The following is a 61,570-nucleotide window of genomic DNA, read 5'->3' as shown; positions in this document are numbered from 1 at the left end:
TTCTATCTTAACTACCCTGGCTCATCTGAATTACTGCAACTGGCTTTGTAATGGTTTCCCCACACACACTCTCACTCCCCTCCCATCCATTCTCCATCACTCCTCTACTTAAACTTCTCAATGGCTTCCCTTTATGCTTGGGTTCAAATTCAAAATCCGTAGCCTGGTCCAATAAATCTCTTCATGGGCCGCCCTCTGCAGTCCTGTCTCCCTGCACACTCACCACCAGCAATACTGGTTTTCTTCCAGTTCCTTGACGGCACGATACCCTTCCCTTCTCAAGCTAAAAGAAAAAAAAAATTATTTGTATTTTCTTCCCCTCCCAAAATGCCTCTTTGCCCACCCCCTACTCCCTTGCCTAGCAATCTCTTTCTCATCTTTCCAGTATCAGCTTAATGTCATTTCTTCAAAAGAATTGCCTTAATCTAAACTAGGTCCTCACCTAATAGCTTCCTGTTCCTTCCTTCCTTAATTTTTAACACGATTTATAATTTTATGCTTATTTGCTTAAAGCTCAACTCCCCAATAAACAATAAGTTCCATGAGAGTTGAGAAGGCATCTATTTTCTTCCCCTTGGTACGACCTGCCACTAACACAATGCCTGGCACATAATAGGTGTTCATTGGATCCAAAAAAAAAAAGTGTTGGGCACTAGGCTTAGAACCTGGGTGACAAAATAATCTGCACAGCAAACCCCTGTGATACAAGTTTACCTATATAACAAACCTGCACATGTATCCCTGAACCTAAAATAAACGTTTTAAAAAATAGGTACTCGTTAAATTTTTCTTGACTGAACAAATGAGTGAATGAATGAATGACACCTGATAGCAGAACTGTGGCCAAAATTTTATTTTGCTATTAATTCGAAATTCTGCAAAGAATTTGTAGGAAGACAAAGACATTAAAGACAGATTTTGCATTGTTTGGTTTTCATTTCTCTACCTGACCTTAAGATAATTATGTACTGAAAGGACCACCGCACTGAGATGCAAGGTGCGTTCTGGGCCTTGTCCATCCAGTTTCACACTGTGTATCCTTGAACTGTTCCTCTGTTTCCTTATCTTTAAAACAGGGAAAGGAAACCTCTCTCTTCCTAATTCCCAGCTTCATTGTAAGGTTCAAATGAGATCATATACAAGAAATCCCTTTGGAAGCTGTAAAGCAGCATATCAATGTAAGGCCATCATGTCTTTGTACTAATCACACTCTGTAACTTCACAAAAATAAATGCTGAAGCTGCTTGTTTGCAGAGGTTTAATCGTTTCCACCTGAGGACAGCAGGGACCCAGGCTGGAGAGGAGGTTCCGCCCCTGGGCGGTGAGATCCATATGTAGACGAGCCCTGCCCCCTGGTGGAAGGAGATGGGGTGAGTGTGGCTGGCAACGTGGGATGGCCGGGGTCCTAATGACAGATGCTGGCTGAAAAGGAGAATCCACTTATTTAAGCATATACTTTTTAAAGAAATAGTTTGTCATTTTTTCTTTTTGTTGTTTTCATTTGTTTTTAAATTAACAAATTAAAATTGTATATATTTATGTTGTACAACATGATGTTTTAAAATATGTGTACTTTTTAAAGAAAACAAAAAAACACAGCATGATGTTGTAAAATATGTATACATTTTTAAAGAAAAAAAAAACAGCTTTCTTTTGATGAAGAAAAGTTTTAAAAAAAGACAAAAAATGTGTACATTGTGGAATGGCTCAAAGTAATTAACACATGCATTACGCCATATCTGTATCATTTTTTGTGGTGAAAACACTTAAAATCTACTCTCTTAGCAATTTTCAAGTACGCAATGCATTGTTGTTTCTTTTCTTGTTGTAAAATGGCCTTTGGAAACATTTTATTTACTTATAAAGGATGCAGACACGTTTCACCAATGACTTGTCTAATTATTATTTGGAGTTTAGTGATAAATGAGAGATTTACAATTCTTTATATATTTTGATATTCTAATTCATTATATTTAAATCTCAACAATTCAGTTAGAATCATTTTACAACTCATGCATGTTAAGACTATAGATGGTGTGTACTAGAAAATTTCAGCTTATATATTTCCCTATATGTTACGTGCATTTTATTTAACTTTGTTATACTGTGAATATTGTGTACATACTGGACAAATGAGTCCTAATTTTGTAATATCTAGTCTCCAGATATTAAAGAGGTTGCCAATGTTTAAAAAATAGACTACAAATGGCAACATATAAAGTATTTGTATGAGCATGCATCATACAATAATTATTTATGTCTAAATATGTTCACGGTGCCAGAATACCAAGGTCAACTTGAACATACGCCAGGTTTTCACCTGGCCTATCCCTCACGACTCTGAGCAAATTGTTCAACATTTCTGGGTCTCAGTTGCCCTCAACTGCCAAATAAGGGGCTGAATTAGGTGATGTCTAAGGCTCTTTGCAACTCTAAAAATATCCTACAACTTTGTCCAGAAAATGCATCTTAGAGGCCACACGCGAGCCGCCCTCAGCACCAGCTAATTAGGCTCCAGACTGCTTAGGCCAAGGCACTTCCAGGAGACTACCACTGACTATTCTGGTGGCAAAACAATTTTATACTTGTCATCACTCCCTGAACCCAGTCAAATCCAACCAAGTGGACTCAAAACCAGTCACATCCAACCAAGTGCCTCCTGTCCCTTGTCCCTCCTTTTTCCTGCCCTGCCAACCCTCTACAGCCATGGCCTCAAGAGGAAGGAGGCCTCTCCTTGCACACATCTCCTTCTCTTCCAGCCTGATATCCCAGCCCTCCACATTCACACACCCAGTAAGGAACAACAACAACAGTAATAATAATGGCTGCCATTCATTGACAGTTTTCCATTTGCCAGGCACTGCACTAAGCATAATCTCATTTAGTTTTTCAACAGGTTTATGAGGTGGAAACTCTTTTTATCCATATTTTGACAATTACATGAACATTTTCTGCAGACCTCTCTGCAAAATAGTTCAATTGAAATGATTTTTTAATAGCATTAACCACTTTCTGGTGAATTGCCCTAACAACTTTTTCTATCAGAAACGTATCCTTCATCCTCCATCTGCATTCCCATCTCTCTCCCCTTCCTCTCATTTTCTCCCACGTCTTTTCCTCTCCATCCACCTTCTTCACCTCCATCTCCTCGTCTGCTCCCACTTCCACACACCTAACATAAGGACTTCAAGGCAGAGTCTGTGTTCTCTAGATTTCCAATGCCACATCTAGCTTTGTGCCACTTAATTCTTATGCTAAGACTCCTCTTTTGAGGCAAATGCAATTCAACGGCCCCTCACCACACACACTCCCCTCTGCCTCATTGTCCAGAAACCTTGACACTGGCTCACAGCCCACTTCCCTCTCATCTCCTGCCATCATGAGAAAGTTCATGCCTTTATAGATGGTCCATTTAACGTCATAGACAGATAGTTCCTGACCTCCTACTCTCTTGCCTTTCAGGTCCAATCCACTTCTGACTTCTTGTTCCAGTGACTGTTGGTCCAGTCCCATGACTACTCGCTGGACTTTGGTGACACCTGGAGTTGTGCTTACTTTAAAATTCTAAATTCAGGTTTCCACTATCCAACTTTAGCCTGTCATCCTTCACCTTTATCAATCTCCCCCTCACACTCTGCCTGCTCCATGACCTCATAAGGATGCCCAATGACTCACCCTCTGCCCTTTTCTTCAGTCCATCTGTCCCTCTGGTTTTGCTTTCTTCTTGCTATATGATCATAGAGTCAATCGCCTCAACCGTTTTCTCAAGAACAACAGAAACTTCTTTGCCACTGTTTCCTTCTTCTGGACCTGTCTTTAAATCCCAAAACCCACATCAGTCTGATCATCATCCTTTCTATTCCTGCACCAGGATTACTTCCAAACATGCAGTTGAACGTCATTACGAATGAGAGCTGGACCTCCAATTTTCTTTTACTCATTGCTAGTCAAGTATTTTTCCAGTTCAGTGTACATATTCTAAACAGTCATTCTTTCTATCAGCCACCTTCATCTGGAACATTCTAGCAACCCCTCAAATCCAGTTGGTCCAAACCTAAACTCAGTGTCTTCCTCCTCCTCTATTCCCCATCTCAGTGAATATTATGAATTCCCAGAATCTAAAATTAATTACCTAAGAGTTATCCCCAATTCTGCCTTATTCCCTACTCTCCAAAATCAATCATATTACCATATGCTCTCAAAGCCATCTTCTCTGCATCCCCACTGCCTTCATTCTTCTCACCTGGACCATTGTTCCAACCTTGCAATTGTCCACCTTGTTTCATTTCAACATGATCATGTTGCCCTCTGCTTTTTACTTAGGATTCATTACAAACTCTTTAGACCAGCACAGAAGACTAACCATGAGCCAGCCCCTGTCTGAACCTGGCAATAGATTTCTTAAAGATGGTAATCGTGCATTTTTCATTTCTGCATTTAGTTAACACTACGTCTTTCATTTTAGCACTTAGCATAGAGCACCAGACATCATAACCATGCTATTTTAAACAAAATAACAGGTCAATATTTGTGTCATTGTCCAAGATAATAAACAGATGTTACAATTATGGTAGGAACAGAGATGTTGCTAGTCTCTGTTTTCTAAATAACACATTTTTTCTGGTGGGATAAAATATTTGTTTCTGTAGTTAGCAGTCCTTTATACCCCTCAGTGGTAATTGAGACCCTACTGTACCTCACAGAACTCTATCATAATCTTACTTAACTTTATAAAAACTTTGATAATACCTGGCGCCAGATAATGATAGTACATGCCTAGGGTCTAGATGAAAGTAAAGGATTACTCACTCAAAATTAGAAGTTAAATTAATAAACTTAATATAGAACAAACCCTATTATATTTAAGATAACAAATAGCCCAAAGCAACACCTAGGGAAGTTAGACATTAATTATTTTAAAAATCACTCAATTATACATAATTTTATGCTAATCTAAGTATGCCATTTTTCTTTTGGCATATATAACTCAAATAGGAACGCCCCAATAATTGTATATAAAAGCCCAAAGAAATAATCAGTGCATGATATTTTGTTCTCCTGGGACATTACAGTTTCACACAGACAAGGTGAACATTTCTCAAAACACCATGTCTCTCCGATTTTCTAATGGATCCAGACATGTTTGCTTAAGGTCTGGAGCTGGATCTGTCAGACCACCCAATGGAGGTGCAGGCTTTGCGGGCAGCAGTGCATGTGGCAGCTCTGTTGCTGGAAGCGAATTTTCCTGTGCCTTGGGAGGGGGCTTGGGCAGCGTTCCTGGTGGGAGCCATGCTGGTGGTGCCCTTGGAAATGCTGCTTGTATTGGCTTTGCTGGAAGCGAAGGGGGACTCCTCTCTGGAAATGAGAAGGTGACCATGCAAAATCTTAATGACCGCTTGGCATCCTACCTGGATAACGTGCGAGCTCTGGAGGAGGCAAATGCTGAATTAGAGAGAAAAATCAAGGGTTGGTATGAAAAATACGGACCCGGATCTTGCCGTGGACTTGATCATGACTATAGCAGATATCACCTAACAATTGAGGATCTTAAGAATAAGGTGAGAAATCACAGATTTGGAACTATCCCAAGTATTTAAAACTAAGAAATATCTAGCAAAAGACATACAATAAGAAATGTTTTGTGACTGTTATCTGTAACTTGTATTTATTTATTTAAACAATTCTTCCTATTATTCAAAAATGGGCCCTTTGATTCATGAGTTTTAATGTAGTTAAAATGCTATTAGTTCCATTGTTTATGTTGAAGTACATTCATAGACATATGAATAAAAAAGTATTGTAGTTCTAAAGTTAGGCGAATACATGAGAATAAATAAAACCATGTCTTTAATTTTTAAAAGTTACATTTGAAACATTTTGATTATTACATAAGGAGGTAAGATTTTTATGCAAAACCTTGAGTACCTTTTTCATTTCCTGAAATAATGAATTACATAAAAGCATACTTACTTGTTGTGTTCTCTGTTTTGGTTTATTCTAGATTATCTCCTCCACTACCACTAATGCTAATGTCATTCTGCAGATTGATAATGCCAGACTGGCTGCTGACGATTTCAGGCTAAAGTAAGTGACAGAAAAAATCCTGCTCTAGAAAAAAGTTTCTATTTATTTAATTCGTTAAATAAAATTTCAATTTCATCCCAAGTAGAATGAACTATCAACTAAAAGATAAAAGGAAGCAAAGGATTTGTATTATAATGTTACAATCAACTTATACATAGTTATTATATTCCTGGGACAAAATATCAATATATTTCTCTGCCTGCCTAGAATACTGCCAAGCACAAAGTCGATGCTCAGTAAATCATTAGTCAACTAAGGAAAAACATTAACTAAAATAAAATTCCAAAACGGTGTATTTTTATTTAACTAGGTTATGCTATTGGAATTTGTGTGATGAAATAACAGCCAATTATCCAGTACAGAATTGGGTGGGGGTAATGGAGGAGGGCTTTCTTCATATATTTTTATACTACTTAGAGTCCTAATTCAATTTCTAATTTTCAGTTTAAAGCAATTGGGATTGAATATTTCTGTTTCTTGAGGTAGTCTTACTGGCACTGAAATTTACTTAAATGCCCCCCCAAGGTATGAAAATGAGCTCACCCTTCACCAAAACGTAGAGGCTGACATCAACGGATTACGGCGAGTCCTGGACGAGCTGACACTCTGCAGGACTGACCAGGAGCTGCAATATGAGTCTCTGAGTGAGGAGATGACATATCTCAAGAAGAACCATGAAGAGGTAGGAGAAGCTTTACCTGTAGTCCAATCACAATTCTGTACATTTTAAACTGGGCAGGGGTTGGGGGTTAAAAATCGCAATAGTAATTCAGGTTAATTGTTAACATTTGCCAATGGATATAGACAGATTAGTCTAATAATACTACCTACTACGAGGGAATGTTAAAAGGCTTCAGTGAGTTAATACATGTCACACGCTCAGAACAGTGCCTGGCATATAGTAATCACTCAGTAAATGACAGCGGTCATCCCTAGGACGAATGCCTATGAGGGCCAGGATTTCAGGATTTTTTCCACTGTTCTATTCCCATCAACCTGACATTTAGTCAGTAACCATATGTTGAGTAACTCTCTGGTCTTTAAATCCCTTTCTCATTTAAAAGAATAACTAACCTCTCTTGGGGTGCTATGACTGCTTTTGGTGATGGTGGTGATTTTAATTAACAGGTCCCTAATTTTTTTTGTTGTTTGTTTTCTTTTGTTTTGAGACAGAGTCCCACTCCGTCGCCAGGCTGGAGTGCAGTGGCGCAATCTCGGCTCACTGTAACCTCCACCTGCCAGGTTCAAGCAATTCTCCTGCCTCAACCTCTGGAGTAGCTGGGACTACAGGCGCACACCATCACGCCTGGCTAATTTTTGCATTTGTAGTAGAGAAGGGTTTTCACCATGTTAGCCAGGCTGGTCTGGAACTCTTGACTTCAAGTGATCTGCACGCCTCAGCCTCCCAAAGTGCTGGGATTACAGGAGTGGGCCACCGCGCCCAGCCAACAGGTCACTAATTAAATAGATGATTGGCATGAATATGGACCGAATATGTCAATTAAAAAATTGTGTGCCATAAATTATACACCTGACCACAAACTTTGAGACATAAAGTAACACGTTTGAAAACTTCTCAGACTGAGTGTGAACCTGCAATGCCCCTAAAACCACGCTCTTGCTTCCCTCCAGGAGATGAAGGCTTTGCAGTGCGCGGCTGGGGGCAACGTGAACGTGGAGATGAACGCGGCCCCCGGGGTAGACCTCACGGTTTTGTTGAACAACATGCGAGCGGAGTACGAAGCCCTTGCAGAGCAGAACCGCAAGGACGCGGAGGCCTGGTTCAATGAGAAGGTGAGGTGGGCCCCCTCCCCGTGCCCACACCTCCCGGGCGGGTGGGGACTCCGTGTGACCCTTTTGCCCGGCCCTGCAGAGCGCCTCGCTGCAGCAGCAGATCTCCCACGACGCAGGCGCAGCCACCTCCGCCCGGAGCCATCTCACCGAGTTGAGGCGCACCCTGCAGACCCTGGAGATCCAGCTGCAGTCCCTGATGGCCACGGTAGGTGACGGCAAAGTTCAGCCTGGATCCTGTGATTCTAGAAAGCCTCCGAGAAGCACCTCCCTCTGCCCTCCCCTCTTTTTTCTATTACACCTTTGCCTGCAAATACTTAGCAGAGAGTGGAGGAGAGCAGGAAAAACAGATCGGTAGACCCTCAAAATAGAGCTTTTTCTTCCTCCTTGACATCACTGGGGGTTTCCTTCCTGGCTGATGCTTAATGCTCATTTCATGAAAATAGACATTTCACATAGATCCTTTCTCAGGGTAATTCAGTTTAGGCCTGCAGAACAAACAGTAGCAGTATTGCTCCACCTGAAAATTAGCCACAGGTCTATGATCAGGGGCGTGGGGCTAGTGCCACACAGGGCGGGGAGCTAGTATCACACCAGCATCTCCTGATACTGATGAAACCATATTAGAAGCCACATGTGCTTTCGCCAGGCAGAGGAAGAGAGGGTACACACCTGAATGCCACATGGGCACTGTCAGGCTCTTCATTGCCACAGAGTCCAGGGTGGAGGTCAGATCCTGGAGGGCACACCTGGGAGCCAAGCCTTCAGCCATTTGGGCACATACCACCAGCTCCTGGCTTACTTCAAACATCAGCTTGGAGTCAAAATGGATTAAAGCCAGCCAGGATTAAAAATGGCTTCCCTTCTAGAGTGTGAGCTGGCAGTGCTCAAAAGGCTTGACTTTGAGAATTACGGCATGCACGTGGCCTAAGGACTCCCTTCGTCATAAGAGGTTTCGTGCCCCCTGAGGACACCAGGCTGTAACACAAAGAATAGAGCAGCTATTACCCAAGTGAGTGCAGTGAGCCAAGAAGGAAAAGATGACTCAAAACATTGGGAGACTCTTGATTTAGCTGCCCTCTAAAGGTGTGTGCTTTCTCCCTATGTCGGATTTAGATGGGAGACTTGTTTTTACACTGACTGGCCCCTAACTTAACCAGGATGGCCCTCTTCTCCTCTCCCTCATCACTGCTGCTAGCGGGTACCCTAGACCCCCCTGCCACTGTGGGCTCCTGGAGCCTTCGTTTCTTCTCCATTTCCCTTCTTCCCTGGACTAGATCCCCGAGGACTCTGTTCCTGGTGCAGGAGCTGTGTGAGTGAATCCTCCCTCTATTTCTGAGCTACATTGATGGAAATACATTTTCGAGTCCCCAGACCAGAATTGTGAGCATTTTCACATAAAAACAAGGATGTTATAAAGTAGTTAGAGTCTGTGCAGCCAGTGGTACTATAATTTGGGCGCATAGGATAATCCACACACAAAAAGCCCACTTAACACAGGACACAACTGAATTCTAGAATAATGGGAGCATGGTACCTAACTTACACCCCTGAGGCCCTGTTGTCTTATGATGAATTCTAAGCTCAATCTCCTACAGCTAGAACACGAGTCATTGGCAAGTTGAGAGTTGTCTAAATACATAAATGTTCACGTTTGCTTCCTGTGATGTACAAACTTTCAAGTTCATCCTGTTCTCCTCCCTCTTTGACAAGCCAGCCTTCACAGTGGAAGACTGTGAAGTAGAGATGCTGTCCCCTCTGACTTATGAGTGTATTAGCAATCATAAAAAGGAATACCCTAGGAGGACGCATTACCAGGGATATTAAAGTTTTGAGCTGCCGAGCACACACCTCACTGGCGTCTTGCTACCTGATGCCTCACTCTCCCCATTACCATCCTGATCTCCTTCCACTTAGGTGCTCCTGGAGAGCCCAGCACCCTCTATGTAACACACCTGTTTGCCTAAGTCAGTAGCTCTAAGTCAGTGTTAGGTTCTCAGCCCATTAGATCCAATGTCTGCCTGTGATGACAAATATTGTGTAATTCCCTCTTTGCAATGCTAGAATGAAGTCACTAGGTAATAGATTTAGAAATACACAAAATTATTTTTTAAAGTATAATACCACAAATGCAATAAAAAGGCAAGTATTTTAAGATAAAATGAATTTACTAGGTAAATACATGGGCCCGACTACTCTAGAAAATGTAATGAAAGAGGCAGAGCCTTGCATCTTCTCTTAATAAATCTTTCATTTTCAACCACGTAAGATCAGAAGTTCCTCCACACAAGAAAAGGGAAATGAAAGAGTGGAAGTTGGGGTGGACACTTGGATAATGACTAATATCAAGAGAAGTAATACTTGCCCAGACATATTTATCTATAATAAAGGAAAGAGGAAAATTACCTTTATTAAAGTAGGGAGCAGATGCCAAGACAAATTACAGACTGTAGAAGTAGCAAAGAGGAAGTATGATATTCGTAAGAGTAGTGTGGAAATAATGACCTGTATTGTGTTATGAGATATAGCTCTTGCCTTGAAATCTCACATCTGTTAAGGCACTCATTCAGTCTCAGGTACCTTAATAAAAGACCTTTGATAGAGGCCAGAAAGTCAAAGATGGATTAGGAAAAAAAAAAAAAAAGCAGTAGCACAAAAGGCTGTGGAACACTGGCAGGGTGGATCTGCGGGGACAGTAGCAGAGTAACACGGAAACAACAGGTAACTCAGAAATAAATATATAATTTCAAAATACAAGTGTTCCCATACCGAGTTTTTATTCTGCAATCCTTAAAAGGTGCTTTACTATATCAGTCGGTGTTAGTAGAAATATAACCTATATGTCACCTATGTCCAGTGGAACATCAAAAGTCTTGTGGGAAAAGGGCCATTTATCCCACATTGGGATCCCACGTGAATCATGCCTGGCCCTCACTTCATAAATGCCAGCCTCCTTTCTTTCCCATTTGATTGTGACATGCCTCGCAAATTTCCACAACTGCCTAGGAAGCAATCCTGCTGGTTTCTGAGAAACACTGTTCTACTGGTCCTCAGAGTGTTTTCATCCCTTGCCATGGCTTCTTTGATATCCTCAGAAACACTCCCTGGAGGGCTCCTTGACGGAGACCGAGAGCAACTACTGTGCGCAGCTGGCGCAGATCCAGGCTCAGATCGGGGCCCTGGAGGAGCAGCTGCACCAGGTCAGAACCGAGACCGAGGGCCAGAAGCTGGAGTATGAGCAGCTCCTCGATGTTAAGGTCCACTTGGAAAAAGAAATTGAGACCTACTGCCGCCTGATAGATGGAGACGGAAAGTAAGTCAAGTCATTTGAAAATCCAGTTTTTACTTCTTTTAAGCTACAAACATGGGCTGCCCATTAGCCTTCCATACTTCCAAGCCCTTTCTTTTTCATTCCCACTGCAGAAAAGCATGTCCATCTCTTGCTTTTTCCAAAGAGAGTCATCTCTTCCAAATCTTGTACATCACAGTGTTCTCCTCTGCCTTAGATGACTGGAACTGTTCCTGTAGCCATTTCCATCTGTTGTCCATGTTAATCACTGTGGGTTTCAAGATTCTCTCCACCTCTCACTAGCAGGCTTTATCCTTCTTTCAGTGCATACCTAATATCACTGCTGCCCTGAAATAAATGTACTCTGAACAAACCACCTGGATCCATATATATGTATGTATGTCCTTAAGTTTTAAATTTTTGGGTGTAAAAAAAAAATCAGATGGAAACAAGATTTATTTATACTCTCTCTTTAGATAACATTTAATTACTTTCAACTCCTACTCATAAAAATCTTAAGAGTTTCCTCTATGGAAAACTAAGACCTGTTTTTGGCATACAAATTTCACTTGAGTTCATTGAGCCAATGAATATTTCTTAACTGATAGTAAGCAGAAATATAAAAGAATAAATTATATTTCTTTTACAGTTCATGCTCCAAATCAAAGGGCTTTGGATCAGGAAGCTCTGGGAATTCATCTAAAGGTAATAAAATCTAGTTCTACTTTTTTTTTTTTTTTTTTTTGAGACAGAGTCTCGTTCTGTTGCCCAGGCTGGAGGGCAATGGTGCGAACTCAGCTCACTGCAACCTCCACCTCCTGGGTTCAAGCGATTCTCCTGCCTTAGCCTCCTGAGCAGCTGGGATTACAAGCACCCACCACCATGCCCGGCTAGTTTTTTACATTTTTAATAGAGACAGAGTTTCACCATGTTGGCCAGGCTGGTCTCAAACTCCTGACCTCAAGTGATCTGCCCACCTTGGCCTCCCAAAGTGCTAGGATTACAGGCATGAGCCTCCACACCAGCCCTCTAGTTCTATTTCTATCAGAGCAACACTTTTATGTTAATGGTAGTCACACACTACAACCGTAGTCAATATTTAAGTAACTTTAACTAAACTGTTCTGAATGGGAAGTATTAAGTGCCTAAAACTATCCCAAGCTATTATTATAAATATACACTTACTCCCTCAATCAAAAATATGCATAATATATTATATTGAACTAGCAGTGGAATTGTCACGTAATCTTTTTGGTTGAATATATGTATTCTTATGTTTTATTTCTAGATTTATCCAAAACCACACTGGTAAAGACAGTGGTTGAAGAGATAGATCAGCGTGGTAAAGTTCTTTCATCAAGGATTCACTCCATTGAAGAAAAGACATCTAAAATGACCAATGGCAAGACAGAACAAAGGGTTCCTTTCTAGCTGTCATTTTAGATAAAAGAATAATTTGGGAAAGGATCCTATACAATTGTGTTATTCTAAATATCAGAGAGAATATACACACTTTTTACTTTTAAAGATAAGTTACTTAGCAAAAATATCTGTTTTCTTAGTTTTACAGGATGTTGGGTGTTTGTTTCCAATAAATAAAAAAGTTGATGTGCATTCATTTCCATTCACTGATGACTAATAAATAATTATTTGTGATTTTTTTCTCTGTCTAATTCATAGAGAAACATTTGTGGAATATATTTTAATTGCCTTTCACTGTTGTTTTAAATAATAGTCAATACCGCCACATGGCATTTGAATATTAAACATTCACTAGGCATAATCTTTAAATCACACCATGTCTATGTGGGCAAATAATCAAAAAATTCAGAAATTCTCCTGTGACTGAAAAGTCTCACCACTAGATGACGCATTCCTGGTATTTTACCAAGAGCCTCTCTCAAACTCTTCTTTTCACAATACCCAGGATATCATTCCTCGTCTAAACAGGATAATCTCCAGAAAACTCCACAGCAATACGGCTTGTGTCAGTGACACTTTTCCTAGAACAGGGGTCAGAAGCTTTTTTTGTGAAGACTCAGATAGTAAATATTTTAGGCATGGCAGGCCATACAGTCTCTATTTCAACTACAAACCTCAGCCATAGACAATAAATGAATGAATGAACATGACTGTGTTCCAACAAAATTTAATTTATTAACGCTGAAATTTGAACTGTAAATATTTTTACCTGTCATGGAATATTATTCTTAACTTTTTTCAACCATTTAAAAATGTAAAACCATTCCTAGCTCACAGTCTGTACAAAAACACATAGCAGGCCAAATTTAACCCACCAACACCTGTTCTCAAACGTGAAGCCCCATGAGGCTGATGAACATCATGATTCTTGTGATTATGACTATTTATACCTTTCTGGATCAAAATGTATGGTAGGAATTCCCAACAAGTATTAAACTGCCTAAATGGAAAGCGGCTCCTTTATTTCTCTGGTATATGGCCTGATTCCAGTGAAAATCTCCAGCAAGAGAAGGAATTCTGTCTCATAACCCTCCAGTCACATGGGATTCAGAGAAGTGGTGAAAAATGAGATATTCACAAAATCTTCAGCCAAAAGCCATCAAATGAAGCAAATACTAGAAATTCACAGAGAAATAATTTCCAAATGTACAATGTTCAGGGCCAGCTACATAATTTTCAGGACCTAGTGCCAAAGGAAATTATGGGATTCCTTATTCAACAATCAGGCAAAATGTATCACCCAAAGGCACTAAAATATCAAGCTGTTTCCTTGCATCCACATTTATGTTTTCAACTTGTCCTGGATTTTGTTGTTTTGATTTGGGGTTTTCTGTTGTTGTTTTCTTTCCTCTCTTTTTTTTTTTTTTTTTTTGCTATTTAGTTTTCTTCTAAATAAAGTATATTAGTCCGTTCTCACACTGCTATAAAGAAACTACCTGAGACTGGGTAATTTATAAAGAAAAGAGGTTTAATTGACTCATAGTTCCATATGGCTGGGGAGGCCTCAGTAAACTTACAGTCATGGCAGAAGGTGAAGGGAAGCAAAGACCTTCTTCACATAGCGGCAGGAAACAGAGAGTGTATGAGGGCGCAAGAAAAACTACCATTTATAAAACCATCAGATGTCGTGAGAATTCACACTATCTCAGAGAACACCATGGGGAAACCACCCCCATAATCCAATCACTTTCCTCTCTTGACACGTGGGGATTACAATTCAAGGTGAGATTTGGGTGGGGGCACAGAGCCAAACCATATCATAAAGAAAAATTAAAATTTTAAGTTATTGGCATAAATGTTACCATTCGTTTTATATTGAAATCCAAGCATAAGAACATTTAACTTGTATACAGAATCCCCAAGGTCACACAATTCATAATTTGTAGCTCATACATGTATATGTATATTGTTCCTACCAAAACAGTGGAAACACTGCACAAAACAAACTCAAAGTGTTTTTATTTCACTTCTGTATATACCCACCTTCTACCAGCATTCTCTACCTTTGGTTTACCAATGAGTAAGAAGACTAAAAGGAAAAGGAACTACGGGTTGTTTGACCTTTCTATATCATCATTTTCCACTTAAGCAGTCGGCAACACAGGCAAGCAGGAAAGCAGCACAAAAAACTATATGATAGTCCAGGCGTGGTGGCTCACTCTTGTAATCCCTGGGAGTCCAAGGCGGGTGGATTACCTGAGGTCAGGAGTTCAGGACCAGCAAGGTCAACATGGAGAAACCCCATTTCTACTAAAAATACAAAAATTACCTGGGCTTGGTGGCACATGCCTGTAATCCCAGCTACTCAGGAGGCTGAGGCACGAGAATCACTTGAACCCAGGAGGTGGCAGCTGCAGTGAGCCAAGATGGCGCCACTGCACTTCAGACTGGATGACACAGCAAGATGCTGTTTCAAAAAAAAAAAGCACGTGATAGAGTTCCTTGGTCATTCACATTTTTTTAGAAGACCAGTGTCTTCTTTCTATACTCAGAGAGCAAGTTCTGGTTTGAATGGAAAGCCTGGTTTCTTGGGTTCGATAGAAATTGGGATTACTCAGTCATAGACACAATATACTTACCTTGTAGTTGCTTTGGGTTTTGTTAGACTCCTGCACATTGTGGATCCACCAGAATGTTGGGCACACGGGCATATGCCCCTGAGACAGTAAGGAGCACCTGCAGGCAAACATATTTGGTGTACTTCTCTGCTCACTTGTATGCCCCATAGTCCCATCAGAATTCACTAACAAGAGACAGGCTAAAAAGACAAAGTTCTGCTACCATCTTGAAACTAAGATTTTCAAGATGGTAATGGGAGAGCATTAATCCAAATGTGGGGCCTTTCTGAACATGAGACCTTGTGCAACTGCACAGGCTTTATGCCCATGACGCCAGATCTGCTTATCACGTATGCTCATGACACATTGATTTTTCTTTTTAACTGTCTTCATGGTGGCCTGCTTTCCAAGGCAAGGCCCATTACAGCACAGAAAGTGCACACTACACTTTGTGGTGAGGGGACTGTTGACTTGAAAAGATAACTATAAATTCACCGCTTCTTGTTGAAAAAAATAAACCAGAATTCCCTGTGCATCTATTCAGCAAAGGAATGGGAGTAAAATTAAATTCCGGATAAGCTTCCTTTAAGTTCTGTTGAGTCCACAGGATGGAAGGAAACATCCTGCCCTCAGTCTTTTGGGTCTTAAATCTGTCCTTCCTTCCTAGGCGTGTAAAAATTGACTATGGTCTTTGGTTCACTGTTTTCCTTTGCTGGGCAGAATTCTAGGGCTCCTGAGTTCTTTACGCATTCTGCTAATGGTTACCTGTTCTTCTCTAGTCCTTGAAGCTTCACCTTGCTTTTTGCTGAAGTGGGTTTCTACACTGAAAGTACTTCCCAAAAATCAGTCTCCATCTGAAGGAAAAGGAAAGCAACCACTGTGCTTGAGTGGTTGTTAAAGCAAAAACTACATGCTGCTATTCCTTCTTTTAACAAAAACCCAAGATTTATGGGAGCTTTTTGCAAGGGAAATAAATTGCCACTTGTTACTGGCTGTAGCAAATGTTTTGACATTTCTATTTTTCTTTTGATTTTTGTCATCATATAGGAATGTATAATTCATTGTCATATTTATAAAAATTTCCATCTTAGGTTCTGAGTTTTACAACTGCTGGGACCCACGTTTTCTTCTAGTACTTTTAAGGTGATCATATGGTTTCTGTCATAGGACACTTTTATCTGCTCCACATAATATTGAGTCATTCTCATTTCTGGTAAATAACTTCCTTGAGATATTTTACGCTATTTAATATATTATTGAATTATATTTGCTAATATTTTATTTAAGATTATTTCCAGACTATGTCTTTCTTCTGGGGACTGATTCCCCTAAATTTCTCATTTTCTGTGATTGTACCTTAATTAGTTTTTTTTCCTTTTATTTCTAATCATTTGCTAAGGTTTGTCACCTCATTTCTAAGTTTTTTTCTAATTCTGGTTTATGGGGATTTTTTTTCTTTTGTCATTTTTAGCGATTTTAAGTCACTTTGAAATGGTGGGTTGTATCTTACTCAGTTTTGTAGGCATTTCTTTCTGGTATGCTTTCATTTTCTATGGGGACACTATCAACTCCTCACCCTTATTATCTTGTATTCACATTTCTTGGGATTTTACTTCAATCCTTTTCTTTTGCTTGGTTTTATTGCCAATTCATGTTCCTTAACTTCTAGACTGAAGTATCATTCTAGGCTGGGCATGGTGGCTCACACCTGTAATCCCAACACTTTCAGAAGCCGAAGCAGGTGGATCATTTGAGGTCAAGAGTTGACCAGCCTGGCCAACATGGTGAAATCCCTCTCCACTAAAAATACAAAAATAGCCAGGCGTGGTGGTGCACACCTGTAATCCCAGTTACTCGGGAGACTGAGGCAGGAGAATCACTTGAAACTAGGAGGCGAGGTTGCAGTGAGCCAAGACTTTGCCACTGCATTCCAGCCTGGGCAATAGAGTGAGACTTCATCTCAAAAAATAATAATAATAATAAAGTATAATTCCAAATAGCTTTACTAACTTCACAGAGTTCCCTTTTCTCTTGCTTTTATCTAGGATTCAAAAATACATTGGATTGATTTCTGAAATTTCCTATCTTTTTTTCCCTCCCCCACTTGTATCTAGACCTTCTCTTTCCTTCCTGTCTATGACCCTCTCCTGAATAATTTTGATTCTTCCCCCAGCAGTTTCTCCTCGTCGTGGGTTGCTGTCCCAGGAGGGAACCATGGCTGGTCAGTTTTGAGAATTCACAGGATGTAGGCTGTTCCATTCCCTTCTGAATTCATGGAGGACCCCTAGTTTAGAGTTAAAGTTAGAACAATTTTCTAACTAGTTTAACCCTGTTTTCTCCGTATCTTTATCTCTCATGCCACTTTCTTACGCAATTAAAACTACCAAGCAATCATTTTCATCTATTCCCATGAAGACCTCACTTTCAGACTCTCCTGTCCTCCTACGCAATATGGGCTATCTGTTTTTTAAGCCTGCTACCCAGCTGTCATGTGGGAACACTCACTCAGTGCGCTCACATTGGAGCTCCATTTCCAGGAACCTAAGTTTTCCTTTTTCATGTTTTTCTCCCTCGCGGGTTCTCAACGAAATGTGCAAAGGAGATAACTTTTTTGAGACCTTTCACGTCTGAAAAGATTTTTATTCCACCCTCACTTGTGGTTGTGAAAGTAGAGAATTTTGCTTCTCTACATAAGTCACAATTAGAAAAAAAAAAACTTAGAAACGAGGTGACAAACCTTAGGAAAGGATTAGAAATAAAAGGTTGGATATCATTTTGGGTTCACTTTTTTTTTTTTTTTTTTTTTTCCGTTTAAGAGACAGAGTCTCGCTCTGTCAGCCAGGCTGGAGTACAGTGGTATGATCACAGCTCACTGCAACCTCCGCCTCCTGGGTTCAAGGATTCTCCTGCCTCAGCCTCCCAAATAACTGAGATTACGGGCATGCACCACCACACCCAGGTAATTTTTGTATTTTTAGTGGAGACGGGGTTTCACCATGTTGGCCAGGCTGGTTTTGAACTCCTGATCTCAAGTGATCCAGCCCCCTCGGCCTCCCAGAGTGCTGGGATTACAGGTGTGAGCTACTGCACCTGGGCTGGGTTCGTATTTTGAAAGCATTCTTCAATGGAACAATGGCTTTCCTAAAATTGAATATGTGTTGGCTTTGCTCCTGACATTTTAAGTGTTTGTTTTTCGCCCCTGCCCCCAGCCATGGTTCTCTGAAAGATCCTGTGGATGCGCCTCACTGTGGTTGTTTTTCATTTATCATTCATGTTTCTTGGTGGTCTCTTCGAATTTAGAAGCTCAGTTGTTTAGTTCTGAGTAGTATTTCAGAAAATATGATTATAAAATAATAAGTAGGTCTCTTTCCAGAAGACCTATTTGACGTTGTTCTTCTTTGACCAAGTCTCTTATTTTCTAATCTTTTCTTTCATCTGTGAACAAAAGTTCTCTGAGAAGAAAATTCAAGGACAGAGACTTCATTCCAGCAAACAGCTAGTAAGCTGGTGAGACACAGCCTTTGGTATAAAATGAAAGTGTGTTCCAGAGAACAAAGGGAGGGAATTTGTCTTTTAGAGAAAGTTCCCACCCAGGTTCCCACTTAGGTCTGCTTATGCAAAATGCAGGATTGAAATTTACTTAGTTCTGATTGGTCGATGTTTGCTTACTTAGCTCTTATTAGTCAGGGCATGCAGACTTCTGATTAATCCATGTAGGTTACAGTCTATTATTTGGTTCAGGTGGCATAAACAGGAGGTTGCTTGGTTTTAATTTGAATTTAGGCCCAGTTAGCTGCTCAGGACTCATCTTAAGAGACTGGCTCTTTACACCGGGCACGGTGGCTCACACCTGTAATCCCAGCACTTTGGGGGGCTGAGGTGGGCGGATCACTTGAGGTCAGGCGTTCAAGACCAGCCTGACCAACATGGTGAAACCCCATCTCTACTAAAAATACAAAAATTAGCCAGGCATGGTGGCACGTGCCTGTAATCCCAGCTACTTGGGAGGCTAAGGTAGGAGAATTGCTTGAACTCGGGAGGCAGAGTTTCCAGTGAGCTGAGATCGTACCACTGCACTCGAGCCTGGGTGACAGAGCAAGACTTAGTCTCAAAACAAAACAAAAAAAAGAGAAAGAGAGAGAGAGATTGGGTCTTTCAAGGCTCACATATTTATCTTTTTATCTTTTTGTTCTAATTTTGGGGAGTTTTTTAAAAATTTATTTTCCAATTCATCTATTGAAGTTTTATTTTGGGAGTTAGTTTTTAATTCTAAGAGGTCTTTTATGTGCTTCCTGTTCAATTATAATGATGTTCTATCCATGTTTGAAATATACAGTATTTTTGTTACTTCTGAAAGTAATAATTATAGGTAGTTTCTTTTTTAAAGTTTTCTTCAATGTTCTTCATTATCTCTGTTTCCCCTGAGTACTATTTTCTGTTTGTTTGAGTCTCTGTCTTTCTTGCTGAAGTGTTCTTTAACACATGGTGATATTTTAAAATATGTTCATTTTGAGTAAGACCTTAAACACTCGGAACTTTTGCGTGAAGTATCCTTCCAGAGTGGTTGTATGGTGAGCTCCCTTTTGGGGAGAACACTCAAACATTTCTATCTGGAGGTATTTTCTCTAAGATTCTTCAGCTTCCTCAGAGAGACCCAACAATTCTGGCTGGCTATATAATTTCAAGGCCCCGTGCAAAATGAAAATGTGAGGTCTCCTCTTGAAAAGTCAGGAAAAAAGTTCAGTTAGAAATATTAAAACAGGCCCAGCATGGTGACTCAAGCCTATAATCCCAACACTTTGGGAGACCAAGGTGGGTGTTCTGAGGTCAGGAGTTCGAGACCAGCCTGGCCAACATGACGAAAACCCATCTCTACTAAAAATACAAAAATTAGCCCACTCCAGCCTGGGTGACAGAGCGAGACTCCATCTCAAAAAAAAAAAAAAAAAGAAATACTAAAATATAAATCTTTTTCTTTTAAAAATGTCTTATTATTTATAACATGTAATGAGGTAATGAGGACACATTTATAACTGCATAAACTATAAACAGCAAAGAAATAATGTTTTGGTGTCCTAGTTTTATGTAAAACAATAAACCATAATACTTTATTAATGTATTAAATTAATTGACAAATCTTTCTGGCTTTTTTTCTGCAAGCTCATTTATTAAGTCATGAAAATTTAAATTTTTGCCAACTTGATTTTCAATCTAGGTAATTGAAAGTGATGTCAATCATTCTTGGCAAATGCAAGATCTCAAATGATTTGTTATAATTTTTAGTCTGAAGAAGAAAACCAGGTGGAAAGAAAAACATGAACAAAGGGAAAGAGATGGGAAAGAGGGAAGTAGTAAAACAGAACGGACAAGTCAGTGAGGGAAAATCTACATTAAGACAGTGAGGTGGCTCCTGCCTATAATCCCAGCACTTTGGGAGGCCAAGGTGGGAGCATCTGTCAAGCCCAGGCACTCAAGACCAGCCTAGACAACAGAGCAAACCCCATCTCTACAAAAAAATACACAGATCAGCCAGGCATGGTGGCATGTGCCTGTAGTCCCAGATATTTGGTAGGCTGAGGTGGGAGGATCACTTGAGCCTGGGAGGTTGAGGCTGCAGTGAGCTCTGATCATGTCACTGCACTCCGGCCTGGGGGACAAAGCGAGACCCTGTCTAGAAAAAAAAAAAAAAAAAAGGAGAGAGAGTCGTAAATACCAAGCACAAAACTATAATAAATGACAAAGGCAGGGCGCAGGAGCCATAAGTGGAAGAGAAAAGGGGAACAACATAAGATGTAGAAAAATTCTCAGAAAGCAGCTGTCTGAAACTCGATCAGACTCATCAGACTGAGGTTGTCAGTACTGAATGTAACCAAGAGAGTATAGGAGAATAAATAAAATAAATGATGATTAGAGATGTGCAGTGACGTTTGAGAGGTTAATTTCAGTAAAATGGTGGGACCACAATTCAGAAATAAGTAAGAGGTGAAAAGTACAAGAAGCAATGCAGAAAAGTGCTATGGAAACGGACAGCCAACAGAAGGAATGCAGAAATATGAGCGATCTAGAGATAGAAAGGGAACACAGACGCCACAGTCTAGACTCTTCACTTTACAGATGTGGAAACTGAGGCCCGAGGAGGGGACCAATTCCTTTACCTAACCTGGTTAGCAATGGAACTTAGACAGAAAACCAGTACAGATGAAATGGTAATTCAGGAAGGATAAGGATCAAAGGAACACTTTCGGTCTCCAAAGAAGATTCCCTTTAATGCCTCTGTTTTCCTTTAGGACCTCCCCTCCTTCTTCTGGTACTATGGACACACGGTCTTGAAATTATTTTCAACATATCTGATAGAAAACTATGACTATGATACTTCATTGCTGAAGAAAACACAATGCTGATTTGGGTAAGGGAAAGAGAAATCTGTCTATCGTACTTGTTTATTCTTACAGGTATTATACATTCCTGAAGCCCGGAAGACAGGAAGGGTTACTCATACTACATTTGAAATGCATCACTATAATAATCCTGATAATACTCCACCCTGTCCAACTCCAGAGATAACAAATAACTCCACGATAACTATCCACCTACAGAAATGGACACAGTACGGCAAAGCCATTCATTAAAAAAAATCACCCCATTATGGATAATTCACAATGAGCTGGCAAACATCACTTGGCTATGAGCAAAGCTCATCAAGAAACACCCTAATAATGTGTATATAAAGGCAAACCAAGCTGTTTGAGTAGGACGTTCACCATCAGAGCAACACCGCAGAAACAAACGCTCCAGCCTGGACACCATGTCTGTGCGCTTTTCTTCTACCTCGAGGAGACTTGGCTCTTGCGGGGGCGCTGGCTCTGTGAGGCTCTCTAGTGGGGGAGCAGGCTTTGGGGCCGGAAACACATGCAGTGTGCCAGGCATTGGAAGTGGCTTCTCTTGTGCTTTTGGGGGCAGCTCATCTGCAGGAGGCTATGGCGGAGGTCTGGGCGGGGGAAGTGCTTCCTGTGCTGCCTTCACAGGGAATGAGCATGGCCTCCTCTCTGGCAATGAGAAGGTGACCATGCAGAACCTCAACGACCGCTTGGCCTCCTACCTGGAGAATGTTCGAGCCTTAGAGGAGGCCAACGCCGACTTGGAGCAGAAGATCAAGGGGTGGTATGAGAAATTTGGACCGGGTTCTTGCCGTGGTCTTGATCATGATTACAGCAGATACTTCCCAATTATTGACGAACTTAAGAACCAGGTAAGAAACGCCATGGCGTGAGTGTTAGCACTCCGGAGAGTGTTCAGCCACTCACAGATGCACAAACGTATCACAATAACGGGGCTTTGCCCTCAGCTTCTAAATTTTAGGACTTCATTTTCAATACTAAAAATAATTTCTAGTAAATTCTAATATTTGAACATGGCACATCCATCATGTGGTATTAGGTATGTGTGTAGTGTGTATGCTTTTGGTAATATTAAAATATCAAAAGCTGCCCAGTGTCTCCAGCTATATATTTATAGGCTTTCCCACAGAAAGAGCTTTTTTTAATGCTTGGGGTGGGGAATAAAAGAGACCACACCTGGCCAGGCACAGTGGTCATGCCTGGCCAACATGGTGAAACCCTGTTTCTACTAAAACGACAAAAATTAGCCCAGTGTGGTGGCACGTGCCTGTAATCCCAGCTATCTGGGAGGCTGAGGCAGGAGAATCACTTGAATCCGGGAGGTGGAGGTTGCAGTGAGCCGAGATCATGCCACTGCAGTCCAGCCTGGGCAATAAAGCAAGACTCGGTCTCAAGAAAAAAAGAGAGTGAGAGAGACCATACTTAAACTACCCATCTTCAAAAGAATCATCTGATTATTAGAGACAGATGCCAAAAATATCACTGTAATTTCATAGGTAATTTCATTTCAAGGAACTTTGAAATGCATCTTAAATATTTCCTCAATCTTAACTAACTTTTCTTTTGTCAGATAATTTCTGCAACTACCAGTAATGCCCATGTTGTCCTGCAAAATGATAATGCAAGACTAACAGCTGATGACTTCAGACTAAAGTAAGTAGGGCTGAAGATAAATAGGAAAAAAAAAGTTGTCTAAGCATTTTTTCTCCTTTATTCTTCTAAGTTATTTGAGGTTGGCTCAAGTCTTTGTTCTTGTTTATTCATGTATTTGTTTTAAACAAAATGCATATTAGAATGAGTAACTAGCTGAGCAACATATTTTACCTGGGAAATTTGGGGACTAACAAAAATGAATGTCAAAGTCATATGAGAAAGAATTTTGGCTCTTCCCATTCTCTTGCTTCAATGAAATGTATTTGTGGCGTGATAGGTGACCTCACTGAAGTTTTAAGTATTATCTTAGTAGTTTTAGCTCAAAGCTTAGTTCGAGTTGTGATGTGCCATGTCTAACGACTAATCATGAAACTTTCAAATACTTTTCTAAGGTTTGAAAACGAGCTGGCACTTCACCAGAGCGTTGAGGCGGATATCAACGGTTTGCGCAGAGTCCTGGATGAGTTGACCTTGTGCAGAACGGACCTGGAGATCCAGCTGGAAACTCTCAGTGAGGAGCTCGCTTACCTCAAGAAGAATCATGAGGAGGTAGAAGCTCCACCCGGCTGGCTCTCACAATCTCCTCCCTCCCAAATTTTAAAATTAATTTCAGATGATAAATAGAATATATTAAATTAACGTTCAAGAAGGAACCTGTCAGTTTCTCCATAAGGCTTAGATTGTTTAAGATGCTTCTGTTCATCCTCTCAAAAGAAACAAACCTCCCAAAAAGTTTCTAACCTTATAGATCTTGTCCATCTGGCTCCTTTAAAAATATTCAGGCCGGACGCGGTGGCTCACGCCTATAATCCCAACACTGTAGGAGACCCAGACTGGAGGATCGCTTGAGGCCAGGAGTTGGAGGCTGCCGTGAGCCATAATCGCACCACTGCATTCCAGCCTAGGCATCAGAGCGAGACCCTAACTCAAAAAATAAAATAAATAAAATATTCAGATCCTAATTCCGTTAAACAAATATCTTTCAGGAAATGAAAGCTCTGCAGTGCGCGGCTGGAGGCAACGTGAACGTGGAGATGAACGCGGCCCCTGGGGTAGACCTCACGGTTCTGCTGAACAACATGCGAGCTGAGTACGAAGCCCTTGCCGAGCAGAACCGCAGGGACGCGGAGGCCTGGTTCAACGAGAAGGTAAAACCATGCTTGGGTGCGCTCCGTGGGCGCCGGGCGCAGAAGCAGCCAGCAGCACCCTAACGCGGCCCCTGCCGTTCCAGAGCGCCTCGCTGCAGCAGCAGATCTCTGACGACGCTGGCGCCACCACCTCAGCCCGGAATGAGCTTACCGAAATGAAACGCACTCTTCAAACCCTTGAGATTGAACTTCAGTCCCTCTTAGCAACGGTAAGCGAAAAATTACAAAACACATTTGCTTTAGAAATTGAGAAAAAAATAATCGAAGGTAATTTTCTTCCAACATAATTACATATTTTAGTTTTTAGCCATTAATTACAGTGCTTGACATAAGACACATTTGCATTTTGCACATGACAGTCCTCTTTGCCTACAAAGTATAGCTGGATGCTAATAATTATGAAATATTAGAAATTAGCAAATACAATCAAGATACTGGAAAAAGAAAATAGTTTTGACTTTGAATCTTCTATCCTAAGTCAAAATATCAAAAAACTCTCATATGTGGAAGCCAAAAAGGTTGATCTCATAGAATTAGAGAGTGGGATAATCCTTACTAGAGCCTGGGAAGGGGATGGGGGGATAGGAAGAGGTTGGTTAAAGGATACAAAATTACAGCAGAATAGGAAGAATCAGTTCAAGTGTTCTATAGTACTGAGGATGACTATAGTTAAGAATAACTTATTCTATAATTTCAAATAGTTCAAAGAGAGGATTTTGAATGTTCCCAACACACACAAAAAAATAAATGTTTGGGACCTTGGATATGCTAATTGCCCTGATTCTATCACTACACAATGTGTGTTTTGAAATATAATTATGGAACCCCGTAAATATGTACAATTCTTATGTGTCCATTTAAAAAGAAAAAGAAGAAAAAATCCTACTGCTTAAAGAGAGTAAAAATACATTTGCGCCACTCCCAACTTCATCTAGCATTCCTTCTGACCACTCAATCAAGAGCACTTACAAGTTCCTTTTAAGCGGCATAAACAGAGGCAAAGTAGAGGCACGAAGACTGACTATAAAACTAAACATGTGTAATGATAATCATAACTGCTTTCATTAAGCGTTTGCCCAGCACTTCCACCCACATGTGAGTCCACAACAACCCCGGGGCACAGGGCAGGGCAGACGTTATAACTCATGTCATTATTTCCAAAAGAGGACTCTGAGATTCGACGAAGTTAAGCAATTCCCACAGTCCCACAGTTGGGTAACGAAGGCATCCAGAAGTTCTCTCCTAATTTTCTAACTCCCAAGTCGATACTTTTCCCACTATGGCTAGTAAACCACCAGAGTTTATCCACAGATGAAGCTATGAATGTACATAAAATCAAGGCTTTATATAAAAAATACTTGCAGGTGAAAGGATAAGACACGCTCATCTTCATTCCATGTAAAATTGCAGTGAGTGTTCCCTCTGAGTATCTCTATAAACCCATTCAGATTCACAAGCCAATGAACTGAACTACTCTATTTAAAGCCTAAGAAGGTAATTCTTTTCTGTGGTTTATTCTACTCATGGAACGTTTATGCAGTTCACTGCAGGATGACCTTTTAATAGAAAGCTACAGTCCTCATGAGCCAAGACTGTCACATGGCTAGATATGAGTAGCAAAGTGTAGGCGGACTTCCAGTTGTGTGGAAAGTGGCAAATTGTGCCAAACTCTACAAGCACAGGCTACATTGGTGCAGGGGAGGGATCTTTTCGTTTGTGCCCTATGAAGAGAAAATTTCATTTTTTTTAGCACACCTGGGCATCTGAGGGACATTCAGCAGCAGCTGTGTCATTCTCAAATCAAAAAGTAATATGACATTTAATAAAGGCAATAATTAATATTGAACAAATAGAATCTTTTGGGTAAATGTAATTATTTGTGTGATGTAAGGATAATTATCTTAATTATCTCTTAAATGCTTTGACTTATTCTAAAACACTGTGACCTTTTCTATTAAACCATGTCTTACCAAACTACAGAAACACTCCCTGGAGGGCTCCTTGACAGAGACCGAGAGCAACTACTGTGCGCAGCTGGCGCAGATCCAGGCTCAGATCGGGGCCCTGGAGGAGCAGCTGCACCAGGTCAGAACCGAGACCGAGGGCCAGAAGCTCGAGTATGAGCAGCTCCTCGACGTCAAGGTCCACCTGGAAAAAGAAATTGAGACCTACTGCCTCCTGATAGATGGAGAAGATGGGTCAGTATTGCTGTCATTGAGATAACAATTCATTTCTAGGTTACTAAAGATTATTTGAAATCAATTACAAAATATCTAATGATCTAGATCACATGGAGATAACACTCTTTTAGTGTTATTTCAGAATGCAGTGAATTCCCACCTTAAATCATTATTTTTCAGTTTCCTCAGTAAAACAGAATGAAATGATTCATATAAGTGCTCTGTACTTTTACAGCTCCTGTTCTAAATCAAAAGGCTATGGAGGCCCAGGAAATCAGACAAAAGGTAAACAAAAGCTGCGTTAGGTATTCAGTGTTCCTTTGTATGTGTTTCAAATGATGAGTTATTTCCTATTTATGAATTTGATAAATTCTAACAGTTTATATGTGGCATTTTAGATTCATCTAAAACCACCATTGTCAAAACAGTTGTTGAAGAAATAGATCCTCGTGGCAAAGTTCTCTCGTCCAGAGTTCACACCGTGGAAGAGAAAGCCACCAAAGTCAACAACAAGAATGAACAGAGGGTGCCTTCCTGAACTCCCGCCTCTGAGAAACAATGGCCCCCAAATTAAAATACCAAAATGAAACTCCTTTCCTAAATAAGGGTCCCCTTATTTTTCTGCTTTTCTTCCAATGAATTAAGACAAGTTATTTTTAGAATAGTACCATTTCTTTGGCTTTTTCTCTATGGTGGTGTTTCAATAAAAGTTCTTCCTGTTGCAAGTCATCTTCCCTGGTTCTAGCCAATCTTTGCATTTTAGATACACCTTCCAATGGGAGCTGAATTTTGTCTTTAATTTCTTCTGTTTAATTCAATGGTCTTCACAAGTTGGAAGTAAGTTTAACATGAAAACTAGTTGGAGTCTTTTTCACTTCTCTGTAAAATTTTGTCTCCCTTGTCTCAGTACGAAAAGTACTTACTGAGCACACACTATATGCCAGATAACGAGGATAAAACAGTTAATAAGATCCAGTCCCTGAGGTCAATATGCTCATAGACACAGAAATAAGAAACCGAAGAATCAGAAACAACCTTAAACATAAAGGAAAGGCTATAAGTGGTGATATTTGAAGGTAGAAGGGGAAAAAGAGAGCTATGAGGATAAGGGTAAGAGGAGAATTCCAGCGGGTATCTAATTCATAATCTTGATCACTCCACCATAAGGGTAGGAATTCACAAGTTCTCTACTTCATTTTTGCCATCCAAGACTGCAGAGCCATGTGGCTCTCAAGTCAAATGTAAGTTTTAGTGCAATAATTTCATCACCTACCATTAATGAACCTATTTCAAGGCTGGGAGTGGGAGGAGGTTAAACTCAGCAGAAAACCCTCCAGAGGTTTATTTGTGGGTGAGAGATTTGGCTCCCCCTCACCAATCCCATAACAAAAACAGCCCGTTTTTCTCTGGAACCAGTATCCTGTTACTGAACTCTGTAGAATTGGTTCAGTCCAGTTGAAACATAGTCACTTTCGAGCCGTCTTTCCTCCTCTGTTTCCCACAATCATGTAGTAATACCTAGGTGAATGTAAGGCAGATACCCTCTCACTTAACTTTTTAATTAACCAGTCCTCGCATCATATACACTCATATCAAAATTAGGAAAAGGAAACATCCTACCACATAAGAGTTGAAAACTTACATTCATACAAAAACCTGCACACAGATGTTTAGAGCAGCTTTATTCATAATGGCAAAACTTGGAAGCAACTAAGATGTCCTTGAGTAGGCGAATGGATAAATAAACTGTGGTACAACTAGACAATAGAATGTTATTCAGTGCTAAAAAGCGATGAGCTATCAAGCCATGAAAAGACACAGAGGAAACTTAAATGTATATAACTAAGTGAAAGAAGCCACTCTGAAAAGGCTGCATACTGTATGACCCCAACTATATGACATTCTGTACAAGGCGAAACTATGGAGATAGTAAAAAGATCAGTGGCTGCTAGAAATTGAAGGAGAGGGATGAACAGGCAGAACACAGAGGATTTTTAAGGCTGTGAAAATACTCTGGATAATACCATAAGAATGGATACATGTCATTATACATTTTCCAAACCTGTAGAATGTACAACACTTAAGAGTAAACCGTAATACTAAAAAGTCTTTAATTAATTTATTTTTTTTTTGAGTTAGTCTCACTCTGTTGTCCAGGCTGGAGTGCAGTGGCGCCATCTTGGCTCACTGCAAGCTCCGCCTTCCGGTTCACGCCATTCTCCTGCCTCAGCTTCCCGAGTAGCTGGGATTACAGGCGTCCACCACCAGGCCCAGCTAATTTTTTTGTATTTTCAGTAGAGACGGGGTTTCACTGTGTTAGCCAGGATGGTCTCAATCCCCTGACCTCGTGATCCGCCTGCATCGGCCTCCCAAAGTGCTGGGATTACAGGCGTCAGCCACTGAATACTTAGCTCAGATTTCACAGTATTTGAGACGCCTGACCACCAACTCACCATAACTCAGGGAATAAATTCTTTCTGCTAAAACCAGGCCGATATTCAAGACCTTTAAATATGACTTCCAGGAAAGAGTCAATAACAATTGATAACCAGCACTTACTAGGTGCTAGACTCTGTTCTAAGCATCATTTATTCCTCACGACAACCCTATGAGGTAGGTACTGTTATCGTCCTCGTTTTACAGATAAGGAAACTGAGGCAGAGACTGGTTGAGTAATTTGCCTAAGATCACACAGCTTATAACAGGAAGTGCTGAAATGTGTAAACCACACAGAATGGCTCAGAGTCTGGTGCTCACCACGACATAATACCATGCTAGTGAGAACCTTATGACTCCACTTTCCTTCTAGCAAGAGAAGGGATAAACTACGTGCATGCTCATTCCAGTCGGTCTGACATTAGCAGAGACATCAGTATCTCCTTCTTCCCAAACCAAACGAGGGAAGCCATTTTGTGGAAGGACTTAGTATACCAGAATCTGATTCTCAGAAAAAAAAAACAAAAACAAAACAAAACCAAAAACTAGGAATCTAGTGACAAAACAAACCTCATTCAAGTTCAAGAAAAACGGTTATCTAACAGAAATATAGAATGTGAATTTTAAACAACAGCGTACTTGAAACTAAACAATAAATCTATTGGGGGAAAATTAGCATATGATCATCAGAATAAGATAATGTAATGAAAAACTTTATCCTGAAATAAGGAGACAGCAATACTGCATAAAGCTTAATTCGATTCATTTTGAATACCTAAAATACGTATGCACATCATGTAATGTTCTACTACCTAGTAGATTATTAAGAAATGATCAATTATATACATCCAAATACCACTTTTTTGCCATGAATAAAATAATCCATCTCAGGGAAAAAATGTATAGACTGAAGTGGTCCAGAGAATTTGTTAAATCTATCCTCCACTTCCAGAAAGAACTAGAGCATACCTACATTTTAAAAATAAGTATTAGTTTAGAGGAAAATCTATGATTAAAATAACTTAAGGGACCTACTCACATGAGTAAATAGGTGACAACGTTTCAAGAGGGAGTTAAGCATCATGCATTACAGTCCTGCTTTGATACGGAAATGCTTTGTGGCCACTTAGCTTCAGAGACAACTCATCTCCGAAATGGTCCTAATAATATGTGTTTAACTTATTTCACAAAAGATAATTTGTATTTGTAAAGTATCTAGAGATAAATAGATTATGTTAATAATACTTTGAAATCTCATAATAACTCATCTAAGAAACTCAAGCTTTATAAACCATTAAACTGACAATGTTCTCTGTTTTTCTTGTTTTATTCCTGGGAAAAATGAGCAAAAGATTAAAAATTTGACCAGGTCACAACAAAATCAGTAAAAAGTCTCTAAATAGGAACTGTATCTAGGTTATTATGCACTGTTTTAAACCTAAGCTGATGGTCCAGTTATAGCTTTGTATTTATTATTTATTTTTAAATATTTTTGATTTAGAAAATCCATGCAGTCCACTAAATGTTATATACGTTTTAGTGACAATAATGTTGGATGTTTTCCAAAGTATTCAGTATCCACAACATTGAAAAATATCATTCAGAAAAAAATTACTGTTTCAAAACTAAACCCATAATTAGTTAACCAATCAATTTGTATCATTATAGGTGATAGAGACTTTACCCTTTCTGATATGTCCACTTTATTATAATAATTTAAACAATTAACATTTAAAAATGTTTGTGCCTTTCAAACTGTCTTACAGTCATTCATGATTGGAACTGCTCAACATTCATTTGAGACTGTTCGATACTATTATTTTCATTTGCCCAGTAGGGAAATGATCCAAGCCTGGATAACTTTCCAGGGCATCAAGGCAAGAGAATAAAGAGTACTTCCCTGTGATAACTTATCTTCTCTCTAGGGTACCATAAGTACTGGTTTTCTAGGTAATGATGAAAATACCTCCCTCCTTATATATTTTACTCCTTGCTAATCAATATGATGCTCACTTCTCAAAATAATTCCTAATGTCTTAAATACATACATTTAAACTAAAAGACAGTAAACACTATTTAGGGGTAGGGAAGTGAACAATTTGGAGACTCTTAGTTGAACTGATATCCTACTCCTGCCTGGACTGAACCAAGAAATCTCAATCAAAATAATTCTCCACCACGATGACATATTCATGAATTATATTGAAATTAATAATAAGCAAGACTGCAGGATTTCTGTTACTTCAGTTCTCAATTCAAGAAATGGTAGATTTCTTTTAAAATCTCCCACTACCAAAAGATCAATAGATGCTGAGATTCTCTGGTGTCAGGAAGAAGGAAAACACACACCCAGACACCCAGTGCAGTGGCTTACACCTGTAATGCTGGCTACAGGAGGCTGAGCTGGGTGAGGCTGAGGATCCGAGGCTGAGGATCACTGGAGGCCAGGAGTTCAAGACCAGCCTGGGAAACATAGCGAGACCACATCTCTTAAAAAAAGGAAAAAAGAAAAATAAAAGAAACAAAGAAAGGAAGAAAGGAGGCACTCAACGAAGTGGGAATACTAGAAATACTCTATGAGCATTAACAGGACAAAAGTAGGAGACATTTCTCATTGGAATTATTAATTCTTTGTTATATGTGACGGGGAGACTCTAGATTCTATTAATAGTCCAGTGGTCGGTCAAAAAGATGCATATTTAGTCATATTTAATTTTGGCCTTTGAGGCTATGATTTAGTTTTACTTCACCTGGCACCATTTTTATATATAAAAAATATCCTTGGGGCACCTTTCCACCTACAGACTGGACGCTGTTAAAAATCACCCAATTGTGAAAAACAACAATTAGGATGCAAGTAAATTTTATTACAGACTGGCATAGTCAAGACTGAAATGACCCAGTGAATCCTATAAAAGGCCAAGGGAGCTAACGTGTGTGGAAGGTGAACTCCGGCTTTGCTCCTCTCTTTGGCAAGGGGTTGCCCGTCTGTGCTGCCGCCATGTCTTTTCGACTTTCTGGTGGATCCAGGCGGATCTGCTCGCGAACTGGGTCTGGTAGGCTGTCCGGTGGAGGAACAGGCTTTGTGGCTGGGAATGTGTGTGTTGGGTCGGGAGCAGGAAGCAGCTTTTCTTGTACTCTTGGGGGCATCTCTTCTGGAGGAAGCTTCTGCAGTAGTGGTGGAGGGTTGGGAAGTGGTGCCCGTACTGGTTTTCTTGGCAATGAGCACAGCCTCCTCTCTGGGAATGAAAAGGTGACCATGCAGAATCTCAATGACCGCCTGGCATCCTACCTGGACCATGTGCGTGCTCTGGAGGAGGCCAACGCAGACCTGGAGCAGAAGATCAAGGGCTGGTATGAGAAATGTGAGCCTGGTTCTTTCCGGGGACACAATCATGACTATAGCAGATACTTCTCAGTCATTGAAGATCTTAAAAGGCAGGTAAGAAATAGGGATTTGCATACTTTTACTACAGACTTTGTGTCTGGATAATTTAAAGAAGAGAAAATATAAAATGTGTTTAACAAATTTATGTGATATAGGATTTGTTCACTCGGTATTTCCAGTGCTAAGTGCAGTACCTGGCAATAAAATCTTGTAGAATTAAATAATGAAAAAGAAATCATTTCAAAACAGATATATTCACTTTGTTTTTCTTATATTTAGCTCATACCATTTTTATCAAAAGTAATAAAAGTACCTATGTGGCACTTAAGTTTCATCATACAAACTTTTATCAAAAGTAATAAAAGTACCTATGTGGCACTTAAGCTCTGGATGCTTATTATCTGAAGAAAATCCAGATTTCTTTAACATAGAAAAAAGATACTAAAACAGATGTTTGACAGATTAAGAAGATATAAAATCACACTGAAATCTGGAGCCTCCTTTGACTTTTGGTAATCAACATTTTTCATAATCTTCCCTATTTAGATTATTTCTGCAACCACCTGCAACGCCAGCATTGTTCTACAAAATGACAATGCCAGACTGACCGCAGATGACTTCAGGCTGAAGTAGGTGAAAACAAACTAATTAATTATATGAATAAAAGTTAAAATATTACAGTTGGATTAAGGAATATATATTTTGCTTTGAAAACCAAAATGTTTTTCTAAAGCCAGACTAGATAAATAAAGAAATTGAATTAAATACACCCTTATAAAAAGAGCTATCATGGTTGGATACAGTAGCTCATGCCTGTAACCCCAGCACCTTGGGAGGCCAAGACAGGCGGATCACTTGAGGTCAGGAGTTCAAGACCAGCCTGGCCAACATGGGAAGACCCCGTCTCTACTAAAAGTATACACACAAAAACATAGTCAGGCATGGTGGCGCACTCCTGTAATCCCAGCTACTCGGGAGGCTGAGACATGAGAATCCACTTGAACCTGGAAGGCGGAGGTTGAGTGAGCTGAGATGGGGCCACTGCACTTCAGCCTGGGTGACAGAGTGAGACTATCTCAAAAGCAAACAACAACAAAAAAGAGCTATTACATTTTTTAAAATCTAAAATCTAGCAATATTGTATTTAATTGTTAAGCGCATTGGATGACAAAAATCAACTCTGAAGAAATAACATCCCCAAAATACAATTCATGAATTGTTAGGTATCTCAAACCATTTTAGCAGTTTGCCATTGCAAGAAGCTTCAGAAGCATGTAGAGAACATCATGTCTTTCAGCATATGAAATGCCTTTAAAAGTTGTGCTTTGCACCTGCCTATGATGACAACTCCCAGGTGCCTTACTAATCTTTCAGGTATGAAAATGAGCTGGCTCTGCACCACAGTGTTGAGGCTGACACCAATGGTCTTCGCAGAGTGTTGGATGAGCTGACCCTCTGTACAACCGACCTGGAGATACAGTGTGAGACCCTCAGTGAGGAATTGACCTACCTCAAAAAAAATCACGAGGAGGTAAGGAAGCCTGCAGAGTGGCTTCATATAGTGTCTAATTTCCTTCTTCAAGTCCACTGTTCATTTCATAGCAGGGCATGAACATCAATCAAAATCCTCCACTGAGGATGAATACCAATCCCTTTTCTAGGAGATGGAAGTCTTGCAGTGTACAGCTGGGGGGAATGTGAACGTGGAGATGAATGCAACCCCAGGAGTGGACCTAACTCTCCTGTTAAACAACATGAGGGCTGAGTATGAGGCCTTGGCTGAGCAGAACTGCAAAGATGCTGAAGCCTGGTTCAACGAGAGGGTAGGTCTATGGCAAATTACAAAGGGCTTGCTCAGGAGACAATCAGGCCGGTCACTAACCCTTTCGACAACTACACTTCAGAGTGCAACACTGCAACAACAGATTTCCAATGATGAGGGAGCAGCCACAGCAGCCAGAAATGAGCTGACCGAAGTGAAACGCAACCTGCAAACCCTGGAAATAGAACTTCAGTCCCTCATGGCTGTGGTATGTAGGAATCACCATTGAATTGAATCTATGTGTGAATATGTATAAGTCAATACAGATATAAAAATGTATATAACACCAAGTACGTATAACCATTTACATATGACTAAAAGTATAAAATATATTAAATATCAAGAATTCTGTCCCTAAATTCACCAATTCCAAAACTTGAAAAATGCCTTTTTACAATAGAGGAATTTTTTTAAAATCTTGCAAATGTTGATTTTCAATTAAAAATATTCAGACCTTATACAAATAATTATTTCTACCTTGAGAATATTTAAAATATGATCATGCTGGTCAAGCACAGTGGCTCATGCCTGTAATCCCAGCACTTTGGGAGGCCAAGGCAGGTGGCTCACTTGAGGTCAGGAGTTCAAGACCAGCCTGGCCAACATGGTGAAACCCCATCTCTACTAAAAATATAAAAATTAGCTGGGTGTGGTGGTGGGCACCTGTAATCCCACATACTCAGGAGGCTGAGGCAGGAGAATCACTTGAACCTAAGAAGAGAGGTTGCAGTGAGCCAAGATCGTGCCACTGCACTCAGCCTGGGTGACAGAGCAAGATACCATCTCAAAAAAGTAAATAAAATAATGTAAAATGTCCATGCCATTTCTCTTTTACACAATGAAGCTTTGCTTTGTTTGTCTTTCAGAAACATTCCTATGAATGCTCCTTGGCTGAGACTGAAGAAAATTACTGCAATCAACTCCAGCAAATTCAGGATAAGATCGGGCTGATGGAGGAACAACTGCAACAGATTCGAACAGAAACAGAAGGCCAGAAGCTGGAGTATGAACAGCTTCTTGATGTAAAAATCTTTTTAGAAAAAGAAATTGAAATTTATTGCAACTTACTAGATGGAGAAGAAAGGTAAATATTAACTTGCAGAAAAAAAAAAAAGTCTCCCATCAACTAGGTTTTCTCACAGTATAGGTATGCCAATATTGCATCCTAGAATCTCCTACTCTAGAGATCACATATATTTATCCTCAGGAATGTATATTATTGCAGCCAAGTGAAATTAAAACATGCAGAAATTTGAAAATCAAATTTCTATGTATGTAAAAATGTTTGTATGTATAATAATATAAAGGTCATTTAAGTATAGAATATTTAACAATTCCAGTACTCCAATTCAAGGGGAAACTTGCTTTCTGTGATTTAGTGTGTAAGCACATTTCTTATAAATAACTCACTCTCTTTTCTTATCACTTCACTAGTTACCCCACATGTACCTTGTATTAAAGGTGAGCGATGAAGACATAGGAAGAGTTAATTGGAGAAGCACCATAGTTTCTTAGTCAATAGCAACAGCCCTGGAATTGCAGCCCTAGCTGTGAATCAAATACTGGGTGAATTACAAGCGCATTGTTTAACCTTTTCAAATGCAGTTTCCTCGTTGGTGAAATTGCGATAACGCCAAAACCATACTTGTAACAAGTCTTAACCATAATGTCTCCCTACACAGCATACACAGAAAAGGTATTTGTGACAGTGGCATACACAGAAAAGGTATCTGGTAATCACTGCCTATTACTAGATGCTTGCCCATGGCCGCATAGTGAGGAGGTAACGTCTTGCACACTACAAGGCCCATCAGCCTTCTGCAGCCTATTCTCACAGGAACCCAACAGTGATTGCTCCCTCCTCAGAACAAAGCACTCATTATACCACTCACTTTTCACTTAATTTACAGCACTTTTCAAGTTATAGGTAATTTTTAGCATGTGTATAATTTTTTCCAACCGTAAAAACTGTGTTTTGGTCCTATATTTTCTGCAGCACCTAGCCCAGCAACACTTTCTTCACGGTAGGCACTCCAAACACATTCATTGGCCAGCTGATTGAAAAGTCAGAGTGAGAAACATTGCTAGATGAAAGAGGTGATATCTGGTCATGAGAAAATTTCTATTCATAAACATCCATTTCATCTCTTCTTTCACTATGTTGAAGTCATGAAAAGCTTACTAGTGTCCCTTAAGTATATGAGGAATTTGAATCTTGTTGAAACTAGAATTCCAAAATGCTTATTTCCAATTTAGAGGTATTTATAAGCTCACTAAGGAAAGAAAAAAATGCAATAATTTACTCTTCTCTTCACAGAAAAAGCAAATCCACATGTTACAAATCAAAAGGATGCAGGCCTGTGAATTCTGGAAATCAAGGCAAAGGTATAGATGGTTTTTTTACCTGGTGTAACTCCTTAAACTCCATCAATTGTGTTAACTAAGTTATTTATTTGTTAACTAAATAAAATTTGTTTTTAAGTTTACTTGTGGTGAATAAAGGCATGAGGGGTCATTATTATAGTTCTTAACATTTGTATTTTATATTCCTGTAGAACAACAGATGTGGTCAAATTATGAAATTACTGAGTGAGGAATTAATCCCACAACAGATTTCTTACCTGGAATGTATTATCTTTCATAGTTTCAATACTTTGATAAAAGAGCTACTTATCTTAAACCACAAAAATAGGGCAAGCTGGTATTTAAAAGAAGACATTACTTGCAGCCAGCCTTTACTGCCTGATACTTAGATTGTTTTAATTCATGTTTAATTTATGTTTTCAAACACCCATTGCTCTAAAAACAGTGGCAAATATAAGAGAGATAGTCCTGGTTCTTGCTAAACACTGACTTCAAACACAGTATTATATATCAATTTACTGCAGACTTGCAAAAAACATTTTAAAAAAGCAAACATTTTTTAAAAGGTGCGGTGGCTCATGCCTGTAATCCCAGCATTTTGGGAGGCCAAGGCAGGTGGATCACTTGAGGTCAGGAGTTTGAGACCAGCCTTGTCAACAGGGTGAAACTGCATCTCTACTAAAAATACAAAAATTAGCCAGGCGTGGTGGCAGGCGCCTGTAATCCCAGCCACTTGGGAGGCTGAGGCAGCAGAATCGCTTGAACCTGGGAGGGAGAGGCTGCAGTGAGCCAAGATCATGTCACTGCACTCCAGCCTGGGTGACAGAGTGAGACTCCTCAAAAAACAAACAAACAAACCAAAAGCATACCTGTTATGGCTAAATATTTTTCAACCTGTTAAAAAATGACCACTAACGTTTTATTTATTTTATTTCAGACTCAGCAAAAGAAACTATTGTCAAAACAGTGGTTGAGGAACTGGATCAAATAGGCAGTGTCCTTTCACTGAGAGTCCACTCAGTTGAAGAAAAGTCCTCTAAAATAAGCAACATTACAGTAGAGCAACGAGTACCTTTTAAAGCACCATAAGGAGGAAAACTTATTAAAAAAAAAAAAAAAAAGGGAGAGAAAGACAGAAAGAAAGCCTGCCTTTGCAAAAACCCTACTGATTAAATAACCTAAGGGAATTATTCATTTCTGTTCTTAAAGATAAAAGGGCTAGAATTTGTTCTCCTTCTCTTCCTTTTCTCACGTTCTATGCATGTAATCCTTTTCCAGAGAAGAAAAATCCTGCTCTGTCCCTAATTTTTGTTTTATTTTGGGGGTCTTTTTTGACATTTCATTAAAAATTCTTCTGTTGCAAGTTATTTTTAAATATCTGGTTCTTATTAATTTCTAAAGTTGATCCCAATGTGACAATACTAAGGACCTGCTAATAAAATAATGTGTTTCATTTCATAGTCACAGTTACCTCAATTAATAACAGAATAAGGTGTCAAGAGCACTAGCACTAATGTCTGGTCCCAAATCTGTCCCTGGTTAACCATGTGAATAACTTGATCTTTTTGGGTTTGAGCGTCTATGAACATAAAATAAGGAGATAATACCCACTGATCACTAGGACTTGTTTACCCTTACAATACCTCGCCTGGGTGATCAGCAAGTGTTTGTTGTAAAATCTGAACCTGGAAAGCTATTTTTCCATTTTCCAGCACATGCATCTCTCTGCCCTTACCATGGTGATGACTAAGCAAATTTAGAACTCAAGCCTGGGGTGGTTCTAAATCTTGCTCATATCCTCCTGCACACGAAATTCTGCCTGACATCCTTACTAAATTGTTTTGGAAAGTGCCGCTGGGATTGGAAAGCAGCAAAGTTCTAGGCTAAAGAGGTTTTTTTTAGCTGGGGTGGAATGAGGCAGTGACCTCTGTAACCACCTAGATTTCCAACTTGCATGGCAGAGCATCATTGAAGGGTTTTAATCAACTGGTATACAGACAATGTGGGATTCAAAATGGCCCATGAAGACTGAACTGCACCATTTCAGGGTGCTAAACCCTGTGAGGTTGCATTCTACAAGTCTCAGATATAAGCTTGGTCACCATTATTTCCTGCTTCCACATAAGGTAGTTGACCTTAGCCTAATGATGCTTTCTGAAGAGGTAGATACAGCTGAAAGTTACCTTTGTCAGGGTCTTCTTGTGATGAATGGTGCCAACCATGATGACAAAGGCTATATTTCAATGGTATGGAGTTAGATTAAGTCTGTTTAGAAGCACTTTCAATTGCAGAACTATAGTGACAATATCTTAAATTTACTGAGTGTGTTTTAACTCACTTTACATGCATTAACCAATTTAATTTTCATAAATGCTTATGAGGTAGGTGTTTTATCATCTTTACATTATATATGAGGACAGCAGAGTCTCAGAGATTAAGGAATTTCTCCAGGGCTACACAGCTGACGTGTACCGGGGCTTAGATGCAAATCCAGATCTCCTTCTCTGCCATGGTGATTTGAGTTCCATTGATCAGAACAAAAATAAGCATAGGAATTCACTGTTTTCACACTAAGATTCCACTGCCACCCAAGAGGGACCACAATCAGGCAGACTTTTATGTGCATGACTATCAATGATACAATGAAAGCCAGGAGTATGGCTTTCAGTGCAGTGGCCTGCTTGTAACATGAAACAAGCATGCTTGTAACCTGACTACAAATCCCTCAAGTATCTATGCCTACAGTATGCCTGCTGCATTCTACAGTGTATAGCACGCCTACAGTATGCCTACAGTATGCTGAAAGATGCCTACAGTATGCCTGCAGTATATCTACATTATGCCTACAGATACCTACAGCATCCCTACAGAAAGCCTACAGCATGCCTGCAGTATGTGTACAGTCTTTTCCTATCTGCTAGTTACCCACCTCCAGCTCCTCTCCCAGCACCTCCCTTCTCTGTCCCCATATTTATTAAGTCCTGGTTACTAGATGCCCCCTCCCTTCTGCTACAGTTTCCGTCACTATGCTTCATTACTCTCTCATTCTGACTGGTAAGGTCACTCAGAGGCTCTATCCCCCAGGAATTAAAGGAATAAAATCACATTATCAGCTCTCTCAAGACACTTGCTTAACTCACCATTTTACAAACACAGTGTTGACTCTCTTTCTCTTGTGCCGCCAGTAATATTCACTCTTTCTTTTTTTTTTTTTTTTTTTTTTTGAGACGGAGTCTGGCTCTGTCGCCCAGGCTGGAGTGCAGTGGCGCGATCTCGGCTCACTGCAAGTTCCGCCTCCCGGGTTCACGCCATTCTCCTGCCTCAGCCTCCCGAGTAGCTGGGACTACAGGCGCCCACAACCGCGCCCGGCTAATTTTTTGTATTTTTAGTAGAGATGGGGTTTCACCGTGGTCTCGATCTCCTGACCTTGTGATCCGCCCGCCTCGGCCTCCCAAAGTGCTGGGATTACAGGCATGAGCCACCGCGCCCGGCATTCACTCTTTCTTATTCCCAACAGAGGTCCTATTCTTTCCAAGAACAACCGGGCTAACTTCCATTTTTCTATATCCACTCTTTCTACTTAAATAGATTTGCCTATCTACATAAGACTGATTTGCACCTAATACAAGCATAACTCATGACTCCAAAATACATGCTGTTGATGAATCAACCATACTTCTTGAAATGAAGGCTGGAAAGTTTGAGTACTTAGCTTTGTTTCCAAAAAGATAGTATTAGCAAAAAAAAATGTAAAAGGTGAAAAGCTGTCACCAACACTTGACAAGTCCCAAAAATTTTATGGGACATCCTTATTTGTGAGCTACCAATTGTGAAACTAAAGACAAGATAAAAAGAAACCCACATGTAGAAAAATCATAATAAAACCACAAAATCACAAACAAAAGATCTTAAAAATCAGCCATAAGGGAAAATAATGATTACTTTCAAATGAGTGACAGTGAGAATGCACAGTGACTTCTCAACAGGAACAGTGGAAGGCAGGAGACAATAGAACAATATCTTCAATATGTTGACAGAAATTTCAAATTGTCATTAAATTTCTAAAAAGTGCTCAGCCCCATATTAACCAGAAAAAATACAAATTAAAACCACATGAAATACTATCACACACCCACCAGATTGGCAGCACTTTTAAAATATTTGCCACAATGTTATGCATTCTATTCTGGAATGGTTTACAATCTGAAACTATTATGAATACTACTACTATAAATATCCCTTACATGTTACCTAGTAAATGACTGCATGCGTTTCTCTAGGACACAACCCAACAATATGCTATCTACAAGAAATTCACTTCAAACATAGTGACACAGGTAGGCTGAAAGTAAAAGGATAGAAAAAGCTATATTATGCAAACATTAATAAAAAAATCAGGAGTGACCGAATTAATTTCAAAGTGGACTTTAAAGCAAAGAATGTTACTAGAGATAAAAAGTGATATTATATAATAATAAAGAGGTCCTTAAAAAGATACAGCAACTCTAAATACACTAAACCACTAAGCTTTCAAATACATGAGGCAAAAAACTAATGGAGTAGAAAGAAGAAAGAGGCAAATCCAAAATTACAGTTGGGAAATTCAATGCCCAATTCTCAGCAATTGATAGAACTACTAGGCAGAAAATTAATGATGATGAATAGAGGAACTGAACAACACTACCAAACCACAGAATTTAATTGACATTTATAGAACACTGCACTCAATAAGAGCAGAAAACACATTTTTCTCATACACCAATGGAACATAGACCATGTCTTAGGTCATATAATAAACCTTTAAAAATTTATAAGAATTGAAATTATACAGAATATGTTCTCTGATCATAATGGAATCAAATCAGAAATTAATAACACAAAGTGAAAAGAAAAATCTCTCAACACTCAGAAATTAAATGACATACTTCTAAATGATCCATGGATCTACGTATTTAAAAGAGTCATAAAACAGAAATGACATTAGCAAGATGGTGGAATAGGAGATCCCCTGCTCATATGTCCCAAAGCAACAATAATTTTGTAAGAGTCATCAACAGACAAAAGTACCTTTATAGGAGCCTTGGGATTCAGGTAGGTGTTTATAAAGCCCTGGTAGAGCCCAAGATCTAGGAGTATCATTTTTACAGGATAGACCCACACCCAGTTGGTACTTACTGATCATGGTCCCATCTCCAGGCCTAGAAACTGCCCCATATCCTTGCAAGCTTGGCTACAACCCCATTTTGTGTTGGTCCTGCTGCCAAAACCATTTGTCAAAGAGAAGTCATGCACACTAGTACATCAGAAGACAGGCCCACCAACCTCTGTCTCAGCTATACATCCTAAAAATATCCTCTAACTCATCCCCTGCCCCTGTCAGCTATAGCATGAGATGAGTCCTGCTTCCACAAGGACCCACAGGGAGACACGTCCATCTGAGTGTGCAGAGCAGGCTTGCCAATCTTGGTCCCACAACAGATCCCTAAATAGCTCTAAATCTCAACTCCAGCCCCTCTCAGCTGCAGACTAGGCACTTCTGCCTTGTCAGAGACCTGCTGGGAGAAACACCCTTCTGTGTCCTCAGGACAGGCTTGCCAATCTCAATTTTACAGCATCCCTAAAACAAACCTGAATCTGGGCCCTAGCCCTTCTCAGCTGTGGCCAGATAGAAGTTCTACCTGCCCAGGAATCCAGAGGGAGGCACTCTCATCTGAGATCCACAGGCAGCCCAGCTGACCTGGGTCCCACAGAAGATCCTGAAATGGCCCTGAAAAGCAGTCCCAGCCCCTCTCATCTGTGGCTTGAGAGCAGTGCTGCCCACATGAGACCTGGAGATAGACAAGCTCATCAGTGCTCCTATAATCTAACCCACTGACCTTGGTCCTGCTGTGGATCTTGAAATGGCCCTGTAATTCAGCACCAGCCTCTATCAATTGTGGTCTGAGAGCAAGCCTGCCTGCCCAGGGACCCACCAGAAAACATACCCATCTGTGACCCCAAAGACAGGTCTGAAGAGCTCAGTCTCAGCTACAGGCTCTAAAGCAGCCCCAAAACTCAGTTCTAACTCGTCTCAGCCATGGACTTGAGCAGCACTACATACCCAGGGTCTCACTTAGTGATCCACAGGGAAACTTTCCAGAGACACAGAAGACACACCCACCCACACACCTGGTAACAAGCCCATCATCTACAGATCTTGAAATGGACTCTCATTCCAGTGCCAGCTCTATGGACTAAGGTTCTACAGACAGTCCAGTCAACTCAGAGATTACACAGAATCCACAGCTACTAGATCCCCTGGTAACAGACCTACCAACTATAGACCCCACTGTGGACTCAGCAATAGCCATGTGATCCAGCTCCAACCCCATTTGACCACAATCCCATCAGCACAGGAACCTAATAGAAGAAGGCCTTAAACTGCCAAAAACAGTCTATAAAGATTTAAAGAAGGCGAGGTGTGGTGGCTTTCACCTGTAATCCCAGCACTTTGGGAGGCTGAGGTGGGTGGATGGCTTGAGCTCAGGAGTTCAAGACCAGCCTGGGTAATATGGCAAAACCCCATCTCCACAAAACATATAAAAATTAGCTGGGCATGATGGCACATGCCTATCATTCCAGTTACTCAGGAGGCTGAGGTGGAAGGATCACTTGAGCCTAGGAACCAGAGATTGCAGTGAGCTGAGATCATACCACTGCACTCCAGCCTGGGTGACAGAGTAAGAGGTATTGTACCTTCAAACGCACAGATACCAATGCAAGACTCCATGAATAATATGAAGAATAAGGCAAGAATGACACCTCCAAAGGAAACTAATAAGGATCTGGTAACCGACCCCAAAGAAAGGGAGATCTACAAATTGCCTGAAAGAAAATTCAAAATAATTATCTTAAAGAAGCTTAATAAGATGCAAAAGATGTAGATAAATAACTAAATGAAATTAGGAAAACAATGCATAAACAAGATGAGAAGTTTAATTTTAAAAATAGAAACCATAAATAAAACAAACAGAAATCCTGGACCTGAAGAATACAATGACAAAACTGAAAAATTCAGTAGAAAGCTTCAAAAGCAGACTCTATCATGCAGAAGAAAGAATTAGCAAGCTCAAAGACAGGGCATTTTAAATTACCCAATTAGAGGAACAAAAATGTTTAAATAATAAAAAAGAGTAAAGAAGGCATAAAGGATCTATTCTATCCCACCAAGCATACAAATATATACATTATGAGGGTTTCAGAAGGAGGAAAGAGAGAGAGAAAAGGAAAGAAAGCTTATGTAAAGAAATACATCCCAAATCTTGGGAGGGATATGGACATATAGATTCATGAAATTCAAAGGATCCCAAGCAAGATCAACCCAAAAACAAACACTATGAGGCACATTAATTCATGCAGGGCTTAAAACCTAGATGACAGGTTGATAGGTGCAGCAAACCACCATGGCACATATATACCTATGTAACAAACCTGCACATTCTGCACATGTATCCCAGAACTTAAAGTAAATTTTTTTTAAAATTGTCAAAAGGCAGAAAGAATCTTGAAAGCAGCAAGAGATAAGAGACTCATTACATACAATGGAACCCCTATGAGGCTATCAACAGACTTCTCAATAGAAACTTTGCAAGTCAGGAGAGTAGGATAATACATTCAAGTGCTGAAAGAAAAAAACCTGCCAACCAAGAATATCATACCCAGAAAAGTCTGTGCTTCAGAAATTAAGGAGATATTCCCAGACAAACAAAAGCTCAGGGAGTTCATTGCCTCCCTTATAAGAAATGATAAAGATAGGTCAATGAGTTGAAACAAAGGAACTCTAATTAACAACATGAAAACATATGAAAGTAAAAAAAAAACCTCACTGTTAAAGGTGAATATACAAATTCAGAATATACTACTGTAATGGTGGTGTACAAATCACTTATATCTGGTATAAAGGTTAAAAGACCAAACTATTAAAACTAACTGTAGGTACAATAATTTGTTAAGGAATATACATATAAAACGATATAAATTATGACATCAAAAAAGTAGATGGAGGAGTAGTAAAACTGTAAATTTTTTAATGTGATTGAAGTTATCAACTTAAAATAACCTGTTCTAACATGTTCAGTGTAAGTCTCATGATAACCACAAAGCAAAAATCTATAGTAGATACACAAAAAAAGAAAGAGAAAGGAATCAAAGCATACCACTACAGAAAGTTGTCAAATCACAAAGGCAGACAGCAAGAGAGGAAAAAAGAAACAAAGGATCTACAAAACAACTGGAAAACAACAAAATGGCAGTAGTAAGTCCTTACCTATCAATAATTACCTTGAATATAAATGGATTACATTCTCCAATCAAATGACACAGAATAGCTAAGGGTATTAAAAAGGCAAACAAACACACACACATACACAAAATCTATATGCTGTCTACAAGAGACTCACTTCAGCTTTAAGGACACACATAGACTAAAAGTGAGGGATGGAAAAAGATATTCCATGCAAATAGAAACAAAAAAGAGCAAAGGTACCTATATTTATATCAGAGAAAAATAGACTTTAAGTCAAAAACTATAAAAAGAAAGAAAGTCATTATGTAATGATAAAGAAGACAATTCATCAAGAGGATATAACAATTGTAAATAAATATGCACCCAACATCAGAGCACCTTTATAAAGCAATTATTAACAGATATGAAGGGAGCAATAGACAACAATACAACAATAGTAGGGGACTTCGGTACTACAGTTTCAACAATGGATCAATCGTCCAGACAGAAAATTAGTGAGGAAAGATTAGACTTAAACTACACTTTAGACCAAGTGGACCTAACAGACGTATATAGAACATTGTATCAAACAAGAGCAGAATACACATTCTTCTCAAGCACTCACAGAACAGTCTCCATGACAGATTACATGTTAAGTCACAAACAGGTCTTAACAAACTTCAGATTAAAATTACATCAAGTATTTTTTCTCCACAATAGTATGAAATTAGAAATCAATAACAGGAGGAAATTTGGAAAGTTCACAAATATGTGAAAATTAAACAATATGTTCCTGAACAACCAGTGGAACAAAGAAGAAATCAAAAGGGAAATCAAAAACTGTCTAGAGACAAATGAAGATGGAGACATATGACAAAATTTATGGGATGTAGCAGAAGCAGTTTTAAGAGGGCAGTTTATAACAATAAATACCTACATTAAAAAAAAAGAAATAACCTACCATTACACATGAAGGAACTAGAAAAAAAGAAGAACAACCTAAGCCCAAAGTTGGTAGAAGGAGAAAATACCAAGGATCAGAAGAGAAATAAGTGAAACTATAAAACATTGATGAAATAAATTGATGAGGACAAAAATAAATGGAAAGATATGCCATGTTCATTGATTGGAAGAATTAATATTGTTAAAATGTTTATATTACCCAAAGTGATATACAGATTCAATGTAATTCCTATAAAAATTCCAATGGCATTTTCACAAAAAGAGAAAAAAACATGAATTCTAAAATTCATATAGAACCACAAAAGATCCTGAATAGCCAAAGCAATCTTGAGCAAAAAGAACAGTTGGAAGCATCACACTATCTGATCTCAAAATCTACTACAAATCCATAGTAATCAAAACATCACAACACTGGCACAAAAAGTGACATATAGACCAATGAGACAGAATAAACAGCCCAGAAATAAATCTATGCATTTACAGCAAAATGGTTTTCAAACAAAGGTGCCAGGAACACAAAATGGGGAAAGAACAGTATTTTTAGTAAATGGTGCTGGGGAAACTATATTTCAGAAAAATGAAATTGGACCTTTATCTCACCCTATATACAAGAATCCACTCAAAATGTATTAAGCAGGTAAGCACAACACATGAAACTGTAAAACTACTAGAAGAAAACACAGTGGGAAAACTTCTTGACATTAGTCTGGGCAAAAATTTTTTCATATGACCCTAAATACACAGGCAACAAAAGAAAAACTACATAAATGGGATTACATTAAACTAAAAAGCTTCTACATAGCAAACGAAATAATTAACAGAATGAAGAGATAACTCTCGGATTGGGAGAAAATATTGTGAAGCACACATGTGACACAGGACTAATACCCAAAATATATAAGAAACTCAAGAAACTCAACAACAATAACAAAAACAATCCAATTTAAAAGGCATTTCTTAAAAGAAGACATATAAATGGCCAACAGGTATATGGAAAAAATGCTCAACACTACTAATCATGAATGAAATGCAAATGAAAAACACACTGAGATATCACCTCACACCTGCTAGAATGGCTATTATGAAAATGGCAAGGAATAACAAGTGTTAGTAAGAAAGTGGAGAAAGAAAATCCTTGTACGCTGTTAGTGGAAATGTAAATCAATGCAGCCATTATGGAAAGCAGTATAGCGATTCCTCAAAAAATTAAAAGTGGAACTACCATGTGACCCAAAAATCCCACTACTGAGTATTTAAAGGAAATGAAATCAGTATGTCAAGGAGATATCTGCATTCCATGCACATTGTAGCATGATTCACAATAGCCAAGACAGGGATTCAACCTAAACATCCATCAACAAATGAAGTAATAAAGAAAATATAGTATATATACCCAACGGAATACTATTCAGCCTTTACAAAGGGAAATTCTGTCATTTGTGACAACATAGATGAACCTGTTGGATGAAATGCTGTGAACCATACATCTGATCAAGGCTTAATATCCAAAATATATAAGTAATTCAAGCAACTCAGTAACAAGAAAAGAATGTGATTAAACAGACATTTCTCGGCTGGGTGCAGTGGCTCATGCCTGTAATCCCAGCACTTTGGGAGGCCGAGGCGGGTGGATCACAAGGTCAGGAGATCAAGACCATCCTGGCTAACACAGTGAAACCCTGTCTCTAGTAAAAATACAAAAAGAAATTAGCCGGGCTTGGTGGCAGGCACCTGTAGTCCCAGCTACTCGGGAGGCTGAGGCAGGAGAATGGCATGAACCCGGGAGGCGGAGCTTGCAGTGAGCCCAGATCGCACCACTGCACTCCAGCCTGGGCAACAGAGCGAGACTCGTCTCAAAAAAAAAAAAAAAAAGAAAAAAGAAAAAAAGAAGACACTTCTCAAAAGACATACGAATAGCCAGTAGGTTTATGAAAAGGTGCTCAACATCACTAATCATCAGGGAAGTGCGCTAGGGAAATTTTGGTCAAAGAATACAAAATTTCATTTAAGTAGGAGAAATAAGTTGAGGATAACTATTCTACAATATGGTGACTATAGTTAATAACAATAAGAAAGTAGATTTTAAATGTTCTTACCACAAAATAGATATGTGAGATAATAGATATGTCAATTAGCTTGATTTGGTACACAATATATTCATATATTAAAAAATCATGTTGTACACCATTAATATATACAATTTTTATTTGTCAAAAAAAATTTTTAAGACAGAGTCTCATTCTGTCACCCCAGCTGGAGTGCAGTGACACAATCTCAGCTCACTGTAACCTCTGCCTCCCAGGTTCAATAGATTCTCTTGCCTCGGCCTCCCAAGTAGCTGGGATTGCAGGTGCCTCGCCATGATGCCTGGCCAATTTTTGTATTTTTTAGTAGAAACGGGGTTTCATCATGTTGGTGAGGCTGGTCTCAAATGCCTGACCTCAAGTGATCCACCTGCCTTAGTCTCCCAAAGTGCTGGGATTACAGTCGTGAGCCACCACGCCCAGCCTTGTTTGTCAATATTTTATATTTCCATAATAGGTAGAGTTTTTAGTAAATATATGTGAATTCCCGCCCACTAAATACCTTACTGATGACTTTCACCTGAGCTAAACCACAGTAAATTAAGACAGAAGAAATAGTTCCTTCTAGGTTTGCTTCAGATTTTGCAGGGTCAGGAAATAAGTTAATGTCTTTCCAAACTCCCACAAAACATAACACCAATTAGGGGTGTGCTCGTAATTACCAAAATGGATAAGATAAGGCAACTCTCTCCAGTCATAAGTGTCAACAAAATATGATGCTCATGTCAGCCAGAATGGAAGTTAACTTCCCATGGGAAACAGTGGCAAGAGGAATTTAAAAATAAAAGCAAACACCTATTGGTTGAAGAACCAGGTTGGGGAAATAATGATTACAGTTCTATTCTCTACTTACGTAGAAAAACTTGTGACAATAAAAGCAGAAAAAGTCTCAGAAACATCACAGCCTGCCTTGGCATAATAGCCCAAAACCATGATGCCAAATTTCTATTCAGTAATGAGCTGATGAGGTTTATCTTCTAAGGATGGAAGTGAAGAATGACTCACCCAACATTTAAAAATGTAATAATGAACCTGACATTGCTCCACCCAGACCCATTTCTCAGATTACCACCGACCTGAGGGCAACTGCCCTCCTACAGGAATGAGCCCAGCAAAGTGAGTTACTAATTAGAAAAAATCACCCAATTATGCCAACTTGCTGAGACTGGCAAGCCATGTTTTACTCTATGTAGGCAGAATCTCATTCAGAACACACTTGGGACTTGCCTATAAAAAGGCAAACAGAACCATTTAGACAAGAAGGGACTCCATTCTAGCTTTCACGAATACAGCTCTGCAACGTGTCTGCCCTGATACCATGTCTCTTCGACTTTCCAGTGCCTCCAGGAGGTCCTGTCCTCGTCCCACCACAGGATCACTCAGACTCTCTGGTGGGGGAACCAGCTTTGGGGCTGGAAATGCTTGTGGCATTTCGGGGATTGGAAGTAGCTTCTCTTGTGCCCTCGGAGGCAGCTCATCGGGAGGAAATGCAGCGGGAGGCAATCCCTGTGCTGGCTTCACTGTGAATGAGGGGGGGCTCCTTTCTGGCAATGAGAAAGTGACCATGCAGAACCTCAATGACCGCCTGGCATCCTACCTGGACAACGTGCGTGCTCTGGAGGAGGCCAACGCTGACCTGGAGCAGAAGATCAAGGGCTGGTATGAGAAATTTGGGCCCGGCTCTTGCCGTGGTCTTGATCATGACTATAGCAGATATTTCCCGATAATTGATGACCTTAAAAACCAGGTAAGAAATCATACTTCACAATCATTTTCATGTACCTTTATTTCTAAATTTTGTTTTCCTTTCTTTATTAAATTCTAAAAACATTTATCGTTCCTACTTGTGATTTTTTTTTTTTTTTTTTTTTTTTTGAGAAGGAGTTTTGCTCTTGCTGCCCAGGCTGGAGTGCAATGGCAGGATCTCAGCTCACTGCAACCTCCACCTCCTGGGTTCAAGAGATTCTCCTGCCTCAGCCTCCCGAGTAGCTGGGATTACAGGCGCCTTCCACCACACCCACCTACTTGTGATTTCTTAAAGAGAATTCCAATTTAGCATTGGAAATAAGCATTAAGTAGATTCAGTTGGTTTAGTTCATGATAAAAGTCAAATTCCCATTTCTAGATCATCGCTTCCACCACCAGCAACGCTAATGCTGTTCTGCAGATCGATAATGCCAGGCTTACAGCCGATGATTTCAGACTCAAGTAAGTAGACTGCCAGAGTGAAATGAATTCATGGCAATTCATGCAAAGCATTACATCAAATTTGCAACTCTTATTCCAAAACTATAACACACTTGAATTTCACATAAACAGGATGTTATTACCTTTTTATGCTTTGACTATTAAATACAAAGCGTGAACTGTTCTTTTATTAAAACTAGTTCTTTTTCTGTCAAATACTGCAAAGTAGAAACAATAATAATTATTATTATGCAACAAGTTTTGAAAATGCCTCTTGTGGCCAAATCTTCAAAATTCCGGAATTCTAGCATTTGTCATTGATCGGTGACTATGTCTCCAACCATGTGACAAATTAGGAAATCATTAACACTCTTTAAGGTACGAAAATGAGCTGGCTCTTCACCAGAGTGTAGAGGCTGATGTCAATGGGTTACGAAGAGTTTTGGATGAAATAACCCTGTGCAGAACAGATCTGGAGATTCAGTACGAAACCCTGAGTGAGGAGATGACTTACCTCAAAAAGAACCATAAAGAGGTAAGAGCTGGTCATCTACATTTTGCTATCCCTTTGCAGACACTGTGTACCTGACAGGAGATAATGATGTACATAACCTCTCATATAAAAAGTTGGTGCTGAAGACACATTGTCAGACAGACATGAGGGCTGAGCTGTCTCTTCAAGAGTCGAATTCTTTGTACAGATTCACCCTTGCTCTCTCATCAAGTTTCCTATGGGAAAAAATAAAGGAATCATGTTTTCCAGACCAATCAGGGTTATAAGAGGAGTGTTTGGCTATGTAATTATAGCTAAGTTAAAATGATCTGCTTAGGAGATTACATCGAATTAGATAAAATAAATATAAAATAAATGTACTTTAAGGACATCCTTAAACTGGAAAACTAGATCTAAATTTCTCTATGACAGTGGCAGATTTAAAACACTAAAACATTTACTTCATACATGCATTAAGTATACAAACGTAATACTAGTACGTATTCTTTATAGGTATGGCTGTAAAAATAATGAGAATGAAATTAAGCTATTACACCAGAATTTATACTTAATCATAAACTTCCGAAGCGGTCACTGTTGGAAGTTAAGTTCCAAATTTTATATTGCAGCAATTACATCTTTGGGATTGCTTTCAGAGGTGCTGTTTTCCAAAAGGGAAAAATCTTTATCCTTTGAAAATAAATTTGATATTTTAAATAGCCAAAAGACTTCTATGGTCAAGCCAAATGCTTAAAACAGAAGATCAAGCTAAGAATCCTACTTGATTAGTCATGAGGCTGTCTTATAAATAAAACTACTTGAATAACATTGATTTGCCAACGTGGATTCAAGTATAGTTACAGCCCATGGTGTTTAATCCATTTTTGATGAATTAAAAGCAATTGATTTTTGATTTTTGTATGCCTCACTTACAGGCAACCCTATAGATATATATATACACACACACACGCACATAGGCAAATATATATATATATAATCTTTTTTTTCATGCTTGAACCAGGAAGTTTTCACTAAATCCTCAGAAGTAAAAGCCACATCTGTAGATCGGGAAGACATAGGGTCAACCAGGAGGAAGGAAAGCTGGATTAGCTGAGGGGCTCACTGCAGGAAGGAATGAAAGCCTTAGTTACCATCATTAAGACCAATTCATGAATGGGGAGGAGAGTTTCTGCAGCAGACAGAAGTTGATGGGTGGTATTCCAGTACACACAGTCTTCGCTGTGATGCCTGCCATTCACAATCTTAGAACTGACTCACACATTCTAACAGCTTGCAGTTCAGACAGGGTAACATGTAGACTTTGGCTGCAAAATAAATTCCAGCTTCCACGATGATAATAATCATAATAACCAGCATTCATTTGGCATTTATGTGCAAGGTAGTATCATAGAGTCATTATTATTATTAGTTCTTTGATTTCTTTTAACAACTCAGGAAGGATATTTAATTACCCTCAATTTTCAGGTAAGCAAATAGAAACTTAAAGAGGTTAAGCAACTTTCCCAAACTCACCAGCCACTATAGGGCAGAACCAAAATTTACAGAGAGATTTGTGTGACTCCAAAGTCCAACATGATACTGTAATGTCCCTGTATAGACTTAATAGACAGCTGGGATTCTTTAGAGGATGATGTTCGTCCCTGAGGGGTACACACATACACACACACACACACACACGCACACACACACATTTATTTACTTATCATCATTTCGATTGTTCAGAATTATTCAAACTCAGCCCTTCAACCATGTTCATGGCTGTGTTCAGGGTGTAGCTGAGTTAAGACTGCATCAAAGCTGGCCTCTAATGAAATGACCAGTCCACAAAGGTGGAGAATAGAATAAGCAACGGAGGACCATTCATTTTAAATGTTTAAAACTTTCATTTGGAAAAGGAATTAAGACTCATTCTGAGTAGCAGAACTGAAACTGATGAGTTTAAGTTATAAGAACAGGAGTTTGGCTCACTATAATATAGAACTCTGGAACAATTAAATCTCTTCCAGAATGAAACAGCCTAGTTCATGAGGTAGTGAGTTCACCGTCTTTGAGAATTAGGTCAACAGGACAGGAAATATCAAATGTGGTGGGAGGGGGTCAATGCACAGCCTGGGGAAAACCAGACAAACTCTAAGTGCCCTTCCAAAGCTAAGCTTCTAGACCTTCCATGAGATCCCTGCAGTTGAGCTGAACACTTTTCTGCCTCTAGGAAATGCAAGTTCTGCAGTGCGCAGCTGGAGGCAACGTGAACGTGGAGATGAACGCAGCTCCCGGGGTGGACCTCACAGTTCTACTGAACAACATGCGAGCTGAGTACGAAGCCCTTGCAGAGCAGAACCGCAGGGATGCAGAGGCCTGGTTCAACGAGAAGGTGACTCTCCTCCGGAAAACAATCCCTTTGCCTGTTACTGATATTCACGAAACTAAGATTTGCTCCTTCACTTATGTCATTTCAGAGCGCCTCCCTGCAGCAGCAGATTTCTGAGGATGTCGGAGCCACAACCTCAGCCCGGAACGAGCTGACTGAAATGAAGCGCACTCTTCAAACCCTGGAGATTGAACTTCAGTCTCTCTTAGCCACGGTATGAAAAGAACAATTTTTTACCATCCCCCAGGTCATCATGTTAGATACTTGCCAGCTGGTTTTAAAAACCTTAACAATATTGAAATATATATTTTTATAATTGTCTTAAAACATAAGGAAAGAATAGGATTGTATAGCTGACAGCTAAAACAACACGAATGTCTTTAGGTCTATTCTACCAAAAAGAAGGATTTGCTCATTTTCAGGCAGTATCACAGTCTTAACTATGTGTCCATGTGAAATCTAAAACAATTATATGTAAAGTTAACAACAGGAGAAAATCATGTATCAAACAAATCCCTGCGTATCTGCATATCCATCTCAGGTTCTCTTTATTGCTTCCTGACAGAAACGCTCCCTGGAGTGCTCCTTGACGGAGACCGAGAGCAACTACTGTGCGCAGCTGGCGCAGATCCAGGCTCAGATCGGGGCCCTGGAGGAGCAGCTGCACCAGGTCAGAACCGAGACCGAGGGCCAGAAGCTCGAGTATGAGCAGCTCCTGGACATCAAGCTCCACCTGGAAAAAGAAATTGAGACCTACTGTCTCCTTATAGGAGGAGATGATGGGTAGGTAAAACAATTTGCATGGATGGCGTAATATACTGAAATCTGCTTGCAAGTTAGATCCCACTTTCCACTGGAAAAGTGGACATAATTTGGCTGCATGCATTTATTATCATGAATACTAAATATTAAATATAATACACACTCAACTGCCAAAATACAAATTAACATCTTAACAAACCAATATGCGGCAGGCACCAAGTTTAAGGTATGAACATTGAAAATATCACTTCTAGAGTGAAAAGAATAAACGGGAAACTAATTGGAGTTTCAATATGTGGACCAGGATTCTGACTCTGGAAATGGTTTCTGGAGCTCATCACTCACAGAATCCTGTCTTCATAGCACTGATAAAGTCCCATGGGCACAAGTCTGGGAGTCTAGAGCTCAGGGTTGTTAGGAACAGGAAGCTTCCTGAATTCACAACGAAGAGCATTTCATCACCCCAGAAAGTTCTTCTGTGCCCCACTTCCCTTGGCAGTTACTATTTTATCCATTCTTGATGTTAATATAAAAGGAATCATACAAGAAAAAAATCACTTCTTAACACTGAAGCAGAACGAAAACATTACAGTCTCAGAGAAAACCCCACTTAGAAAAAGTATCTTGTAATTGTCTAACTGCTGAAGCGATCTACACCGCTATTCCCCACCTATCATCAAACCTTCCCTCATTGACTAGAGTGATGCTTCCACATTGAAATCGTTACACAGCTAAATACATTTGTCACAATTCATAAACCTGCAAAACTTAAAAGGGAGAATTTCAACCTAAGTTGTATAAACACATCCAGTGGCATGCCAGAACTGCTGTTAGCATCTCATGACAGCCTCTTCTGCACGTCTCTTCCTAACTCCTCACTTAGTGATGTCACTTGGTAACTTGATATCAGCAATGGAGAAGGTATTCATACCTCTACAGAAATCGGCAAACACTACAAATCAAATACTGGGTTACACAGTTGAAACTACCAAAGAGCTAAAGAAAACCATATGGTGAACCTAGAATTGATGGGGTTCTCTCTAAATCACCCTCTTTCGTGATGTTTTCACAGAGCCTGTAAGTCTGGAGGTTACAAGTCTAAAGATTATGGATCTGGAAATGTGGGAAGCCAAGTCAAAGGTAATTAAAATGAAATCTGTTGTTATGCTATCCTACTTTTTAAATTTTCTCAACTTTTATTTTAGGTTTGGGAGTACATTGAAAGGTTTGTTACATAGGTACACACATGTCATGGAGGTTTGTTGCACATATTATTTGATCATCCAGAAATTAAGCCCAGTACCCAATAATTATCATCTCTGCTCTTCTTCCTCCTCCCACCTTTCCCCCTCAAGTAGAACCAAGTATCTGTTGTTTCCTTCTTTGTGTTCATAAGTCCTTATCATTTAGCTCCCACTTATAAGTGAGAACATGTGGTGTTTGGTTTTCTATTCCTGCGTCAGTTTGCTAAGAATGATAGCCTCCAGCTCTATCCATGTTCCTGCAAAAGACATGATCTTCTTCTTTTTCATGGCTGCATAATATTCCATGGTGCTTATGGCTTTATCCACTCTGTCACTGACGGGCATTTAGGTTGATTCTTTGTCCTTGCTATTGTGAATAGTGCTGCGATAAACATTCACATGCATGTGTCTTTATGGTAGAATGCTTTCTATTCCTTTGAGTATATATACCCAACTACTTCATTTTTAATGCATAGCTTGATTGTTCTTATATTACCATAGCTTGGTAAGAATACACACAATAAAGATTTGTAGCAGACACCATATGTGCTAGATATCTAATGTCAGTGACGTGTGCTAATTTTAAACAAAATAACATGTCACCATGTTTTTTTCCTAACCAAATAATCAAAATTATTCACCAAACATGAGTCTAAGTATTTGTGTTTAGTGCATAGTTCATTCTATGTGCAAATACTGTTATTCCTTTAAATGATACAATGTTTTATTCATTTTTAACTCTATAAAATCTCCTTTTAATTTTTAACTTTCAGACTCAGCCAAAGCCATAGTGGTTAAGAAAGTTCTTGAGGAGGTAGACCAACGCAGCAAAATACTGACCACCAGACTCCACTCCCTGGAAGAGAAATCTCAAAGCAACTAATCTGAGATGCAGCAGAGAATGTACGCCACATGCCCCCTGAGAAGAAAAGGCATTCTGTATCTGTCCAGAAAAATGTGCATGTCTAAGAAAAACGTGTGTCCTGTTGTCTTTCTGTTGTTTTCTCTTTCTGGGCAATCAATAACAGCATCTCCCCATTCATCTGGAAGAACGCCACACACAAATCCGATGACTCATTTGATTATCCTACAGAAATCTGTTGTCAATTCTTTGTATTCAATAAACCTCTTCTTTAGCAAGTTATCATTGGTGATATTGTCTTTAGAATGTTTATGTGTGCAGTATAAATATGTGAACACGTAACAGCTTTTATTTATATAAGAACTCTTTTAAAATAATAGGTTTCCTCATAGATTTTCATCAGGCTTGCCCTATCATTCAAACTGAGACAAATTCAGAAAGAATAAAAGTACTTTTATTTAAATCCCCAATCTGCCATACTTTGACATACTAAGAAGCCTATTCCCTTTAATAATAACTAAAATGTATATATTTCAGGTTCTTCATCTGTAAATGGGGATAATAAAAGTAGTTCTTTCAAATGGTTATTGTAAAGATTAAAGAAATAAGTTATTGCAAAGTGCACTTATGGGATAAGCATTTGATAGATGCTAATATGTATTTTTAATACTCAATATTTATAATGATTAATGTTCAATCTCATTTTCCTTTTGGATATATATTTTAAACAGTATTCCAAATGTAATAGAGGTTACAGCAAAAGTTTTAGTTTAGAACCCAAATTATAGGAATAGAGCCATCCACTTCTACTACAAAGTTGTAGCTGATGTTTATAACTCTCTTGACCAACAGATTTATCTCTACTAAAGGGAAATAAATTAGATTAATTAAAAACATAATTTCCTCAGATCAGATATTACCTCTAGATATTTAGCTGACCCTCTATACTGTATGGATGGATTGTCCATATTATAATCTATTCCAAAAAATGGGTCTCAGCCTCTATGTGAAAATAGAAAGCAGAAAAGAAGAGTCTTTCAAGTGTGTTGTAATTATCCCTGAATTGTTTGTATTGCCTGCTTCTGATACAATCTTAGCCACAGGCCTAATTATGTTCCCCATTAGATCATGTGAAACAAAAATATTACAATCTCAGAGAAAATTCCACTTAAAAAAAGATATGTTGTAATCGTCTAAGTGCTGAAGCAATTTAAACCACTCTTCCCCACCTATCATCAAATCCTCCCTCAATGATACGGTTTGGCTCTGTGTCCCACCCAAATCTCATTTTGAATTGTACTCCCATAATTCCCACATGTTCTGGGAGGGACCCGGTGGGAGATAATTGGAATCACGGGGGCATTTTCCCCCATACTGTTCTCATGGTAGTGAATAAGTCTCACAAGATCTGATGGTTTTATCAGCGGTTTCCGCTTTTGCGTATTCCTCATTTTTCTCTTGCCATGTAAGAGGTGCCTTTCGTCTCCCGCCATGATTTGAGGCCTCCCAATTATGTGGAACTGTAAGTCCAGTTAAACCTCTTTTTCTTCCCAGTCTTCATCAGCAGCATGAAAATGGACTAATACACTTATTCACTAGAGCAACGATTCTCAATGTAAATCCTTACACAGCTATGTATGTCACAATTCATAGACCTGAACAACTTAAAAAGGTGAATTTTAATATAAGTTTGTAATACACCCTGTTGTGTGCTAGAACTGTTACCATCTCATGACAGCCTCTTCTGCACATCTCTTCCTGACCCTCCATTTAGTGATATCACTTGGTAGCTTGATGTCAGCAATGGAGAAGGTATTCACACTTTTGCAGAAATTGGCAAACCCTACAAATCAGAAATTCTTCCTCCTCTGAAACCTGGTTATTACACATTTGCCAGCACATCACTGATTGTATTCTAACAAAGATGACTTTAAAAACACACACACACACACAATGGTTAATCCCTTTATCTACACAGACAGAGAGAAAGATGAATACATCACTACCTTTCTTAAAATCCTCCAGTGGGATTGCTTGAGCCCAGGAGGTTGAAGCTGCAGAGAACAGTGATTGCACCTTAGCCTGGGGCCTGGGTGACAGAGTGAGACCCCGATTCAAAAAAAAAAAAACAAAAAAACAAAAAAAACATACTCCAGTGGATTCCTGATGTACCTAGGACTAAATTTAAATATTTTTCTATAGCCTCCAGAGCCCGATGTGACCTGGTTCTGCTTATCTTTCTATTCATATCTTATGTCTTCACCTCCCCCGCAGCACTAACAATATTGCCCTCCTCTTATTCCTTGGATACAGCAAGCTCATTCCTGCCTCACAGCCTCTGTACTAGCTGTGCCCCCTGCCTGAAACACTCTTCCCCAGATCTTCTCATGGCTAATTCCTTTTGATCTTTCCCGTCAGAAGAGCTGTCCCTGACCACTCCAGCAGAAGTCACTAGTACCTCACACTGACTTACTTCCTTCAGAACCTTCATCAGCACCTGAAATTATCTTGTTTATTTATTTTATTTCTTATTTGTTGTTCCTTCCCCTGCACTGGAATGTAAGCTTTCTAAGGCAAGGATATGGCCCATTTTGTTCAACATCATATCCCCAGTAACCAGACAGTTTCTGGCATATGGTAGGTACACATTAAATATATGCTCAATAAATGAATAAATATACACATCTAAAACCAGAAGAAGTATTTTATATTGGAAACATGTAAGACTAAAGTTGGTAATTGAAACTATAAAAGGTCACGGCTGCGATGAGTCAGGTGTCTCCCTCTCCCTAACTAGTCTGTAAGCTATTTTTTTTAAAGAAAGGAGAGCTTATGCTACACATCTTTGACCAGCCTCTCATCATACAGCAAAACCTGTGCCTTGCACAAACTTGGTCCCCAGTGATTGTTCCTATGATGAGTTTTTAAAGAGTGAAAGTCTTGGCCTGAATGAGGAGACTCTGGGCCCCCTGAGTGACCTTTCGTATTTCTCTGACAGCAGAGGAGAAAAGTAGAGAGACATGGACGGGTCCCTGAAGGGAGAAAGGGAACATAATAGGCTCGCTGGGAAGGCTAAAGTCCTGTGTCCCTGTGTCCTCCAAGGTGAGGGGCCTGGGATGTCTCACCAGAAGCCAGTCTTCATTTGGGATGAACTACCAGTTATCTCCATTAGAGAGTAGAGAGTTGGTAAGTTTTACTGAAGGAAAAAGTATATTAAAGAGAATGAATGTGACAAATGTACATATGTAAAATAAAAAAGAAGTGGGGTCATGTTCTAAAATGGGAATATCAACATTTAAAGAGTAGGTAGAGGAATGCAAATCTATGAAGAACAATCAGTAGGAATAGTCACAGGGGTAAAAATGAGAATCAAGAGATGATACAGGACACTTGGTTTCAACTGGTTCTCCTACTGGAAGCAACTAAAAATGCTGGATAAAATCCTTTTAAAATCTTTTTTAAAGCATTAATTGGCCAGGCACAGTGGCTCACGCCTGTAATCCCAACACTTTGGGAGGCTAAGATGGGTGGATCACCTGAGGTCAGGAGTTCGAGACCAGCGTGGCCAACATGGCAAAACCCTGTCTCTACTAAAAATACAAAAATTAGCTGGGCATGGTGGTGCATGCCTGCAATCCCAGCTACTCAGGAGGCTGAGGCAGGAGAATCGCTTGAACCTAGGAGACTCTGTTTCAAAATTTTAAAAAATAACAATAATTCTTATGAGGAAACAACGATGGGGCTGGTGGCACAGGGGTAAAAGAATTTACCAAGAGAGTAGTAGATAAAGAAAGGCAGACTTGGCTGGGCACGGTGATTCAAGCCCTTAATCCCTCCCCTGGGAGGCTGAGGCAGATGGATTACTGGAGGTCAGGAGTTTGAGATCACCCTGGCCTAAATGGCAAAACCCCATCTCTACTAAAAATACAAAAATTAGCCGGGCATGGTGGCAAGTGCCTGTAGTCCCAGCTACTCAGGAGGCTGAGGCAGGAGAATCACTTGAACCAGAGGTGGAGGTTTCAGTGAGCCAAGATCACACCACTACACTCCACCATGGATGACAGAGCAAGAGTTTGTTTCAAAAAAAACTCAAAAAAAAAAAAAGGCAGATTTATTAGAGAAAGTAGGAAAATACATTGCGAGAAGGCAACAAGCAGGATCAGAAGAAGAGAAGCTGACTGCAAAGAAAGAAAGGCTTGCTGGAGATTTTATAGGATGGTGTTTATGCTGTCTGTTGAAGAGGGCTTTGTTTAGTATTGATAATGCAAAGCTTGTAGTGAGCTAACTTGCAGATGTCTGGTGATAGTTGGGTGCAGGAAGATTGTGAGTTATTTTTTGCAGGAGGGCTGTGTGTCCTGGACCATGAAGAAAGGCAGACTTGTAGCTTATCTGCTTTATCTTTTTGCTTTTTCCTGCCCCCACCAGCCTGACTCCCTTTCCCTAATTAGGATTTCAAATTAACGAGCTGTAATAACAAGGAAAACCCTTACCAAACACTATGTGAAGGGAGGAACCCAGAGAGAAAAGGAGAAATCTGAAGATGGCTTGCACTTTGAGGCATTTGTTGAAGCTGTGAACTTGGACTTCAGTGTTTATGACCCCACAGAGTATGAAGAACAAGAGATAAAATGTAGCACCTGCCTAAGATGGGGAGTATAAACAGAGATCCTTCCTGATAGGTGTTAGCCCCCAAAAGCCACACATGTAATATAAGCATGACCTAGAAACAAACTCACCTCCCTGCCAGAGAATTGCAAAGAAAGTTCCCTGTCTCAACCACTGGCATAAAGGGAAGAGGGAAAATTAACTCTGAGAATGTATGGTTACAAGCCAAACTTTGGATAGGGTTATAGCCAAAATCCACACTATCTTGCTGCATGAAAATAAATTTAAGCTGGGAATTTACTTTAAGAGGGTTCCTAACCACTGGTACCTCCCTGGGGGCCTAACAGAAGCAAATGCAAATTCTCTTTAGATAGACCCACTATCAACCCAAGCCTCAAATGATTCTCATAAATAAAAATTTTAAGGGAAATTAACTGTTGATAATCAGAAATTGCTAAACAAGATACCATGAGCAAGAGCCAATAGAAACAATTTTAAAATACAGAGCATAAAAATGATCAAAATACTTTTAAAAATAAAACTTTAAAAATATGAGCAGAATCCAAAACACTATAAAGAATGGTTAAGGATATTTGAAAAGAACCAAATATAAACTTCTAGATATAACAAATGTGAGAAATAACATTTAAAATATCAATGTTTAGAGCCAATAGTAGATTAGACACAGTGGGAGAGAGAATTAGTAAACTACAAAGTAGACTGAGGAAATTATCCAGACTTCAGCACAGAGAGAAAAATACTAGGTAGGTAGGTAAGTAGATAGATGGATAGATACATAGATAAAATTAAGAGAAGTGTAAAAGAGGATAAAGGATAAAAGGAGACAGCCCTATTAAAAATGGCACAAAAATTTGAACAAGCTCCTCACCGAAGAGGAAATCCATACATTCAATAAACATGAAATATATTCAATCTTATTAGTAACCAGAGAAATGCACATTAAAAATCACAGCTAGCTTCCATTTCACACTGTCCAACTTGGCAAGTATCAAAAAGTCTTCCTGTAGCAAATATAGATGAGTATGTGGAGCAATGAAAACTCATACTCTTGTAGGGTTGTAACTCTGAACTTCGAAAATTTGGTTTCACCTAACCAACTTGGAT

General features: G+C 39.5%; 4 protein-coding genes across 5 annotated transcripts; all 4 read left to right on the top strand.

Annotated features, from left to right (window-relative positions):
• Positions 1 to 834: 834 nt before the first annotated feature.
• KRT28 (keratin 28) lies at positions 835 to 12,817 on the top strand. Its single transcript, XM_001101035.5, has 8 exons — positions 835 to 5,558; positions 6,002 to 6,084; positions 6,610 to 6,766; positions 7,717 to 7,878; positions 7,958 to 8,083; positions 10,971 to 11,188; positions 11,814 to 11,869; positions 12,453 to 12,817. The coding sequence occupies exons 1-8, from the start codon at positions 5,043 to 5,045 to the stop codon at positions 12,593 to 12,595; spliced, it is 1,461 nt and encodes a 486-aa protein (XP_001101035.3). The 5' UTR covers positions 835 to 5,042; the 3' UTR covers positions 12,596 to 12,817.
• Positions 12,818 to 21,842: 9,025 nt separating this feature from the next.
• On the top strand, positions 21,843 to 27,310 carry KRT27 (keratin 27). Its single transcript, XM_002800508.4, has 8 exons — positions 21,843 to 22,453; positions 23,173 to 23,255; positions 23,648 to 23,804; positions 24,242 to 24,403; positions 24,487 to 24,612; positions 26,384 to 26,601; positions 26,819 to 26,868; positions 26,982 to 27,310. Exons 1-8 carry the CDS (start codon positions 22,010 to 22,012, stop codon positions 27,119 to 27,121), a joined length of 1,380 nt encoding a protein of 459 aa, XP_002800554.1. The 5' UTR covers positions 21,843 to 22,009; the 3' UTR covers positions 27,122 to 27,310.
• A 4,622-nt stretch (positions 27,311 to 31,932) lies between these two features.
• Positions 31,933 to 37,956, top strand: KRT26 (keratin 26). 2 transcript variants are annotated; one of them, XM_077973509.1, is made up of 8 exons: positions 31,933 to 32,461; positions 32,954 to 33,036; positions 33,782 to 33,938; positions 34,069 to 34,230; positions 34,312 to 34,437; positions 35,096 to 35,313; positions 36,547 to 36,614; positions 37,531 to 37,956. In XM_077973509.1, exons 1-8 carry the CDS (start codon positions 32,021 to 32,023, stop codon positions 37,680 to 37,682), a joined length of 1,407 nt encoding a protein of 468 aa, XP_077829635.1. In that variant the 5' UTR covers positions 31,933 to 32,020; the 3' UTR covers positions 37,683 to 37,956. The 2 variants fall into 2 exon arrangements, with proteins under 2 accessions (XP_077829635.1, XP_077829636.1); XM_077973510.1 differs by having other exon boundaries at positions 31,939 to 32,461; positions 36,553 to 36,614; positions 37,531 to 37,861.
• An 11,205-nt stretch (positions 37,957 to 49,161) lies between these two features.
• KRT25 (keratin 25) lies at positions 49,162 to 56,122 on the top strand. The gene is made up of 8 exons (XM_001100293.3): positions 49,162 to 49,650; positions 50,029 to 50,111; positions 50,469 to 50,625; positions 52,814 to 52,975; positions 53,061 to 53,186; positions 53,538 to 53,755; positions 54,807 to 54,874; positions 55,752 to 56,122. Exons 1-8 carry the CDS (start codon positions 49,222 to 49,224, stop codon positions 55,859 to 55,861), a joined length of 1,353 nt encoding a protein of 450 aa, XP_001100293.1. The 5' UTR covers positions 49,162 to 49,221; the 3' UTR covers positions 55,862 to 56,122.
• Positions 56,123 to 61,570: the final 5,448 nt, after the last annotated feature.

Source organism: Macaca mulatta, chromosome 16, assembly GCF_049350105.2.
Source record: "Macaca mulatta isolate MMU2019108-1 chromosome 16, T2T-MMU8v2.0, whole genome shotgun sequence".
In the NCBI taxonomy this organism is placed as follows: domain Eukaryota; kingdom Metazoa; phylum Chordata; class Mammalia; order Primates; family Cercopithecidae; genus Macaca; species Macaca mulatta.
This window is presented reverse-complemented; position numbering and strand designations above follow the sequence as displayed.

What these genes read in the sequence shown, in the direction of transcription:
- KRT28 (XM_001101035.5), top strand. Translation starts at nt 5,043, where the DNA reads ATGATATTTTGTTCTCCTGGGACATTACAGTTTCACACAGACAAGGTG. An exon ending in GCTGACGATTTCAGGCTAAA is followed by an intron (nt 6,085 to 6,609) that starts GTAAGTGACAGA and finishes TGCCCCCCCAAG; the next exon opens with GTATGAAAATGAGCTCACCC. An exon ending in AGGCCTGGTTCAATGAGAAG is followed by an intron (nt 7,879 to 7,957) that starts GTGAGGTGGGCC and finishes CCGGCCCTGCAG; the next exon opens with AGCGCCTCGCTGCAGCAGCA.
- KRT27 (XM_002800508.4), top strand. Translation starts at nt 22,010, where the DNA reads ATGTCTGTGCGCTTTTCTTCTACCTCGAGGAGACTTGGCTCTTGCGGG. An exon ending in GCTGATGACTTCAGACTAAA is followed by an intron (nt 23,256 to 23,647) that starts GTAAGTAGGGCT and finishes TACTTTTCTAAG; the next exon opens with GTTTGAAAACGAGCTGGCAC. An exon ending in CTGATAGATGGAGAAGATGG is followed by an intron (nt 26,602 to 26,818) that starts GTCAGTATTGCT and finishes GTACTTTTACAG; the next exon opens with CTCCTGTTCTAAATCAAAAG.
- KRT26 (XM_077973509.1), top strand. Translation starts at nt 32,021, where the DNA reads ATGTCTTTTCGACTTTCTGGTGGATCCAGGCGGATCTGCTCGCGAACT. An exon ending in AAGCCTGGTTCAACGAGAGG is followed by an intron (nt 34,231 to 34,311) that starts GTAGGTCTATGG and finishes ACTACACTTCAG; the next exon opens with AGTGCAACACTGCAACAACA. An exon ending in TTCAGTCCCTCATGGCTGTG is followed by an intron (nt 34,438 to 35,095) that starts GTATGTAGGAAT and finishes TTTGTCTTTCAG; the next exon opens with AAACATTCCTATGAATGCTC.
- KRT25 (XM_001100293.3), top strand. Translation starts at nt 49,222, where the DNA reads ATGTCTCTTCGACTTTCCAGTGCCTCCAGGAGGTCCTGTCCTCGTCCC. An exon ending in GCCGATGATTTCAGACTCAA is followed by an intron (nt 50,112 to 50,468) that starts GTAAGTAGACTG and finishes ACACTCTTTAAG; the next exon opens with GTACGAAAATGAGCTGGCTC. An exon ending in TCAAAAAGAACCATAAAGAG is followed by an intron (nt 50,626 to 52,813) that starts GTAAGAGCTGGT and finishes TTCTGCCTCTAG; the next exon opens with GAAATGCAAGTTCTGCAGTG.